Below are 60,948 nucleotides of genomic sequence, written 5' to 3' on the forward strand. Positions count from 1 at the left end.
TCTACCTCTTTCTTCTCCAAAAATTACCTAGAAATTCGTGAATTAAGAAGTGTAACGAGTAATATGAAACAGAGGAATTATATAATATAAAATATATAACTTATTTATGTAATCGATATAATGACCTTAAATTTTCAAATTTAATTATGAGAAAACGTTGTGAATCATTCCATCTATATCGGAAAAAGAATAATATAATAATTGAGTTGAACTGAACTGAATTTGGACTCAAGAAAAAAAATTATTGGACTAAACTAAACTCAAAAATATTCGGATCGAACTTGGACTGTATTTGAATTTGGCAAAATCTTACACCCCCACCTCTCATGATGAGATGCCAAGAGTTTCTCCGAGTGTAAAATGTCAAGTTGCTCATCATCATGTTGGCATCACGAAATTCGTTCAAAACTCTGCATAGGTTATGCTTATGGCAATGTAGAGAGTCAAAAACCAAAAGTTATGCCAATCAAGAAATTTCTGTTAATGTATTGAGTAGATTCTCTCATTAGAATTATTCTATGCACTTAAAATGGGATCCTAGCAGTGAGTTAACAAAAAAGATGAGGCTAGTTATTATCCACCAAACCCCCTCTAAGAAGACTGGAAAGGAAAAAAAATGTTGTATCCACAGGATAAGTTTCCAGCTTCTCCTGTCACTACTATATTTCCTACTAAGAATTTACAAATCAATCTAGCAGACGATCTCCAGTCTCAAAGTTCATCTGCAATTGTAATATATCCCCTTGAGACTGGAGGCTATACTACCTTGACAGGTTTTCCATCTCATTTATAACGCGAGTCACGACATTATGGTCATTTCCCAAAATTTGCATTAGTGAATGTAATTCTTCAGGGGTTGCCTTCTTAAATAGTCCCCTGAGAATAGAGTCTGATCCTCCAACATTTGTGTCTTCCGACTTACTATTAGGGTTTCCTCTCGTTTGAAAGCACTGTGAAATCTGTGCAAGGGGACGAGAGTTCCAATACTCCGCACAAACACGGTTTTTGTCTGACGCTTCAATAACCTGTTCAAACAACGGAACAAAACTACAAGTGAGACACTTGAACATTACCTGTGTCCGACCAGCAAGTAACCCAGTCCCGAGTAAGATATATTTAAAATCCATCATAAGTAGATGAATCAGAAATAAAACACCAGGAATTGTTTTAAAAATATTGCAGCAAATGATCTGTCTTTAAGACTTTACTGGTAGTTGACTCAACAGTCGGCACATCCATGTTCAAGATGACAAAGATAAACCGATTGTTATAGTCGGTCCACCAAGATGCTTGTATGGGTAATTTAAGATTTATATACCTGAACAATAGCTGGAGAGGTGAAACCAAACATTTCATGTCCATCCAAGCTGCCAGGTGGCTGCAGAGGGTTGAGTTTCATTTTTCCTAGTTTGTGCTGCTTAGTGATCTCCTGATTAACTCTTTCACGAACCATTTCCCAGCATCTCGTGGGTGATGTGTGTACAAATACTTCATTCGGGGAGTGCTCTAAGAAAACCTGAAAATATTGAGACAGCAAAAGCGGAGTAAGACACCACACATCTAACGACAAGTCTTATTTTTTGTCCACCAGAAATGAGCCGAAGCCCAAACAGTAATGTAGCTAATAAACACTACTCACTCCTTTAATTGATTTTCGCACTTCCTTAATACGGATGTCCTAATTTGTTTTTCATATTTCTTTTATGGTATTAAAACACCTATTTCATTCCCCAAGATAACATTAGGGAACAAATTTCAAAAGATGTTAATCTCTATCTATCCCTAGGAGAGCAATATGCCCACTATCCATCTTTAGAGATTTCAACTACCACATGCTGCGCGACCGATAATTGAGCCAAACCCTATATAGCAATAAACAGGAAGGGAAGGAGAGATTATATTGAGATGGCAAGACAGGATAATAAAATGAGACAGATTAAACAAAACAATTGTCAAATGCTCTTGTTTGTGACTTTTATTAAATTAACATATAATGCATAAACAGAAGCAAAGCTGATTAGTGACGACAATTTGGAAACTGAAATTGAGCACAAAATTCTTCTTTATCTTACAAGGTAAAAACATCAAAGTACTTCAAAACATGAAGAACATTGTTTGAGAAGTTGAAAAATGCATATTACCATGAAAAGTGGTCCTCTTGGACCTCCATCCAGAATTTCTGAGATATAGTTGCACGTGTTTGTGGGATCTGAGATGTTTATATATCTGACACGGCTTTTAAACCCTATAATAGTAAACATCATAAGTGATGGGTAAAAACGTTTTAGAAGTCAGATGGATGTGAAGACACAAGCAACAAACCTTTTGGAAAGATGGCTCTACTGCTGCTCCACAAATTTCCTGAAATCACAACCCCTAATTCTAGCAGCTCAACGTTACAGGTGATTCTCCGTACAACTTTTGCGATGCGTGGACCTTTCTGCCGAGGATGTTTGTCTACACTACTCTGACTACAAGATGGGCTCCCTGGAAGAGCTCTTGTATCATCAAGGACTCTCTGTACAACACTTTCATCCCTAAATTTAATCCCATATCCCACATTTGGAGCACAAGCTGTGTTTTGAAGAAAGCTATCAGGAGTGGAGGCATCTGGATCCCTTTTCTCAATACTAGAACCTATAGAGCCTTGATGACAGGATAGATTATGTTCATCAGATAGTGCAACTGTTTCACATTTTACATCAGTTTCAATATTTGGGGACGTTGAACAAGACATACAGTCATCTTTATGTCCATCAGAGATCAAGTTTAAATTGGCTTCAGCAGCCAAGGCTGCATTAGCTAGATCACAAAGATTCAACTTATGATCAGAACCTTCTTTCTCAGGAACATTGGGACTGTCCTGACACATTGTTCCTTTTCCAGCATCAGAATGCGGTTCATTTGATTGCTCATCCTCATCATCACTAAGGCATATCAGATCGTCTTGCCCATGTGAAGACTTTATTTGAGGTTCTAGTACAGTGGACCTCTTATTGCTCGAAGTATCTCTTACATTATATGCGGCAGATGATTCCCCTCCATCTTTGCTCATCTGTGGCTTATCATTTTTTCGCTTAATATGGCGGGACAATTTAATCAGCGGGATCTTCGTTGCTTCTAGGGCCAGTACAGCTTCAGGGGACTTCCCCTTTTCTACCGAAGAAACTTTTTCAACACTTGAAGCCAAATAAATAGGGGTTTTTGCAATGACGTCGTTACTTTTTGACTTAAATGCAATATTTTCTCCTGGATGTTCTGAAGATGCACCACCAGCCCCCACAATTTGTCCGTTATCTTTGGATATGCAAGAGCTTAAGGCAAGTCCAAGATCAAGTCTGGCCCATCTGTAAATGGCACTCAATTTGCCTTCCAGAGCATCAACCAAGAGATTTAGTTCTGCAATATCATAGCGAAACAGGAAAAATTTCCCATCCCAACCACAAGAGCATAATTGTTTTGCATGATTCAAACATGCAAACCTATCTGGGGAACAACGACAGCCAGCAGCAGACAGGTGCAGATCAAAAAAACATATACTGCATTCCCTCTCAGTGGCAGCATCAAAACTATTTTCCATCTTCAGTGCCTTTGAGTACTTGCAAAGAAATTCCCTTCTCACACTCTCTGTGTCAACACGTGCCTGCAAAAGGAGTTGGTAAACGGAGTCATTCAAATTTTGTCATTTGGCCAAAACAAGCAGAAATATGTTACAAAATGGAGTTTGACTCCATATTCAATTAACATTTGGCAAATTTATATACATCGTGAACAACAGTTCTACACCACGCTTCTCTTCATCGCATAGCAACAAAGATAAAGTTTGAACCCGAAAGCAGTAGAAAACATTGACCGAATGAAACTGCATCTCCCTACTTCTATCTCATATTATCCCGCACGAATAAATTCACAAATGACTGAGAATTTGCTGCTCAAAGAGGCCTATTCTGACAAAAGAAAACCCCAGCAAAAATTTCAGAAAAGACAAACTATAATTTTTTTTCTTAAAAAAAATCAAGACTCAAAACACTACCATTCAGCAGTCAGCTCGACTATCGAATTAGGTTCATGTAATTAGTTAATCCAGTGTCAACTTTCAGCCCTGGTCCACATTCTATATTTACTGAAATTCACTTAAAAACCAGTCTAAGAAATTTCCATTACCAAATCATAGAGCATCTAACCATATCCAATCCTAACATATCAAAGACTCAATTTGTTATACACTGAGATTGAGCTTCTATACTGCTGTACTTATCTATTCGCCAATTTCTATAATGCATCCATCGTTGCAACACTGCTCATCCTCAAACCTCCTGAATGCTTTTGCAACATTGCAAAGACAAAGGAGTAACCACCATTTCTTGCCACGCACCCACTGCAGGACCCCCCCAATCAAAAGGACACAGCAAGGTGAAAAAGCCGAGGAGCAGGTCATCAATTGTTAGCTGAGAACCTCAGCAGCATCATACAATGTACCCACTCCCCAGCATAGGAGGGAGAAACAGGTAGGGAAGCACATCCAATAATATAGTTAGCAATTGCCACTGTCATGCATAACTTTCAATTCTATGAGGAAGTAATGGATGCATAACATACCCTGAGGGATTTTGCTAAGATACCATCCCTTCCACAGACTTCCTTCCATCTCAGGTTCTCCATGGTATTCTTCCGAAGTAAATTAAGTTCCCAATTAGCTTTTACCGCTTCTCTAGCTGCCCCAAGCAACAATTTATCATGAGAAATAGTTGTTTTTCGCTGCTGCTCACGATAAAGCTCCACAGCATTCTGTCCATGAGGAAGCCAATCAATAGGAGCTACATTCACTGCCTCCGCACAGTTGAAACCACAATTGAATCCAGCATGATATGCCCGAGGAAAAGTCAAGACAAATTCTCCTGGGTTCTGCACACAGCGGTAGACAGGCACCCCTGCGGATTTTAGGATTGATGGAGAAAGTTGGGTAACCTGCATGGAATTTTGAAAACACAAACATGTCAACATAGAAAGCACATAAGGACTATATATACAACTTGGAGTGTGTAAATAAGTAGATGCTATGCAGCCATTAATCCTCTTTATAACAGTAAAAGAGCCAAGTAGCACCTCTATATATGCAGCCATTAATCCTCTTTATAACAGTAAAAGAGCAAAGTAGCACCTCTATATTATACTTTATATAATTTGAATATAGTATGCAATGTCACAGCCTCACCTGTGAATGTTGGGACTCCCCGTGACAATTTTTGTCAGTCATATAGAATAGATTAGGAGAGTCAGAAAAGAAGGTAAATATTAATTATGCGTGAGCATATATAGCTCCATTAATTTTACTGTTTCCCCCAAGAGCATCTAAAATAGACATAATAACTCACCAGCTTATGGAGGAGGTCAGGCTGCTCATCAAACAGATCAGGCAAATGTTTCTTCATTGCTCCTTCCAGCTTAATGGCATCACTTCCAGGGACACCATACCACATTTTTGGAGCACCAAAATGCATGTAATTCAGCGAATACAAATGATGATCTTCAACATGCTGCTTGGACAAAAGGAGAAAACAGAATCAGCTATAAATGTCTCAAAAAGGCTATATATGATAAGTCATGCTGTAAAAAGCTACTCGATCAGGTTCATGTGGAAGATGTACGAGACATGACATACTACCTTAAATTTGCAAGATATATAACACCACCCGTAACTTTTTTTTTTATTTCGCAATCATGGTAAAAACTAGCCTAACTTTCTCCACTCCAAAATAGTATCAAATCACTCTTGCCAATTACACCTCTAGATAACCTTCATAAAAATATAATTTATCCCTCACCCCACCTCAAAAAGAAAAATAAAATAAACTGTTTTCTTCTAATACAAGACATCCATTTTCAACATTGACACAATACCATCCAACTAGAAATTCCTGCACTCCAAAAAAACATATCCATGGATGCTGATATAAACAGAGGCATCATTATGAACTTACCCAGCAAAACGAGGAAAAGCACATTCCCACATACAACCACGGTACTTGAACACCTGATATATCTGCGTTTTCATAGGAAAGAATGGAGCCTGCAAGCCTAGGTAAATTGTTCAAATTCCACCCCGATTTCACATATTCCTCATCAGACGCTGAACAACACTGATCAGAGGATTTAGGGAAGCCACTGCCGAAAACTCCAGTTTCTAGATCAGCACCATAAAGAACCTGCAAATATATTCCAGTAACAAAGTACAGTTAGTGCATGAAAAAGGGCATAAAAAAACCCTCCTCACCAATCTTTCATTTTTGGTGGGGAGATAGGGAGTAGGGGTTAATATCAAAAGTGAGCTCAAAATATCATCTCACCTCAATTTCTTCAGTAGGCTTCTCAACAACTCGCCAGTATTCACCCTCTATCTTATCAACTGATGGTTCGCAAATATCAGTATATTTGCCCATTTCAGTACCTGAATCTGTACAATTGTCACTCCTAAAATACTGGAGTTTAAAAGCATCGGCATATCTCTGAAATTCTTCTAAAGTGAATTCAGGACCAGGTTCAAAACCAAATCCAGCTTCCCCTTGATCCATGGTCTTCCCAGTCCCACATTCTACACCCATTCTTGAGCATCTTCTCCTTTTCTTCCTGGCATGATTATGGACCTTTGACTGTTTTCTCGAGACATCACGATTCTGCAGTTTATCAACTCTCTGTACACGGGTCACAACTTTGGCCTTTTCCCATATATCCTTCTTTTTTAAAGGGCAAGGAGGTTTCCACGTAGAAGGAGGAATAATACGGCAAATTCCATATGCTTCAGCTTTTGGGCGTATCTTCTCTATATACCTTATTGTATCTCTAAATTCCTGCACATCATAGCATCAAACGTTAAAGCTAGTAGATAAGGTCCAAGAAAATATGAAAGTAAAGGACATAGAGATGAGATAAATATTTCGCAATGAAGACACCTCTTCACTTGGATAGAATACGGGTACCGCCTCTAGGTCAGCCCTACAAGCAGCTTCAGGACGCCAATTTGCAATAACCTGTAACAGAAATGTAATTTAATTAATCTTTCGTAGAAGTTTAAAAGACTTAAGAACTTGACACATTTAAACCAACAAAATACAGCAGCCAATTGAACCTATCTTTCTGCAACTTTATGGTTTTTTTACTGCTGAGAAAAAAAGTAGAATACCTCTCGATTTCTCTCATAATAACCAAACTATACACTTACTAAAATTAGCATCTGCGCAGAGATGCAATGATGAAGACAAAAGCTTAAACAGACCTAGCCAAAACCAACCTTTTGGCAATTTTGACACTCACTGCAGCCACGGATGACCCCTTTTGGAAGGCCAGGCGTTGTCGGGAAGTTCTACACAGAGAAGTGAGCAGCAAATCAGAAAAGCAAAACCACGGTGATGGTAAGAAATCACATATCCACAAACATTACATACAGAAAGCAGGGAATGTCACCTGATCAAGCTGCTCACAATCAGATTCTTCATCAGAACATTGATTGTAACGGCCATAATTGATAGATGGTTTACGCCTCAACGACCTGGAAATCTTTCCCCCACCACCAAGCCCAGCCTCAGATTTTACAGGACTAGGTTCTTGACGAGAAAGATTTGAAGAAACTGAGCAGCAGGGTTCACTGTCAGCATTTTCCACCTTCTTCAATTTGAAAGACGAGAAAGACTCAAAACCAGGTGGAACTGCTAGAAAATCAAGATCCTCTTCTTTCACACAAGCTCTAAGAAACTCTGTCCCCATAACTAGCTGCAGAAATTAATCACAGAAAAATGATTCGAATCACTAAGCATTCCCCTGAAACATCATATAACAACAATGAATAGAAAACCACATATAATTTGCAGAAAAAATCAAACGGCTTGTCAAAGTCCAATAGCAAACCCTAAAAATAAGGGGAAATAAAGTACAGGTATCTGGACCAAAGAGAGGTAAGGAAAAAACAAGAACAGCAAGGTTGTCAAAGCAAAGATTACATCAAATGTCAGAATCTCTAAAATCAATGGCAGAAGAGTCGGAAATTTGTTCTACGTACACAAATCATTCTTCCACGAAGATAAATATAGCCAAAAACACATCTTCAATTCCCTAATACAAGGTCAAACACGAGAATATCGTGATACTCGAGGTTTCTGCAGATTGACATATAAGACTAACATGTGGCTCCAGTAAGACCTAACACTCCCAGATATGAGATATCGTAAAAGTTCCAACATATAGATCTTCTGACATAACGGTAAAAAAGATAAAAGCTGAGTAACCCAAAGCCTATCACTTAGTAAGGCATCAGGCACCAGCAAAAATGATTCTTCAGACTGAATCTGCAGAAATCAGTAACAGAAAGCATACATCGAAATCTGTTCACCTACTGATTCTGATCACTCGATATAAAACCGATCTTCGGAACCCTAACGGACTCGACGTGTCACAAATCATTGCTGATAAATTAAAGTTGATCATCTATTTGGTTTGTAGCAGCAAATTTTTTTATGCAGAGTACACAAAATACAGATTATCAAACAACAAGATCCTTCTTAATTTACTAAATCTGGAATACCAGATCAGAAATCATATTTAATATATACCATATTCTGATATCTGAATACACCCAAAAATCTGTATCAATAAAAGATCATACATTCCAACACTGCATGTATTAACATAAATTATGATTCTAAACACCTTTTAAACAAAATTATTCATATGACCCATGACTGCATGTATTCACAGAACAAGGGCAAATTTATATCAGATTAATTAATGGACTTACAATAATCTTGATCTAACTATCTGAATCTCAGGTTTGACCAAGCCAAGCTGAAACACTGCATTGACCACAACCCAGATTTTGACAGATCCAAACAAAATTTGATGTACCCAGAATCAAAAACTTCAGTCCCAGTAAATCCCTTAAAATTTAAAATAATAAAAAAAACTAATAAAATTTATCAGGAAAAAACACACGAAACTGTCAGATCTAACCCTAACCCAAAACAGTAGAGTATCTACCCAGAAAACTCAGCAAATCCTTATCAGAAAAAATAACCCTTTAAATTGCAAAAGCTTTAAACAAGGAAAAATAAAAAGAATATGGATCAAATTTGGGATGATTTTTTTTTGAAAAAGGTAAAAAAAATAAAACAGGAGAGAGAAAATCACAGTTCAGACACGGTTAGGATAAGGGCAATTCTGGAATTAAAATATTATTGGGTTCTATGATGTGGCTTTGTATGTGTTCAAGAATTAGGCAAAAAATCTTTCTTTTAGAAAATATAAATGTTAGTGTTACAAACCCTAGAAAACCCAAAAATAATTTGCCACCCACTTTCTTCAAAGTCTGGTCAAAAATAAAAAAAGAGAAATAAATTCTGTGTGCAGTACTTTTGAGTTTTGATTAGAAGAACACGGAACTTGTTTGGCTAATTTATCTCCTCAGAAAGCAACAAAATCAAAGTGGGTTTAGGATTTTTAATTTGATTAGAATTAGTATTTTAATTTATCTTATAAGGGTAAAAATAAAAATAGATTGACAATTTTTACAAACCCTAAATTAAATTGGTCCGAGGGAAAGAATTTTGGGGCAGTCAAAAAGTATATAAATGTAACACAAGCATATATAGTATTTTATTTCTTAATTCTAATCTGATTTGGTTATGGCCTTTTGGGGGAAAAAGAAAATAAATAAAAGTATTTTATTTCTAGATGTTTGTTAAGAAAATGTTTTATTTTAAAAGAAAGTGATAATCTCGAGAGAAATTAGATGTGTGAGAGAGGAGGTTTTTAGAGAAGAGGGGTGGGGGAGAGAGAGAGAGAAAGAGAGGTGTGAAGCTGTGGACTTGGATGGTTTTTTTCCAATTATGCGTACTCCACGTGAAAGGAGTTAAACAAGCAACTAGTGCAAATTACTAAAACGCCCCAGCAGAAAAATTTTTGGTTTTTTTTTTTAAAAAAAAGGGGGTTCGAAAAAAACTCGAAGTTTGAATTTATATTACTTATTAGAAATTTTGACTAGTCTTTTTTTAATTTGAGTGTTTGTCTGTGAGAGGATTGAAATAGTTGAATGCATCTAAGCAACTCTTTTTGGAAAAATTTAGAGGATCGGTTTTTTGATTTTAGGGAATCAGTTTTTTGATTTTAGAGGTTAAGGTAATGAGTGGACTAAATTACATTTATGTCCTAAAGTTCTTGAAAAGTGCATTTGTGAACAATAAAATTATGATAATAGATTAAGCATGTGTCCTTATTGCTCAATTTACACAATTGGCAATCAGCTATCAGTTATTTTCCCAAAACTCTTATACAAACTTTTAATACTATCAGTTAGTCAAACCAGCTAATACAATCAACTAACAATCATATATCAGCTAATAAAATCAGCTATCAACTATTCGCTAATTGTTAAATAAGGCATATATATTGTACAAGCTATCAATAAACTGCAACTTACATGGAATGAGCTTGAATATAGTATTGACTACATCTTGGGATGTGTATTATCGAATATCGAAAGCGATCATATCCAAAAATTTGATTTAACAAAAGAGTATTCCATATCCGATCCAAAAAATTAGAATACTCGATTTTTCGGATCGAATCTAATATCTTATCCGAATATCCGCCGGATTGTTCAACTTTTAGTTTTCTTTTTGTGAAATTCCAATTAAAGTTGTAAGAAGTGTACCAAAGGAACTTTGTTTGCAAGAAGTGTACCAAGAGCCACCCAGGATTCACTTGTCACGGTGAAAGAATCAAATGTTTTGGGTGTGGAGAAGTAGGCCATAAATCGTTCAATTGTCCCAAGAAGCAAGCTCAAAATGGACCGAATGCAAACAATGGTAACAATGGCAACAATGGAGGTGGAAACATAATTCAAAACTTCAATAACAACCGTCCCAGTGGAGGAAATGCTGCACAGAATGGAAACTAGAACAACCGCTCTTTTGGGAGGAAATGGAAACTTTGGAAAGAATGGCAATGGAGGCTACACCAATGGAAGAATCAACGTCATGAGTCAAATTAAAGCTGACACCGATGCTAACGTTGTGACTGGTACTTTTCTCGTGAACTCAAATCCTACTTATGTAATCTTTGATTCAGGAGCGTCTCATTTTTTTTATTTCTAGCACTTTTGTTAATAAGTATCCCCTCGAGTCTACCCAGTCTTGTCGAGCCAATATAGCCATGCCCACAGGTGAAACTGTTTCTTGTAAATCTCTTTTCCAAAGTATCCCTGTGTCATAGCTGGTACAAAATTATCGGCCGATCTTATCCTTTTTGACCTAAAAGACTTTGACGTTATTTTTGGAATGGATTGGTTAGCTAAGTATAAGGCCAAAATCAAGTGTCATAACCAAAAAATATCTCTCAGGGAACCAAAGGGAAATAGGATATCTTATAAAGGAATAATCTTCCAACCTAACGTCAAAATAATCTCTGCCCTAAACCTTCAAACCTATCTTAGAAAAGGCTACCCAGTCTACCTATGCCAAGTAAGGGACGTAAGCATGGAAAGTGAGGAGTTGACTCAAATTCCGGTAGTAAAGGAATTTCCGGATGTATTTCCAGAAGAGTTACGTGGAATGCCACCAATCAGAGAAATGAACTTCAAGATCGACTTAACCTGGGGAACAGGACCTATCTCTAAGGCTCGGTATCGAATGGCACCTGCAGAAATATAAGAATTGAAGGTGCAGTTGGAGGAATTATTGGAAAAAGGGTACATTCGACCTAGTGTTTCGCCTTGGGGAGTCCCAGTATTGTTTGTCCAGAAGAAAGAAGGATCTTTGAGATTGTGCATCGATTATAGGGAGTTGAAGAATGCCACGGTAAAGAATAAGTGAAATGTGTGCCCAATATAGTTGTTAGACTTTTTAGGGATATTTTGAGTAAGATCCATTATTTTAGGAAGTTAGTTTAAGTTTGTTAGGAAAAGATTTTAAAAGATTTTCTGATTTTAAATTACTGATTTTCAAATCTTATCTTTTTAAAATATATATTTTATCTTTTAATTTTATTTAAAAGATTTAGTTTTCGAAAATTTATATTTCCGGTTTTTAAATGTTTCGGATTTTTAAATATAAAAACTTTTTCCGGTTTTATAAAAGATTTTGAAAAAGATATTTTTCCTAAAAACTAGCTAAAGATTTTATTTATTTATTTCCTAAAACTAGATTCACGCCTAAAGTTTACTGCTACAGTTTTATGTAGTTAGTGGATTTAGTGGCTTAAGTTAATTATCCTCCAAGTATTTAATTAAATTAAATAAGTTTAATTATTCTCCAATTTTGCAAAACCACGTAATGTTGTTACTGCTTCTATGAAGTGAAGTAGTGGATTAGTGGATGCTTACATGACATGGAATAATTAATTTATTTTAATTAATTAATTAAATCAGGGAACATGTGATAATGGTCTAATTAGTGGAAACATGTCTTGTCTTAATTGTCTATAAATAGGCGCCTAATTCATTTGAGAAAATTGTGTCTGACTTAGTTAATTTGTCTTAAGTTATCTAAAGTGTCAGTGCCTTTTCCTTAAGAGAATTCATACTTACATTAATCGAGTTTTATTACTCTTCCATTTTTTAAAAGTGTATTTTTGAGAAAAAGGGTTTGAGTGAACTCTTGTAAGTGTGAGAAAGCTTTGAGTGAAGCAAAAGAGAAAGAGAAAGGAACTTCGAGTGAAGTTTGAGAGAAAACGTCAGTTGTTGGGAACTGTCGTTGGGAACTTGAGTTGAGTGACTTAAGTTGAGAATCGAGAGAAAAGTAATAGGTTGTAATCAGAGTTGTTTTGGCCTATTATAGTGGAAAGTTGTTTAAAATCCCTTGTGGTCGAGGTTGTTTCTTCCTACTAGGCCTAGGAAGTTTTTCCTCGTAAAATCTCTCGTGTTCCCATTGTTTGTTCCCAAGTTTACTTTTAATTCCGCAAAAAGTATAGCTTATTCTCTCACTATAATTCACCCCCCTCTTATAGTGCTCATATTATACAACAATTGGTATCAGAGCGGGAACTCTAATATTCAGGAAACCCTGTTGAGTTCAAGATCTTGAAAAATATGAATACTAGAGAGAAACTGGAAGAAGGGTACTCTACGCAGAGGCCACCAATGTTCAATGGTAAGTTTTACACTTACTGGAAGAACAGAATGGAGATCTTTATCAAAGCCGACAATTACCAGGTATGGAGAGTCATAGAGGTAGGTGATTTTGAAGTCACTACCACTAATGACAAGAATGAGGTAATTCCTAAATCTATATCTGATTTTGATAAAGCTGATTTCGAAAAGATGGAAATTAATGCTCTTGCTATAAAATTGCTTCATTGTGGTCTTGGGCCTCATGAACACAATCGTGTCATGGGATGTAAAACCGCAAAACAAATTTGGGATCTTCTTGAAGTCACTCATGAAGGTACGAGTGAAGTTAAGAGATCAAAAATAGATCTTTTGATGAACCAATATGAACTTTTTCAAATGAAATCAAAAGAGTCTATCCAAGACATGTTTACACGCTTTACTAATATAATTAATGAGCTAACATCTCTTGGTAAAGTGATTACATCTGAGGAACAGGTACGAAAGGTCCTAAGGAGCCTTCCTAGGGATCGTTGGATGGCTAAGGTAACTGCCTTACAGGAAACTAAGGACTTTACTAAGTTCAATTTGGAACAACTTGCTGGTTCCCTCATGACTCATGAGTTGCAATTGGACAATGAGAATGGAGACATGTCCAAGCAAAATCGATTGCCTTAAAAGCTGATGAAAGTGAAGGCTCAGAAACGATGAAGAAGAATCGCTCTCATGGTCCGAAAATTCAAAAGAATGTTTAGGAACATGAAGAAGGAGATTACAAAGGTAAGAATAAGAAATATTCTAACAAACTTGTTTGTCATAAGTGTGGCAGTTCTGAGCACTTCATCAAGGATTGTCCCCAATGGGAACAAGAAAAAGGCAAAGGAAGGGAACAAAGCAGAGATAGGAACAAGAATACAAAAACTCCTATACTCGATCTGACATGAAGAAAGCTATGGTTGCTGCATGGGGAGACTCTGACTCGAGAAGAAGATGATCCTCAACCAAATGAGGAGACTGCAAACTTCTGTCTTATGGCTCTTGACAATTCCGAATCTGATGAAGAGATTGAATCTCTTGAGGCAAGTCTAGACACCATCAAAACTCGTCTTAATTCTTTAAGTAAAGAAAAATTATTTGAGTTTATTGTTGACGCTGTAAATGATTGCAAAGATGAAACCATTAAACTAAAACAATGTCAACATGCTTTAAGTTAGCAAAGGAACATACCTCTTGGCTTAAAAGTGTTCGATTGATATTGAGAAAAGATTTTTCGAATTGTTTGACAAAAATCTTAAATTAAAAGAGGATTTCGAAAATCTTAAAAATGAGAACTACTTGTTAAGTCTTGAGTTATCACAACTAAAAGAGTTTGTTCCTGAAGTAAGTTCATTTGACATTAAGTCAGTTCCCTTGCAAAGTTTCAAATCTGAAATAAACGAATTGAAAAATCATGTTTCATTTTTGGAAATTGAAAATAAGGAACTTGTAGGGGAACTGCACCAAATGAGAAATGAAAAGAAAATGCTACCTATTCCAAACTGGATTAAGAACCCTCAAACAAAACGAACTGAAGGTCTTGGTTTTAATCACAAAAAGAAATTTGAAAAACCTAAAAAGAGAGTTGATTTACCAAGTGATAAAGTTTGTATGTTTTGTGGGAACACTGGTCATTTTAGGAACTCTTGTCCTAAAAGACTTGGTCGCATCAATGAGAACTTGGAAACAAGTAAAGTAATTTGGAAAAAGAAATCTATTGTTCCTGAAGGAAAGGAACCCAAGAAAGATTGGGTTCCTAACTCTAACAATTAGTTTTCTTGCAGGTTGGAGTGAGGGGGAACAACACATGGTACCTAGACAGTGGTTGTTCTAAGCATATGACTGGAGATAAATCAAGATTTCTCTCACTCTCAGCCTAAATGGTGGAAGTGTGACTTTTGGTGACAACAAGAAAGGTAACATAGTTGCCATGGGCAAAGTTGGTAAGTCATCGTCACATTCCATAAAAATGTGTTTCTAGTTGATGGATTAAAGCATAACTTGTTAAGTATTTCCCAATTTTGTGATGAAGTTTAATAGTGAAAAATGTTTGATTGTCAACAATAGCACAAAGGATATCATTTTGGAAGGAACAAGGAAAGGGAACACATATGTTGTGGATCTCAACCTTGTTCCCAAAAACAAATTCACATGCCTTAGTGTTATTGATGATGATTCATTCTTATGGCACAAGCGTCTAGGTCATGCTAGCTTTTCCTTGCTTGACAAACTGCGTTCTAAAGAACTAGTTTTAGGTTTACCCTCTACTAAGTTTCATTTAGATCATGTTGTGATGCATGCGCAAAAGGAAGCATGTTAGGTCCTCTTTCAAGTCCAAGAATGTGGTAGTACCACAAGACCTTTAGAGTTAATACATATGGATTTATGTGGACCTATGAGGATACAAAGTAGGAGTGGAAAGAAATATGTTTGTATTGTAGATGACTTCTCTAGATTTACTTGGGTTATTTTTCTTTCTAGCAAGGACGAGACTTATGATGAGTTCCTTGTCTTTGCAAAGAAAGTAAAAATTTGAGTGGTCATAAGTTACTTCACCTTAGATCCGACCATGGTAAAGAGTTTGAAAATTTAAGTTCGATGACTTTAGCAGAGACAATGGATTAGATCACAATTTCTCAGCCCCTAGAACACCTCAACAAAATGGTGTTGTTGAAAGGAAGAATAGAACACTAGAAGAGATGGCTAGGACTATGTTGATAGCTAGTGGACTTCCTAAAAACTTTTGGGCAGAAGCTGTGAATACTGCTTGTCAATTATAAATCGAGCCATGGTAAGACCTTTATTAAATAAAACCCTATGAGCTGTATTTTGGTAAAAAGCCCAATATTACATATTTCAGAACATTTGGATGTAAATGTTTTGTTCATAATAATGGGAAAAAAATATTGGAAAATTTGATGCTAGAAGTGAAGAAGTGTATTCTTAGGATATTCTTCTAGTAGCAAGGCTTATAGAGTGTATAATAAAAGGTCTATGTGTGTAGAAGAAAGTGTGCATGTTATTTTTGATGAAACAGATAAATTTGATGCAAGCACACAGGTTGAAGATGACTTCGAAATAGGATTGCAAAAGACTAAGTCTTATTGATGAGACTTTGGAAGACGAAGTCATGGGAACAAAGCCAAGGGAACAACATCCTGTTCCTGTTCCCAATGAGGAAGAAGAGAACTAAGTGATGATGCACTAGTGAATGAATCCACTATTGTTGAACCTGGTTCCCAAGTACAGGAAATGAAGATGATCAAGGAAACCAAGTTTCCATCCAGGATTTCCAACCAAAGCCTTGGAAAACTCATCGTTCCCATCCTGTGGAACTAATAATCAGTGACATAAATAAGGGAACTCAAACGAGATCTCAATTGAAAAACTTTTGTGCTTTTCATGCTTTTCTTTCTATGTTGGAACCTAGGAATCATGAAGAAGCTCTCACTGATGCTGATTGGATCGTAGCAATGCAGGATGAACTTCATCAATTTGAAAGAAACAAAGTTTGGCACCTTGAACCTAAGCCTAAACATAACAAGGTTATTGGTTTAAAGTGGGTGTTTCGAAACAAATTAGATGAGTTCGGAACTATCATAAGAAACAAGGCCAGGTTAGTTGTGAAAGGATACAATCAACAGGAAGGCATTGATTATGAAGAAACTTTTGCTCCAGTTGCAAGATTGGAAGCAATTAGAATCTTCATAGCTTTTGCTGCCTTCATGGGTTTAAATTGTATCAAATGGATGTAAAATGTGCTTTTCTAAATGGTTATCTTAATGAGGAGGTATTTGTAGAACAACCTCCAGGTTTTGAAAATAAAGAATTTCCTAATCATGTCTTTAAGCTTGACAAAGCTCTTTATGGGTTAAAGCAAGCTCCAAGAGCATGGTATGAAAGACTTTCTAAGTTCCTTCTTGAAAATGAGTTTAAAAGAGGAAAATTGGATCGAACCTTGTTTTTAAAATCAAAAGGAAAACATTTATTAGTTGTTCAAATATATGTTGATGATATTATATTTGGTGCCACTAATGAATCTTTGTGCAAGGACTTTGCTAATCTCATGAGTAAAGAATTTGAAATGAGTATGATGGGTGAGCTCAACTTCTTCTTGGGGTTGCAAATCAAGCAAACAGAAGAAGGAATCTACATCCATCAACAAAAGTACATAAAGGAACTATTGAAAAAGTATGGTTTGGAAGCATCCAAAGTAATCATACACCTATGGGAATTCAACCAGATTGGATGAAGATTCTATAGGAAAAGTGTGGATCAAACCAATATCGAGGTATGATTGGCTCATTACTATATCTAACTGCAAGTCGTCCTGATATTGCTTTCAGTGTAGGATTATGTGCAAGGTTTCAAGCCAATCCAAAGGAATCTCATCTCACAGCTGTGAAGAGAATCCTAAGATACCTCAAGGGAACAGATGATTTAAGCCTATTCTATTCGAGAGTGATACCTTTGAATTGAAAGGATTTGCGGATGCTGACTATGCAGGAGATCTGGTCAATAGAAAGAGTACATCAGGTATGGTTCAGTTCCTTAGTCATAGTTTAGTTTCTTGGAGCACCAAGAAGCAAAACACAGTTGCTTTATCTACAGCGAGGCTGAATATGTTGCGGGAGCAGCATGTTGTTCCCAAATGCTATGGATAAAACAACAACTACGTGACTATGGAATCTACTTTGAATATGTTCCCATCTATTGTGATAATACTAGTGCTATTAGTATTTCTAAAGATCTCGTCATCATTCAAGAGTCAAACACATCCATATTAGGCATCACTTTCTGAAAGATAATGTTGAAAAGGGTCTTATTAAAATGGAATTCTGTGAGACTGAACGTCAAATTGCAGACATTTTGACAAACCCTTAAATAGAGATAGGTTTGAGAAATTGAGACTTGAACTTGGCTTAATCAATTGAAATGATTGCTACATATTCCCCTTTGTGTTAATTCTTTGGCATTATGTCTGGATGTGCATTTTGATGTTTTATTTGCTTAAATACATCACAATTCTTATATGATTATTTCATATGTATAAGTAAAAATGTCTGAAAACTGCTCACCAATGTCCAATAATATTCCCCTTATTGTTCATAGGACAATTCTATGCCTTAAGTGATGACAAAGGATTAAAAGAATTAATGGAGTTCCAAAGTAGCAAAATTTTATTTTCCATTCATTGTTCCCAAACGCTGTTCCCAGCGTATTAATAATTTTTTTTCTTTTCAAAATTCGAAAAACCAAAAAATTTCTGTTCAGATTTTATTTCCTAAAAATCTGATTTTTCCTTATATCTCTCAAGTTAGTTGAAGATATTTTTTTAGTAGAAGATTTTTTTTCTATAAAACGTGTAATACACGGTTTTTATTTATTTATTCTTCCTTAAACAAAACAAAATTTTTTTCCTTCCTTCTCATAAAACCGAAAATACTCCCAAAATATGATACCAAAAACACTTCTCACTCTCTCTCCTCCCACAAAGCCGAAAAACCCTCTCCTTCTCCCTAAAATTGAATCACCAACACCCATGGATATTTCTCCAATTCTTCATCAAGAATTCTAAGGAAAAGGAAGAAAAGAAGAATCGGTTGAAATGGAGGTTGAAGAAGCTCATGCAACAAGTGAGGGGGAATCGATGTTCCCGAGAGAGGAACAACTCGGTTGTCGAAAAAATTCCACAACATCAGGTATGTGCATGGACTTTTTATTGATGTTTCTTGGTGCAAAAGAGTAAATTTCGTCAATTGCTAATATGATTAAGTTTCAAGGTTGGGAAATCTTTTTGTGAAATGTTATGGAAATAGTTTGATTCCTAAATTATGGATGAATTTTGTGAAAACTTTTCCATGGATGAAGAGGAAATTGTTCCACTTGGTAAAGGAACTCAAATTGATTTTAATGCTAAAATTTGGGTAAATGCTTGGTGTTCCCGTGAGAGGAACGATGTTTATTTCAAGAAACAACGTGGTCCTATCCATTTTCGGATATTCTCTTTGATCAATTGATTGTTAAGTATGGTGGTCAAAAGGGAAAAACATTTCTTGATCATAATCTTCTTTCCCTTATACAAAATTTTTTTCACATCCTAAGAAAGCTTTATTGCCTCGTCTTCCAAACGTGCTCAAGTTAGCATGTTGGATTTAATTTACATTCATTGTTTAGCTCTCTAAACACATAAACTTTCCCTCTTTAATGATTCAAACATTGAGTCATTGCATTGAAAATGGATTTGTTGTTGGTATGGAGCTTAGTAACCGAAATTCTACTTAAGTTTAAAGTGAAAATTTCGGGAACTCAGTCCATGGTGTTCCACGGGAAATATGTTGAATGTGCGTGCCTTGAATAACTTAATGTTTGTGTTGTGAATGGAGAAGTTATTAAGGGAGCGTGCTAACTTGATGATGATGAGGATGATGATGTGGATGATGAAGTGGAAGAAGAAGAAGAAGAAAAAGAAGTTGAAGAGAAGAAAAATGAAAAGGCCGAAAACGAAAAAGAAAAAGAAAAGAAAAATCAAAAAGAAAAGAAAATTGAAAAAGAAAAAGAAGAAGCTAAGAAGAAAGGGAAGAAGGTGGTTGATGAGGTGGTGAAACCGGGTGTTAAAAGCACTAGAGCTAGTCAAAGGGTTCAAAATTGAAAGTGCTTAATTTTCCTTTCTTGATGCCGAGAAAGTTTGAGGAAGATGAAGTAGTGAAAGTGATTGATAGGGAAGATTATGAATCTAACCTACCTCCTTCTAGGGAACCGACTCCTGTTCCCATGGAAACCAATCCTCCTTTTCCTCCATCTCCACAAAAATCTGCCTCACCCTCTACCCTAGCACCACAAAATGATCCTATCCCTCCCTCTACCTCAAAACCCTCCTGTTCTGTTCCTAAAGCTAAGGAAACAGTGTGTTCCCATTCAGAGGAACAACCTGCTGTTCCCAAACCTAAGGAACAAACAGCACCCCAATCCTTCTCAAGCTCCCTCGTCTTCTCAAAATCCTACCATTGGTTCTACATATACTCTAGCTCATGCTAGAAGGTTGGATTCTTTGTTTTCCTTGGTTATGGGTCATTCGGAAGCAATGATGGAGTTTGCTACGGAAGCTAAGGATTTAAATGGGTTGGTAAAAGGGGTTATGAGCAAAGTTGACAAAGCCTTGGAGGACAACAAGAAATTATGGCTCGGCTTGGTGAACTTTCTTCCTCCATTCAAGCATGAACTCTAGTTGTTGAAGTTGGAAGACATTGTGCTCAAGGGAAATGATACATTGGCCGAAAATCATCAAGAAGTGATGGCAAAGCTTCATGATGTGGTGGAAGAAGTAGAACAACCTCCCTCTCCTAAATCATAAACTTTTCTATTTAGTTTGTTTTATTTTGTGTGGGAACATGAACTTTGTTTAATATTTGTCTTTTCTATCCTTCTCCTTTAATCATGCTACAATGGAACTTTTGTTTGCTTAATTCTAAGTTTGATCTTTTTGCATGTGTGCGTCTAAATGAATGGCTAATATTCTTGGATTGCGGTTTTTGAGAGTTGAATGCTTTATTTGCTTATACTAACCAACTTATTTCTTACAAGTTTGGTTGTGTGATGTGTTTAGTGAATAATATTCATCTTTTTGAAATCGTGGACTATGTTTTTGAAGATGCCAAAGGGGGAAAGATAAGGACAAAATCAGAGTAAATTTTTTTTGTCATGAATTATGTTCTCATATTTCGACTTTACAAAATAAAATAACGAGTCTATAATACTTAATTTAACTTGGTTACATACTTTGTTAAAATTATTTTTATATGACTTATGTGTATTATTTTTAGTATATGCCTTTTGTTGCCATCTTCAAAAAGGGGGAAATTGTTGACCCTTGAGTTTTGAAGATGACCTAACCACAAAAGACATAGTATATTTTATTTATGTTTTTGCAAGGTAATTCATGCTCGAGCTAAGAGAATACTTGATTGAAGATTAAAGCGGAGAATTAATCAAGATCGAAGTAAAGATGTTCGAGAATGAAGAATCAAGCATGGAATGAAGATTAGAATACATTAGGGTATTTATTAATCTTCTTGTTAAGGTTGAGTAAAAGCTTTATTAAGTTCGTGGTGAATTCTCAAAGGAACTTGGTTCTGTTCCCATGAAAGGAACAGACCTGGCACTATAGGAACAAGGCTTAGGAACAAGACTTAATAATTAGGGAACAAGACTTAAAACTAATTTAGGAACTTCTAAGTGACTAATATTGTGCGCCTAAGTGAAATTGTGTGCCCAATATAGTTGTTAGAGTTTTTAGGGATATTTGACTAAGATCCATATTTTAGGAAGTTAGTTTAAGTTTGTTAGGAAAAGATTTTAAAAGATTTTCTGATTTTAAAATTACTGATTTTCAAATCTTATCTTTTTAAAATATATATTTATCTTTTATATTTTATTTAAAAGATTTAGTTTTCGAAAAATTAATATTTCCGGTTTTTAAATGTTTCGGATTTTTAATAATAAAAACTGTTTTCCGGTTTTTATAAAAGATTTTGAAAAAATATTTTTCCTAAAAACTAGCTAAAGATTTTATTTATTTATTTCCTAAAATTCTAGATTACACGCCTAAAGTTTACTGCTACAGTTTTAGTAGTTAGTGGATTTAGTGGCTTAAGTTAATTATCCTCCAAGTATTTAATTAAATTAAATAAGTTAATTATTCTCCAAGTTTGCAAAAACCACGTAATGTGTTACTGCTTCTATGAAGTGAAGTAGTGGATGCTTTACATGACATGGAATAATTAATTTATTTTAATTAATTAATTAAACATCATGGGGAACATGTGTTAATGGTCTAAATTAGTGGAGAACATGTCTTGTCTTAATTGTCTATAAATATGCGCCTAATTCATTTGAGCAAAATTGTGTCTGACTTAGTTAATTTGTCTTAAGTTATCTAAAGTGTCAGTGCCTTTTCCTTAAGAGAATTCATACTTAATTAATCGAGTTTATTACTCTTCCATTATTTTATAAAGTGTATTTTTGAGAAAAAGGGTTTGAGTGAACTCTTGTAAGTGTGAGAAAGCTTTGAGTGAAGCAAGAGAAAGAGAAAGGAACTTCGAGTGAAGTTTGAGAGAAAACATCAGTTGTTGGGAACTGTCGTTGGGAACTTGAGTTGAGTGACTTAAGTTGAGAATCGAGAGAAAAGTAATAGGTTGTAATCAGAGTTGTTTTGGCCTATTATAGTGGAAAGTTGTTTAAAATCCCTTGTGGTCGAGGTTGTTTCTTCCTACTAGGCCTAAGAAGTTTTTCCTCGTAAAATCTCTCTTGTTCCCATTGTTTGTTCCCAAGTTTACTTTTAATTCCGCAAAAAGTATAGCTTATTCTCTCACTATAATTCACCCCCCCTCTTATAGTGCTCATATTATACAACAAGTTTCAAATAGTTTGATTCTTGTAATTGGCCAATATCAAGAGTTAATTAATTTACTAATAGGAATTAGAACTAAAAGATCATCTTCTTAGAGGCTTCATTACAATTGGCAGTTCTGAATATGTTAGCGATCGTATTGCATAGGTTGAATTGAAAGTGTTAATGCCCGACCGAAGGATTAACCATTTCCTTAATTACTCACCCTCTAGTTTATTTATTATTGAATTGATTTGTATTCTTTGAATGTATGAGCATGGTGGACCAAACGTATGCCCTAGACTTTTAATTCGTTGATTAAATCAACATTGTGATATTACTTACTTCTAGTTTAGTTATTATTCAAATCAAACGCTACATTCGTTTTTCTGAGATAGTTTATTAAAATTAAGCGAAAATCGATAGAAATCCTCTTCCTGTGGGATTGACCCGTATTTGCTAAGTATCTGCTAACAACGGACATCGTGCACTTGTGGTATTACTTTTTAAAATCATCAGGGTTTCGTGGTGCAAGGTCAAGAAGATAAAGTGTGTAAGTTGAGGAAGTCCATTGTATGAAAAATTTGACAGCACTATTGTGTCAAATGGTATGAAAAATTTGACAGTACTATTGTGTCAAATGGCTTCATTGTCAACAACTCTGACTCCTATGTATATTCCAAATTGATAGGATCAGATTGTGTTATTATATGTCTTTATGTGGATGACATGTTGATTTTAGTAGCAACTTAAAGGTGGTTAATAATACTAAATTTTTCTTGTCATCAAAGTTTGAGATGAAGGATTTGGGAGAAGCTGATGTGATTTTAGGAGTAAGAGTTAAGAAAATCTCCGGTCATATTTCCCTTAGTCAGTCTCATTATGTGCAAAAGGTGCTTAAAAAGTTTAATTCTTTTGATGTTGTTCCAGTGAGTTGTCCCTATGATTTTAGTATTCATTTGACCAAGGACTTAGGTGAAAGTATCTCTCAAAGTGAATATGCGAAAGTCATAGGTAGTTTGATGTACCTCATGAACTGTACCCGACCTGACATAGCTTATGCAATGAGTAGACTGAGTCGATATACTCATAACCCTAGTAATGAACATTAGAATGCTCTTCATCGTCTTCTCAGATACCTAAAAGGAATTGTTGATTTTTGTCTGCATTACTCTAAATTTTCTGCTATTCTTGAAGGATTTTATGATGCAAATTGGGTATTTGGTAATGATGAGATCAGTTCAACTAGTGGCTATGTGTTTACCCTTGGTGGTGGTGCTACATCGTGGAAGTCTTCAAAGCAGACTTGTATAGCACGTTCCACCATGGAATCTGAGTTTATTGCCCTCGAGTTGGCAGGCCAAGAAGTTGAATGGTTGAGAAATCTGCTGTCTGATGTTTCCTTATGGGAAGGACAGGGTGCACCTGTCTCTCTTCATCGTGATTTTCAAGCAGCCATTGGTGTTGCTAAGAACAGTGTCTATAATGGTAAGAAGAGACGCATACAGATCAGACATGGAGTCGTCAAACAACTCCTACAAAATGGGGTGATTTCTTTGGACTATGTGAGGTCCGAAAGAAATCTTGCAGACCCCTTTACTAAGGGGTTATCTAGGAGAGTTGTCCTAGAGTCGTCGAGGGGGATGGGGCTAAAGCCCATTAGTTGATATTTTAAGATAGATACCCGTTTGAGGTGAAACGAAGCCATAAAATCTTAACTTGCACTACATTTCTCATCCATATGACACATGGTAGTGTTTTTTTTTAATCCATAGCCTATTGATGGTGCTATTGAGACGCACTTGATGGATTTATATTGCGAGGTTGAGCTTTTGCTCTTAATGGTTTCCCTTCGGGGTGGTGTTATTGAGAAACACTTGATGGACTACCTACGTAAGTGTGGAGGTTAAGCCGCCTTCTATGAAAGACTGGACTATCTTTCTAGAGCACTTATCAAACCCATGGAATGCGCATGGCTATAAAGCGCTTGTGAAGTATCGCAGAGACTGCACAATCTTAAGGTACGTATGTGTTGTGGGGGTCTCAACGGAACTCTAGTGAGTTCAAGAGAAATTCACTCACTAGAAAGTAAGTTGTTGCCTCATTTCAATATGCATTAATTCAAATCTCAAATCAAAAGATATTGATGCTTAAGTACTTTCCTTTCCTTACCCAGGAATTTCTTTTTCTTTTCAGAGCCTTTGTGGAGGATTGTTGGAATCAAGGCTTGAAGAGTCTTGCCTTACTTTCAATAAAGTCCCACATTGCTTAAGGGAGGGAATACTCCCTTGCTCTATATATTCCCTTTTTCCTTATTCTTATTGAGTTGGTACTTGAGATGATTTTGTGGTCGGATGTCATGCTTGGGTTTGGGCTTGCTATCACACACGCGTGCACGCTGTCCAGATCGATTACCACCGTTGTCGGGCCGTAATTGCTTTCAAGTCAGTGGTCTCCTACCACGGCACAACCTTGAAATCAATGTTTTTTTTGCCATTGCGATTGTCAGTTTCTAACTATAATAAGTGTAAAATATTCTTCTAAGTCTTGCAAAGGAAAAAATATCGGTTTTTTCACCAAGTACACCCGGGTTTTTGAAAAATTCATGAGGTACCCCCAACTTTTCAAAATACACGGGGTACCCCTCAGTTTCATGTAGATACACTCATATGCCCTTAATGACTAACGGTGTTAACCGCCGTTAGTCATTAACCCTAATTTTTCATTTTAAATCCTAATTAACCCCTAAGCCTAGCTCTAATCTTTACCCTAAACTTAACCATAATCCTAAAACTAACCCTAACCATCCACCATCCCCTCCCCCACCCTCCCACCACCCCTACAACTTCACCACCCCTCCCACGCCTCCTCTCACCACCCACCACCCCTACAGATCCACCCTCTCGCCAGCCCCTTCCCACATCCCACCCTCGCAACCTCGCTAGGCCTCCTCCACCCACGCATTTCATCAATTTTGCACCCCTCCCCCACCCCCGCGTTGGGAAGGGGGTCTATTATGTCGAGTTGCGCTGATGTGGCGAAGAAGGGGGCCGCGCTGCTGTGGCAGGGAGGGGGGTCGCGCTGCTATGGTGGGGGAGTGGGTTCGGGCTGCTGCGGGCCGGGGGTGGGGAAGGAGGGGCTGTTGGGGTGGTCGGGGGGGGGGGGACTAGGTGGTGGTTGGGATTAGGGTTAGGGTTAGGATTAGTGTTAGTTAGGAATTAGGTTTTAGGGTTTATTTAGGTTATATAGGGTTTATTTATGTTAATTAAGGTTTAATTAGGGGAAATTAAGGGTTAATTAGGGATAATACGAACGGCGGTTTACGCCGTTAGACATTAAGGGTATTTGAAGGTATTAACATAAAACTGAGGGGTACCTCGTGCATTTTGAAAAATTGGGGGTACCTCGTGAATTTTTTGAAAACTCGAGGGTACTTGGTGAAAAAATCAAAAAAATATCTATAACTACAACATAAGAGCATGCCAACTCATAGTAGAATTGGCCATAAGATTGGTTCATCAATCAAGCTCAAAAAAAACTTTGGATTGCATCCATGGTTATTTTTATTTTTTAAGTTGGGTCATAGAATGACTCAATCCATATTTGGGCTACCTAAGATCCAAAACATGGATGAAGTCATGTAAAAGAAAATGGGGGAGGGCCCACAAAAATGTTGCTGAAATTTGGCTGGGAAAACTCAAAATGTTGCGTTTTGATATGCAAAAAATGTAAGAATCAATCATCTTATGCCACGTGTGCATCTGTTGAACATCGCCAATAATGACAAATATGGGCACGTGGATGTTTAATTGCGGTGGTTATTTTTTTTATCTAGATTTTGTATTCTGAATAACTTTACAAATACAAATAAAAAAAAAAATCATCAATGCTCATATTTTTTTGAGATCTTTAAATAGACATCCAGATTGTTATAATATGACACATTTCTAAAATTAATTATTTTCTCTCTACATATATTTATCTTTGGAAGCTTTTATTCTAGAAGAAATTATTATTGAAGACAATTGAGGTGAGTCAAGAATTGTATTTATCCATTTTCGTATTTTATATAGTAGAATTATCTTTAATTGTTAAACTGCTTACAGTAATTATTATTTAGTACCGAATTTTTAACATAAATTTTTATCAATTGTTGAATTTTATATGTTAAGCATTGTGATAAATTAATCATTCAATTTTAGTTATATATAAAAATCAAATGCTATTATATAGAATACTAATTGTGTTTCATATGTAAATTTCTTATGCACTTGTTGAATTTTGTAAAGAAATTATTATTTAATACTCAAAATCTATTAAGCATTTTGATAAATTAATAATTCGATTTTAATTAGGTATGTGTCATAATGTAATGCTATTATGTAAAATACTAATCATGTTTAACACGTAAATTTGTTAGCACTTGATGATAAATTAAATTTATTAGAAACATTATTTTATAATAATAATAAGTTAACCTTTGTCCAATCCGTTAAAAATAAGTCATCTTTTGATTATTTTCTGAATAAGTATACTTTTTATATTTATCAATTTTAAACAAGTTAAATTACAGATAATATGACTTATTTCTTTCTTTTTTCTAATTTTTAGTTTCTTTTGGTTTTCTCTCTCATCCTTCTGAGAGTAGCACATATCATATTTAAGCGGTAAAATTAGTTAACAACAGGCAAGGGCTTGCTAAAAATATAATGGTGTTAAAGGTTGGCTTATTCAATGATAATCAAAAGATTGACTTGTTTTAGTGAATGGCTTATAGATTGACTTATTCTTGACTATTTTTCTTTATAATAATTATTGCTAATCAATAGTATTACTTTTGAACTTGTTGAAATATAAATTATAATATATATATATATATACATGTGTGTGTGTGTGTGTGTGTGTGTGTGTGTGTGTGGGGGGGGGGGGGGGAGGTGCGCATTTTTTCAAAACTTATAAGTGATTATATTATTGGTGTTCACATGTGTGATTTCAATTTGTTATGTTAGTTTGTTCTTTTACTTATCATAATATATGTTTATATTTAGGAAAAATTACAATGCACCCTAACGCTTTCGAATGTTTTAATTTGGCTTCACTTTCAACTCGTTCTTTGCCTCTCATCCAAACTTCCAAGTGCGCAACATGCAAATGATGAGAGAAAATCTAAACATTGGGCTAAGCTCAGGAGACAAAAACAATGTTGTTAAACTAATCATCTCCCTGCCTCAACTGAGCCGATCCTTTCACCTACGGTGCGAGTTAATCCATCAAGAACAAAAACAATAGAAGTTGGTGGATCAACCCCTAAGACGCAATGGTCAAAGAGAGAGGATGAAGCTCTTATTCTTTACTTCTTCGAGCATTCTACTGATGAGGTTGTGTCAACCAATGTGATTGGTGCTAAATTATGGAGAAACATACACCAGTCATACGAAGCGACTCGGGCTTCAATGCCTCATGAGTTTCCCTTTCGAAGTTTGGACATGATGAAGAGTCATTGGAAAATTATTTGATTCATAGAGAAAGCGGATGATTAGAAGCATGTATCTCATCATGAAATAGCCGCATTCATCTCCTCCCATTTGTTGAGCACACTACACGAAATTTAATACATATATTAGAATCGGAAAAAAAAAATACTAAATAGAATTGTAAAATGTGTATCAAACACAAACCATTAGAGCTTTACCTGCATAGTTATCCAAGACAATTTTGTTCCTTTTTTGGATCCTTCAAGGCGCGTGAATTTTGTATATGCACTAAGTACAAAAAATTTATAACAATAAAAGAATTACTACAAACATTTATAAATTATTTAAAATATCATAAAATACATGTAAACTTACTAACATGTATATATAACAATTATTAACTTACGCATGTAGTAGTATCTTGATAGCTAAGGATCTATCTCTCCGAAGTGAATCAAATATATATACCGTTTTTTTTTTTGATAGAGAAAGAACGAGAAGAATCTAGTGTTCCCTAAAGCATGCAACAAAATGTGATGTTCATATATATAACTACAAGTTCATATCTAAAGATAAAACAAAGTAAAGACTAGTTTAACTAACATACTTTTCAATGTACGGACATATGATGTAACGCATTGGTTGATTCGCTTTCATTGAATTTGCCATGTAGTTGATCACGACATATGGTTCATTGAATATCATGGTCTCTAAAATCAAACTAGGGCACATGAAACCAATATTTGCATCTACATTCTCCTCAATCTCATCTGCCAAGTACCTACACTCCAAATACTTATAGTTAGATGAACAATAATAATAATGATTATCAATTTTAATTAGTTTAGAGTTTGAGGAATCTCACATCATAAATACTTGCAAAACAGATACATTAAGTCATTCTCCCGTCAGAAATTGAAAAACATCTTGTCGAGAGATAATGATCATATGATCACTAACATAGTCGAAGAAGGTACCCTGACTAACTTCCATGGTAAAAGGCTCATCTGCGGGTTCTTTTGCAAAATATTCGATGCAGATCCTTGACAATATCAGGCATATCCTCTAGTGACAAGTCAATGAATGGATCTACGTGTCTATGTGTAGACTCATCGGTGCAAGGATCATTATCAACTTTTTTTTTCTTCTTCTTCATCGCACCTTCTTTAGGTATATGTTCCTAATTTAATTCGACTTCTTTTTAATTTATAGTAGGGTTTTTTTGTCAGAAAGGACCTAATAAAATACAAGTTTTGTGGGGAAGGACCTAATAAAAAAAGTTTGTCAAAAAGGACCTAATAAAATACTTCCGATTGTGAACAGGAACCACTTTATGAATTTCCGGCCAAATTTACCATTTATCGGTGTTGACCTTTTTTTTTTTTTACCCTTATGACTCTTTAATGTTCTGTTCCTATTTTAAATCCAATGGGATGCAAATTCTTTAGATGGGTGGATGATGAGATGACAGAATGGCAATGAAAGAAGTTTTTGTTGAATGAGTTGAAGGTGGTAAAGCAAGAAATGGCTTTGATGAAAGTTGAAGCATAATTTGAGAAGTTGAAGTTGAAATTAAAGATGAAGAAGGAGAAGGTTAAGCCAACGGGAACATTAAGTTTGGGGATTCAATAGGGATTTGTGTGCTGTAAAATAGAAACAGAATATTAAAGAGTCAGCTAGGGGTAAAAAAAAGGGTCAACGCTGGTAAATGGTAAATTTGGCCGAAAATTCATAAAGTGGTTCCTGTTCACAATCGGAAGTATTTTATTAGGTCCTTTTTGACAAAAAATTTTTTATTAGGTCCTTCCCCACAAAACTTGTATTTTATTAGGTCCTTTTTGACAAAAAACCCTTCATATTATATATAAAATAAAGATTACTTGGTATATATAAATCAAGATTTCTAAGTATATATACATTTAGATTTCTTATTATATAAATCAAAATACTAAACATAAGTTACCTGATTATCAGAGGCTAAAAATACCAACTCTTTCGGGCATTGTATGAATGAACCTTCAATTTGACTGAGTTTCATGATGAATGGATTAGGTACTGGAACTGGAGCATCTGCGTAATCCGCAAAAAAAATCATCAACACTCACTTTCACGGTGCTCGTAGGATGTGACGATGACTCCTTTCGTGGATGAACGATATCCTCAGCTACAATAATCGGTCCCGAGACATAGCTATTGCCAAAAGACATGGAACTTGACTCTTAACATCCAATGAGAGCACAATGTCATTAATTAAGTGTTTTAGAAGCATAATATCATAATCTTAGAACATATATAAAATTAATACATACCTGCAACTTCACAAATGGATTATATGTGTGTGGGGGGGGGGTGCGCATTTCTTCAAAACTTATAAGTGATTATATTATTGGTGTTCACATGTGTGATTTCAATGTGTTATGTTAGTTTGTTCTTTTACTTATCATAATATATGTTTATATTTAGGAAACATTACAATGGACCCTATCGTTTTCGAATGTTTTGGCTTCACTTTCGACTCGTTCTTTGCCTCTCATCCAAACTTCCAAGTGCGCAACATGCAAATGATGAGAGAAAATCCAAACATTGGGATAAGCTCAGGAGACAAAAACAATGTTGTTGAACTAATCATCTCCCTGTCGCAACTAAGCCGATCCTTTCACCTACGGTGCCTGTTAATCCATCAAGAATAAAAACAATAGAAGTTAGTGGATCAACCCCTATGACGCAATGGTCAAAGAGAGAGGATGAAGCTCTTACACCAGACATACGAAGCGACTCGGGCTTCAATGCCTCATGAGTTTCCCTTTCGAAGTTTGGACATGATGAAGAGTCATTGGAAAATAATGTGTCCAAATGTGATGAGGTGGGTTGGATGCATGAACAAGCACTTCAATTAAAGAGGAGTGGGGTAAATGATGTAGATGTTATTCGCAAAGCTCACATAACTTACCGGCAAGCCACTAACAAAAACTTCTAAGTTGAGCATGCTTGGGAAAATTTTAAATTATATCTGAAATGACAACCAAGAGTCCAACGATTCTTACCTAAGAAAGGAAAGGCTATAGCAGAACTAACTCCCTCTGATCCGGATAGCGATAGTAGTGGTACAAGAGTCCGACTAGTTGAAGATTATGACAATGATGAAGCAGAAGACGATGTTACGTCCAGTGTGTTTGTATCCGATGGAAATAAGCGTCCATATGGTGTAAAGAAGGACAAAGAAAAAAAGAAGAGTTAAAGGAGGTTTGTCTGAGAATCACATACTTTGGGTGAAATAATTACACTACATACTTAAATAAGAGCAGAAGACATTAATTTGAGCAAAGAAATGTTGAAATTTGAAAGGTACAAAGAGAGGAGGAAGGCATGGATGATTGAGTTAGAAGAAAATAATCATAGGTTAATGTAGTTAAAGATCAACACTAATCTCTTAAATACTCTACTAGTGAAGCCTTCATTGAATCCATGAGAGAAGTTGAAGGACAAATTATTCCCTAAAATCTATGGTGCGGAAGATTAATTTTTTTTTCTTCTTAAGATTACTAGTTCATCATGTTTGTTGTCGCTACTATTTCCTTACTTTATTTATAATAATTAATTTAATAGGTTCTTGTTATCACTTTATTTGATGTTTAGTAGTTAATTCTTTAAGTATTGTTTATGTGGCTATTTTTGCAATGGATGTTCACTTAATCTGTTATAAGTTGTTGTCTTACAAGATTTAGTATTATTTTCTTTACTTATCATAATTGTGTAGTCATTTCACCTCAAACATAGCATTATGTTGTCAACTCAAAATTTATCTACTATACTTTGCATTGTGTTGTCACCTCACCAATAATATACTACATTTTGCATTGAATGGTCACTTCGTCTTTAATCCACTACACATTGCATTGTATGATCACCTCACCTTTAACCTATTATACTCATCATTGTGTGGTCACTTCACAATTAATTCAATGGACTCACCCTTTTGTGGTGACTACACAACCATATACTTCTATAAATACTTATATTTATTGTTTGTATACTATACTCACCATTATGCAGTGACTACTAAACCCTAAACACTTAAAAAAGTGTTGTCTCAAATAGCTAGCACTAGTTCTGCTTCATATATGAAGCCATTGATGAAGCGATTAATGATTACTTCATTTATCATAATACAACACTGGAGCAAACTCCACGTCAACGACGACGTCAACCACCACAAGATCTGCGAGATGAACATCCTGAAGCTCCCCTCGCACTACCAATCATGGATAGAGATCGAGAACAAGCTAACATTCAACTATATAATGATTACTTAGCTATTAATGCTATCTATGGTGATAACATCTTCCAAAGGAGATTTTGCATGCGAAAACATGTGTTTCTACGTATCATGGAGGTCGTTACAACCAACCATCTTTCTTTACACAGAGAGTTGATGCGATAGGAAGAATGGGCTTATCTCCATTGCAAAAATGCACAACAACCATATGAATGTTAGCGTATGGCATGTCAGCTGATATAGTTGACAAGTACTTGCGTTTAGGTCGCATCAGTGCTAGGACATCCCTTTTAAAATTCGCTAAAGGGGTGATTGCTTTCTTTGGGGAGCAATATTTGAGGAGACCGACAAATACATATTTAGAGAGGCTTATTGGTCAAGGAGAGCGACATGAAGCGTTGATTAAATGTATTGGGAGTGGAATAATTGCCCTTCTACGTGGAAATCTCAATATCAAGGATGTTGCGGAAAAGCAAAACTCATTCTCAAAGCCGTGGCATCGTAAGATCTTTGAATTTGACATTCCTGTTTCGAGATTCCAGGTTTGTGTAATGATTTCAATGTCCTTTATCATTCTCCTGTTTTTGATGATGTCCTCCACGGGAGTTCCCCTGGCGTTAATTTTACGGTAAATGGACAACATTACAACATGGGGTATTACCTAACTGATGGTATTTATCCTCAATGGACTGCTTTTATCTATGGGTTTTCTTCCACAAACTGATAAACAAAGAGTATCTGTTGATCATCAAGCAGTCGTGCGCAAGGATGTTGAACGTGCATTTGAAGTTTTACAAGCGAGATTTGCTATTATACGTAAAACCATCACTTGCTTAGGATGAAGACAAATCGAGCAATATCATGGTTGCTTGTCATCATGCATAACATGAATGTTGAGGATGAGCGAGAATCATATATTCAATGTGCTGACACCACAAAATTCATTGAAGACCAACCACGAAATAGGGGTAATGCAAGTGCGGCAACTAGTATCTAGGCCCCATTTTGATATGCCAACGAATGCCTTTTTAACATGGCTATAAGGGTTGCAAGATGCGAGAAGTCAACCTATATTTCTCTTAAATCATATTTAATTGAGCATATTTGGCTTCGATATGATCGTAATAATGAACAATAGTCTTAATATCTGGATTATTTATGGTAAGTAGTTTGTAGTAGTAGTTATTGTGTCTTTCGTTTTATTGAATAAATTTAAGTAGTTTGTAGTAGCAATTATTTGTGATTTTATGTCGATGTCTTGTTTCATTATTATGTTGTTAAATACGTAAAATTAAATGATGATTGCGCTAGTCAATAATCCCAACTAAAACTTAATTTTTTTAATCCAAATTAATTACTACTAAATCACAAATATGTTGGGGTACTACTACTAAATGAATTTAATAGGATCATAAATATCCAAAATAAAAGGATAGGAGTTAGCTCAAGTGGGTAGAGCACTCCCCCTTGGCTAAGGGTTCCCTTGGGCTAACTTAATTTCCTAATAAAAAAAATCCAAAATAATTTTATCATAATCTTGTATAATAGTAGTATTATAAATATCAAAAGGTACAAATTAAATAATGTTTTGATGTAGGAAAGAGAAAGTAGGTGGGATATAGTAAAAAGCAGGAGAGAGAAAATAGGTGGGGTATAGTAAAAAGTATGAGAAAGGAAGATGATATTCTTTTTTTTTTTATTGAGTCATGAATGGGGTACATTTGTCAAAATGAGACATAAAGACATGAAGTATTACAAAATTTGATAAAATGAGAAAGTTGATGAGAGAGATTGATGACATGTTTTTATTTTTTGGGCATCAGTGGCGATGCTCTAACAATTAACTGAAAAAAGAAATAGAACATAACTAGTTGTCGCCTCGGGCGAACGTCGGGTCATTGCGTATAATTCGTTTATTATTTATTAATGAAATTAATTAATTACAAGCCCCCATATCAGCGTATACATCTATATTACACATTACGACCGCCAATACTTCATAACTTTCAAGTAGTATTGAATATCGGGCTCCTATAATTTTAATTGTTATATCATTCACTTTTCGCAAAATGAGTCACTCTTTTAAGTCAAAATGATTCAATTTTAAACAAAGAATAGTTGTTTACCTTAAATGAGTCACTTGTATATAAGTAAAAGTGACATATTTAGGACAAAAGGTTACTCAGGTCTATAGGGTAACTTTTTGTATTAAATAAATCACTCTTGTATAAGTTTATAAGTGTCTATATATTTAAAACAAATAGTTATCCGATGCATAAACTCGTATCATACAATGGATGGTCCTTCAAATAGTTGATTTGACACGACAAAGTTTGTAATATCATTTTTCAAGTTATAAAGACATGTTCCATTTCCATTTCTACCTATAATTTATTGAAATTAACTACTACCTCCGTTTCATATTATTTGTAATGATCATACTTTATGTCAAATCGTCATAAATAATATCAAACAGAGGTAGTACAATATATTTTTCTCAAATTTCTCATTCACATCGGTAATACTGTATTTTTTATTTTGTAAAAGGCTAAGCATAAATTAAGGTTTAGTGGGCCCATTAGAAATTTTTTATAGCAAAAATGGAAACTAATAATCCAACCTTTGCTACTTTTGCTGAAAACAATCCCACCTCTTCGAAATCTGAAAACGATCCCACCTTTGACCCCCATCTTCTCAAAACAAGCCTTTTTCATTTAGTATTCGGAAAAAACAAGTTAACTTCCCTTTTAATAGGTAATCCTCCCCCACCCACACCATCTACCTCCCAACCTCCATACATAGGAGCACCCACTCCTCCCTACACCTCCCGCAGGCCCCTGCACCCCTCTTCCCTCCATCCCTCAGTCCTCTCATCTCCTCTCCTATCCTCTCCTATCTTCTCCACCGTGGAGGTGGCACCACCAACCACAAGCAACAACAGCAGCAAAGCAAGAAGATGCTCCAACAACAATTGCTGATTAATGACAAGGCAACACAACAACAAGGCAACACGACACCAACAACAACATCAGCATCGAGAGAGGAGAAAGGAGAAACAATCCCACCTTCCCTTAATTATTCTCTCTTTTCTTCCATTCTCCCCTTCAATTTTTTATCCCTTGATTCATAATTCTAAACCCAAAAATTAAATTAAAAATAATTTCTTTGAGTTTAATCTTCCCATCTCACCTACCTCCAAAAATTTGCCGTTAAATTATCAAATTGGAGGAGCAAATTGGGGAAATTGGTGAGATTTTGAGGTGGATTTTTTGTTTTATGAAGTGGGTAATAATTATAAATATAAATGAGATCTCCGATGTGGGTGGATGATGCAAGTGCTCCACCAACTTCAAACCCATTTGTAATATCCCGAAATTCTTAAAAACCCCTAAATAATTATTTTCTCCAAACTACAAAATTCATGATTTTATTATTATTTCAAAAATACATTTATCACCTAATATACTTGAATTATTTTATTTGGAAATCTGAATTTCGAAAATAATAATAATATAAAAAAAAAATTATGTTTTGAAGCAAATATCTCACGCAGATTCCAGAATTTCGTCAGTTTATCAAGCAATCTGTCAAATTGATTTCCCAATCAATTATCACCCAAAATTTCCTCTCAATCAATTCTAACCTTCCTCCTTTGTTTCAATCAAATCTTTCCTTCCTTCTTCAATTATTCCTCTCTCCCTCTTCTAAGACTATAAATACCGGACTTCTACACCTCGTTCAAACACAATTTTCGCTTCAAAAATTCAGTAGGTGAGAACCCTTTTTTTTTTTAACACCATGTTCTGTTAAGCAAAATCAGAGAAGAAGAAGAAGAAAAAAAAAAGGGAGGGGTCGTGTACCGCCGCGGGATGGTCGGCCGACCACTTCCTGCCTTCTCTCTTTCTTCATCTTTACCTTCTTCTTCTTTCTTCTTTCTCTCTCCTTTGGTCTTTGTTTTGGTTCTTCATTTTATTTTTCCTTCGTACGAACTGAACTGGAGTCCCAAGGGACCTTCTTTTCTAACACAACTTTGTGTCACTTTACAGTTTTTTTTCTCTTTTTGTTTCTTTTCCTTTTATTTTCTTTAATTTTACTTTTTGTCTTTTTCTTCATTCTCTAATTTTTGAACAAAGATTTTTTCTACTTTTGACAATTAAATCTTGTGAAAACTTTATTATTTCATCCACCTTCAATTCATAAACTTAATAAATTTGAATATTACATAGGTGACTAATTTAGTTTATTCACTTACTATTGTATCCGCTAAAAGGCTGATGCAAAACCCCTGGTCGCTAATTGTCCAATTAGCGTCCGCTTAGCGGACGCTAAAAATTTAGCGTCCGAACTTTCCGAGTTAGCATCCGCCTTGAAGGTTGGACGCTAATTAGCGTCCGTTCCTAATGATTAGCATCCGCCTTTAAGCGGACGCTAATTAGCGTCCGAATGCAGTCAGACGCTAATTATCGTCCGCTTATAGGCGGATGCTAATCATTAGGATCGGACGCTAATTAGCATCCAACCGTCTAGGCGGATGCTAATGATTAGAATCGGACGCTAAACGTTGAAACCAAATACTCAAACAGACCCATCATTATCAACTTTCATTTTACTTTATTATTTTTATTTAATTCATTTTATTAACTTTCAATTATTATTTAAAAATGAACAATGTCAGAATAAAAAAAATTGAGAATTAAACAAATGAGAATTTTGTTTAAATTAAATATATAATTACAGTCTAATACCAAAATTTAGTATTATAATAGTATAATTACATTGTAACTAAAATCTAATACAACTTCAATCTAATACTAGTCTGAGCCACTGCTAATGCCGAGGTACTGCACCACCGGGCCAGCCACCGCACCACCAGAAACCTCACCAGTGCATCAGCCACATCTCCGCCGCATCAGCCACCCCTCCACCGCGCCAGCCACCTATTCTCATCTTTGTCTTGGCTGACATTTTCAGCTGTGGTACATCAATCTGATTCCTGCAGCATTCTTTGCTACAACCTACATATATGCAAACCTACCCTTCATTTGAGTCATGCCGAGAGCGTCCAGATGGTCCCGTCAAGAACCGGGAACCACGTTTATGAGCATCATTTTAAAGCCCGAGCCTTTCGAAGCCAGAATAGATGCAGAAGTTATACATGCAGATAACAATGAGATCAAATCTTATTGAATCAGGAATTTATCTCAGCTATTATGAATGCATAATGATAAGAGAAGCAAAGTGTCCTGTGTCCTGCATCAACTTGGTATCATAGCAAATTGCTTCTGTACCTGGATAAGTTTTTCAAGTATAAAGCTTTAAGACACCCACAATTTTCCTTTTGATCTGAACTGGAAGCTGAAATCTGATTCTCAGACAGAAGTCTATTTGCAGCTGTACGCATTGTGTTGAAACGCATTGAAAACAACCTTTTGCTAAAAATATTTTGTTGACAATGGGGGGGGGGGGTGAATTCCTAAGGGAATTTCTACTTGCCTAGGGGACCCTAAGTGAGTAACTTCCATCATTTTCATGAGAAGTAGAAATTCCTAAAAAGTTCCACTTCCCCCATTTTCCCCTTCTTTTTGTTAAGCAAACAACTAACCCATTTTCCAATTCTTGGGGAATTCTACTTCCTATGTTTTCTCATGCCAACCACACAATCACAAAATCTGTGTTCAAGATCAGAACTCACTGGCTACATTTAAATATCTGTGGACTTTACTATTCTGATCTGGAAGAAAAGAGGGGGAGTGTCTAATTGCACATACCAGCGTGAGCGATTGCTAGACATCACTGTTGTTCGGGGCATTATTAGGAAGAAAATCAAAGTGTTCCAAGTCCTTTGTCTCTTATGATGTTACACTCTCATGTCCATTCTCTCTATAGTTGTTTGTGATGAACTGAAACTCATATGCACCATTTTCCCCCAAATGAGCAGGGACAATACTCGATATACCTCGGGAACAATGTAACTTTATACCTAAATTTTCTAATCTCATAGCCTCATAATCGAATTAAGTCACTCAAAACATTTTTTGCTTAGTTGTGAAACATTTTACTGCATATGACATCTAATACTTTGTGACTCTGCCAAATGCAAGCATGAAACACATCTTCCTTCAGCAAAACTTTCAGCAATATCAAACCTATGATTTGTTATTATTAAACCAAGAACATACAGTAATTGAATCGTCGAATCACATAAAAATTAAAGGTATATGAGTTATTTTGCATCCGAGTTTCTTATAATTCATAGCAAAACAGAGAAGTGTCAGCAACCATAAATATTTGAAAACTTCATAAATAAGAAAAGCAAAGACATCTCACATTTTCTACCTAGCAACAAGAAAATAACTCCCACACATCCCACAAGGTCCTTTAAGATACATTGAACAAGACTGTTCAACTGGGTATGTGTATGGAACCAACCTGTACTACAATCAACTAACAAAAGACACCCTTTTGGCATCTTATGTTTAGATATGCTTAGACACCCTTACTAACTGTTCCTTTAATAGCAGAAGAGCAGAGTACCATCATTTCTATAAGCATAATCAAACAATATGAGACTTCAAAGAGAGATAACATAGCAATTATTCTAAAGATCTCCTTACTCGAGGATAAATCTGAACTCATAAAAGATTTTGAAAGTTTCCTAGATCAATGTAACTCCTGGATCATCATGCCACTGTATAGAGCCGGGATGGTTTCTATGCTGCTTTGCCACCTTAACCGAAAATGATATTCATGTAGTTATGGAAAGAATTCAGAGGGTCATGGAAACATGTAAATCTCGTAGTTGAATTACTATTATTGATTTGTTGTATTTAAAGTGTATAGTCTAGTTCAAAGGAAATTATTTTTGTAGGATAAGCTCCTAAAGTGAGGAGGAAATTGAAGTTAGTGATTTTTGTGTTCTTTTATCTCCTCTTAGTCTCTTCCTGGTGTCTGGATTTCGGATTCGGAGATGAAAGACAAGAAATAATATAAAATTTTCTATATGAAGATGAAAGACGGCAAAAAAAAACACTGGAAGATTGCAGTTATGAAAAATATATTTATATGCAGTACAAAAGAAACACAGAAGTTTGCTATGAGAATAATATCTGAGATGGTGCTGCTCTGAGTCTCTGACATTATGGTGCACTGCCAGCTGAGTTAGGAGTAAAATACTGCAGCACATTCTCAAATTCAAGAAATTCTAAACACAGGTCATTTTTTGCATTTTCACAATTAAAATAGTTAGGATATACCAAAAAAATGAATGGAATTTATTACAGTATCTGGCGTTACCGAAAAGTAACAACTACAATTGACATTGGTGAGAAATTCCTAATACATACTACTAATAGCCGCTTCCTTGTTCATAACATTTCCTGGTTGCAATTGAACATCATCTATTAGCTATTTATAGTGGTGAAATATTGATTTCATTATCCAACATTTATGATCTAATACAGAACATTCAGAATTAGATATCCAATTTGTTATGAACTAGCATCACTGGATATTCGACATTGAACTCCAATCCTAAACACACACTTCTCAAGGAGAAGCAACGCTCTATCACTTAATTGTCCAATTTTACCAAAATACAATTTAACAATTCAACTATAACAATTGTCACTACAACCATGCTTAATCATTGTCACTACAACCATGCTTAATCATCAAGTAATCAACTATAACAATTCAAAACACCTTAATTCATTGAAAATTCGATTAATTTCATCAGTAATCGCAAAAACCCTAACATTCACAACAAAAAATCCAATAAAAACTCAGAAACAAAATAACTCAATCCGCCGCAACACACAAATACGAAATTAAATCAAAATTCAACAAAAATGAAAGAAATACAGAATTGAACGAATAAAGTGTTAAAGGACCTTGTTTCGAATAATCGAATTGAAGTAGATTGAGAAGAGAGAGCAGCGATAGCGCAAGGAAGAAGCTTGGCGAGTAAGATAGCGCGAGGAAAAAGTTAAGTTGGTAAGCATTCTTTCCAGTATATCTTCTTTATCTTTATCGGATGTTGCCGCCATAGCCGACAACAAGGTTGAAGAAGATGAATTCGCCATTGATTTTCACTTGAGCTGTTCATTTCTCCGTTGTATAGAGAGGTTAGGGTTTGGTCGAGGGTGAGAGAGAAGAGCGAGAAAGAATAGAGAATAGAGAGGTTAGGGTTTGGTTTGGAGAGAATATATGTCGTCGAAATGTGGGTGGAAGGGTCGATTTTGATTTTGTTATAGCCGCTTTATTAGCGTCCGCCTAAAGCAAGTAGCGTCGACCTTCCGGACGCTAACTTACCGTCCGTCGATAATCAGACGCTGAATCCCAAAGACAGACGGTAATTGACGTCTGTTTAAATTGCGGACGCTGAATGATGAAAAGCGGACGCTATTGAGCGTCTGATTAATAAACGGACGGTATTTTAACATTTACCGTCTGATTTGTATGACGGACGCTAAGCTCAGACGCTAGAAAGGCGGATTCTTGTTGTGGTAGACGGAGATTTTGTAGAAGGAGCTTTCTAGGGGTGACTTTATTATTCGTATCTGCGTTACTCGAGGTAATTTCGATGTTCATCGTACCCTAGTTCCTGTTGCAAAATGGCTATCTGTGTGATTATATGATTATGTGGTTATGTACGTAACAAATATTTTATAGACTAACATTATGAATTTCTGAGTTAGTAATCACTATTATAAAAGTAGGATTCTCATAATACTATGAATTGGAGTATGTTATTATAACTTGGTAAGAGTATAAATATGTTATAATCATGTGATTCTTTTGAAACTAAAGTATTAGTATGTGAATATTCTTGTGGCAAACCTTTATGACTACAGTATGTTTTATGTTAACAAAACATGTGGAATTGTATGGTTATCAACTTGAGAACTTATTATTGTGACCTTTTAGTAAAATTTAAGGAGGGTAATGAAGCCTGAAAGGGTGTTGAACAAGTTGCCCTATACGATGGTATAACTATCTATAGGCTGATTATTAAATACGATACGAACTGTTGTCTTCCTTCTATTTGTTGTGATCCAAGTAGAAGGGGTGTGCACACTAGGGACTCTATGATTTTGGCCATGGTTATATTGGGGTGACGACCTCTTGTTGAAGTAGGCGGTCAATAGGGATTAGTCCCGGCCTACTGGCGTTCACATTTCCCTCTCTTAATTTAAAATTATTGTTTTAGTTGTGTGAATAAATGTTATGATATGTGACTTGTATTTGGAGTTAGTAATACAAACGTTTGAAAATCCAAACATTAATGTTGAATTTGTTGGAGCACTTTATTCTATTTCTAAAATCAAGATTTATTTTTAAAATTATTATTTTTACGGGATGGAGTCGAATTACTCAGTTTTTTCTGATTTTTGGGAGTTGTCTCTCTTGTTGTCTTCTTTCTATTACTTTGCAGGTTGGACTTGGTGATGGGATCTCGTGTGAGGAGGCTTAGATAATTCACCTAGACGACCTCATTTAGTTTTCTATCTTGGAGTTACTATTTAAGATTTTATTTAACTTTGGTTGTAATGATATTTCTATTTTAAGACAAATGGGTTAACTTATCTTTTGTTTGCCTTTCGTTTACTCTTAGAGAGTAAATGGGCGGTAATATCCTCCAAGTTTGAATAAAGGATTTTCTTTAAAATATACTTATTTGATTTTACACTTATATAAATTTGGAGGGTGTTACAAAGTGGTATCAAGAGCTTAGGTTTAAGATTAACTAGGGATAATTGGGCTAAATGAACTAAATAGGTTAAGTAAATTAAATAATTAAAATTAGGACTAAATTAATTAAGTTATGAGAGTGGGTTCGAAAAGGGATTATTTTATTTTATTAATGTTTTGAAGTACTACTTTTAAGTACTTAATATATGCTTCTTTATGTTTTAGATGGCAAGACTTCACCAAACCGCAAGAAAAAGGACAGCTAGGAAACTCACTGGCCCTCTCTCTGATTCACCTTACTTGATTCGCATGAGATACGGGGAGGATGTTTGATTATGTCCATCGTTTGAACTTGGCTATTGAAAGCTACCATTTTAATGATTTATATGGAGATTCAGACTTTTGCACTCCTGAAAAGAAAGCTTATGTTTTATTGACAACCCTACCCGAGCGAGGACCATTAGGAGCAATCAAAAGAAAATACAATGATGTTTATGTTAATGATACACCTAATGTTGAGAGGTACACGCATAAAGGATCATGATTTCTGACTATTGAGTATCTACGAAGGGTCATGATTGATGCTATGGAAGAATACTATTACAATCTCAATGTAAATGGCTCTAGTTCTGATGAAGGAGAAGCTAATACAAGCCCTATCCCTACCCACCCTCAGTCCGAGATGGAAGATGAAGAGCCTATGGAGGATGATGACCTTTAAGTTGTTCTTTCTTTTATTTTATTACGTGCAATAAGATTTCTTTTTTTAGAACCAATAGATGTTATGTTGACCAAAGCTATTATGATGTTATGTTGATTGAATGATTGAATAAAGATGTTTATTTTTTCTAAAGCTGTGTTCCTAGCTCAAACTAAATACTTATGTCTCATTATTATACTTTACATCAATAATAAATGGTGGTCACTTTTTCTCTTTTCTAGGTAGCTTATGCCATTTAACGTCTATACTCGTTCACGTTCACGCTCAAACAAAAATATGTCTGAGACTCCCGAACAAATTGCTGCTCGTTTGCGAACTCTCGAGCAATTATCCCAAAGTTTCGAACTTGTTCTTCAAAACCAACTCAACAACCACGTCGGTGAGGAATCCCAAGCAACCATGGCCAAGAAAATTGCCAATTTGAAACCACCAACCTTCATTGGTCGAGAAGATCCTCTTGTGTTAGAAAACTGGTTGCGCGATATAGAGAAGATATTCACCTCTAATGGAACCCCTGACAACCAAAAGGTTGACCATGCTACCTTTTACCTTGAGAGGATGCTGATCTTTGGTGGGAAACCCAAGGACCAACCATTCGTATGCAACCTAATTTTGATTGGTCTACTTTTAAGACTGCTATGAGGGCCCGATTCTTTCCCGAGCACATTAGGAGACAAAAATGTAGTGAGTTCACTAGATTCAATCAAGGATCTACTATGAGTGTAGAAGAGTATGCTCAGAAATTTCATGAATATGCTAGGTTTTGCCCAATATGGTTCCTGATGAAGCCTCAAAAGCCCAGAAATTTGAGGATGGACTTAGTTTTAGAATATCAAAGAGACTAGGCGGTAGTACCTCCCCACTTTTATGGAGGCTTATGGTAAAGCTTGCAACATGGAGAGAATTTTGAAACGAGAAGAGGAAGTGTTGGGACGAATCAAGAGGAAGGACCAAAGTGGGAACTCTCAAACTCAAGGTTATGAGAAAAAGGCTCGCTATGGAGGAAATAATAGCGGGGGTAACCATCAGGGAGGTCGTTATACCAACAATAACAGTTCTCACAACAGCAATCAAGGTCAAAGGCGACAAGGAGACAATAATAAGAAGGTGTTTGTCTGTAAGAAGTGCAATAAGAGTCACCCAGGTTTCACATGTCAGGGTGAGAGAATTAAGTGTTTCCAGTGCGGCGAACCTGGACACAAGGCCAATCAGTATCCAAATAGGCAAACTAACCAAAATGGGCAAAATAAGGGAAACAACAACAATGGGAATACCAATCGAAACCAATACCAGACCCATAATCGCCTGCCAATCCTCAAGTTCCAAACACCAATGGTAATCAAGCCACTCCAAATGCTACCAAGAGCAACAACCAGATCAATGGAAATGGTGCACGTCCAACTTACGGCAAAATTCACGTCATGAGCAGAACTGAAGCAGACACCAACAGTAACGTCGTGACGGGTACTTTTCTCGTAAACTCTAATCCTGCTTTCCTACGCTTTGACTCTGGAGCGTCTCATTCTTTTATTTCTCAGTCCTTTGTGGAAAATTTTTCTTAGAACCTTCATCGTCGTGTCTAGCCAACATTGTCATGTCCACCGGGACCACAATCCCATGTAATACCCTTTTTCAAGACATTCCTATTACCATAGGCGGAACTGATCTACCTGCTGATCTGATCTTGTTTTCCCTGAAAGACTTTGATGTTATCTTAGGAATGGACTGGTTGAGTAGATATAAGGCCAAGATTGAGTGTCATAAACAAAAAGTGTCTCTTAAAGGACCGCAAGGGAATAGGATATCTTACCAAGGGGTTGTCTTTACACCTGGAATCAAGATTATCTCAGCTTTGAACCTTCAAACTTACCTTAGGAAAGGCTACACAGTGTACCTGTGTCACATGAAAGATATAAGTAAGGAGGATGAGGAGATACCCAACATTCCTGTTGTTTGTGAATTCCCGGATGTATTCCCAGAAGAGATTCCAGGGATGCCACCAGAGAGAAGTTGATTTCAAAATCGACGTAGTTCCTGGAACAGGCCCTATTTCTAAAGCACCATATCGAATGGCCCCAGCAGAAACAAGAGAATTGAAAGTGCAATTAGAAGAACTCTTGGAGAAAGGGTATATAAGACCAAGTGTCTCACCCTGGGGAGCACCAGTGTTGTTCGTTAGGAAGAAGGATGGGTCTCTAAGATTATGCATTGATTATAGGGAGTTGAACAACGTCACTGTCAAGAACAGATACCCACTTCCTAGAATCGAGGATTTATTCGATCAGTTAAAAGGTGCTGCAGTATTCTCAAAAATTGACTTGCGTTCTGGATATCATCAGTTAAGAATCGCGAATGAGGATATACCCAAAACAGCCTTCCGAACAAGGTATGGCCATTATGAGTTCACAGTTATGCCATTTGGACTCACTAATGCGCCTGCTGCATTCATGGACCTTCAAGCAGTACTTAGATAAGTGTGTGGTCATATTCATCGATGACATTCTGGTCTTCTCAAGAGATAAGGAAGAACATGAGGCCCATTTGAGGATAATTTTGGAGATCCTTCGCCAAGAGAAATTGTATGCCAAATTCTCAAAGTGGAATTTTGGTTAGAGAAGGTCGCATTTTTAGGCCATGTGATTTCAAAGGACGGAGTTGCTGTTGACCCCTCAAAGATACAAGCAGTGACCGATTGGGCTAGACCCACAAGTGTTACGGAAATTAGAAGTTTCTTGGGTCTTGCAGGGTACTATAGGAGATTCGTTAGAGATTTCTCTAAGGTTGCTCAACCTCTAACCAACCTGATGAAGAAAACCACTAAATTTCATTGGGACGACCAATGTGAGTCAGCATTCCAAGAATTGAAGAAACGACTTACAACAGCACCAGTGTTGACCTTACCCTGTGGAACAGAAGGCTTCGAGGTGTACAGTGACGCCTCAAAGCATGGGTTAGGGTGTGTGCTAATGCAACATGGAAAAGTTGTAACGTACGCATCCAGGCAACTGAAACCTTATGAATAAAATTACCCTACTCATGATTTAGAGTTAGGAGCATTGTGTTTGCACTCAAAATATGGAGACATTATTTGTATGGAGTCAAGTGCACAATGTACACAACCATAAGAGTTTAAAATATCTCTACACTCAGAAGGAGTTAACATGAGACAAAGGCGTTGGCTTGAACTCATCAATGATTATGATCTCGACATTGTCTACCACGAAGGCAAAGCAAACAAAGTCGCAGATGCTCTAAGCAGGAAGAGTAGTCATACATTGAATGTATTGATCTTAGCCGACGAGTTATGCAAGGACTTCCATAAGTTAAACTTAGAGGTGGTTGAACATGGTTATGTAGAAGCTAGATTAAATGCAGTCATGTCGAGCCTAATCTCTTCGAAGAAATTCAAGCAAAGCAGAGCCAGATGATTGGTTGATTAAGTTGAGGAAGATGAAAGAGGAGGGTCAAGCACCTGAATTTGAGGTAGATGCTAAAGGAATAGCAAAGTACAAGGGAAGATGGTGTGTTCCTAATGATGAAACCCTAAAGGACAAGATCTTGAAAGAGGCTCATAATTCCCATTACTCTATACACCCTGGCGGAGACAAACTTATAAAGACCTCAAACAACACTTTTGGTGGCCCAGAATGAAGCGAGAAGTGGCGGAATTCGTAGCCAAATGCTTAACTTGCCAAAAGGTTAAGATCCAGCACATGAAACCTGGTGGAAAGCTACAGCCTTTATCGGTTCCAGGATGGAAATGGGAATCGATCTCTATGGACTTTGTTATGGGATTGCCAAACACTAAGTCAGGAAAGAATGCCATTTGGGTTATAGTAGATCGTTTGACAAAAACAGCGCGATTTGTGGCAATGAAGGACACATGGTCAATGCAACAACTAGCAGATGCTTATTTCAAGGAGGTAGTAAGATTGCATGGTGTACCCAAGGTATTGTTTCTGATGGGATTCTCGATTCTATCCAAATTCTGGCAGAAGCTTCAAGAAGCTGTGGGAACCATACTCAAGTTTAGTACAGCATTTCATCCAGCTACTGATGGACAAAGGAAAGAACTATTCAGACACTCGAACATGTTACGGGCGTGGTGTGATGGACTTTGGAGGATCATGGGAGAACATTTGATGTATATAGAATTTCATATAATAATAGTTATCACTCAAGTATAAAGATGGCACCTTATGAAGCTTTGTATGGACAAAAATGCCGAAGCCCTATATGCTGGAGTGATGTGACTGAGTCATTGAATTTGGGCCGACATGATTGAAGAGACCACCAAAAAGGTGAAATCATTCAAGAACACATGAAAGCAGCTCAAGATCGCCAAAAATCGTAGTAGATAAAAAAGGCAAGACTTAGAGTTCGAAATTGGAGAAAAAGCCTTACTCAAGGTCTCCCCAACTAAAGGTGTAATGCGATTTGGGAGAAAAGGGAAGCTAAGCCCTCGATATATTGGCCCTTATGAAGTTTTGGAGCGAATCGGAGAGGTGGCCTATAGGTTAGCATTACCTACGGAATTAGCCAATGTCCATAATGTTCTCCATGTGTCTCAACTTCGCAGATATGTTCATGACCCAAACCATATCCTTCAACCAGAAACTGTCGAATTAGATCAAAACCTTACTTTGAAAACCGACCCATTAAATCTTAGATACCAAAACGCGAGATACTCGACGCAAAGTTGTGAGGTTAGTTAAGGTATTATGGTCGAATCAGAAAACCGAGGAAGCCACTTGGGAAGTGAGGATGCCATGAGAAACCGATATCCGGAACTTTTTCCTCAGTATGGTAAGTTTCGAGGACGAAACTTCTTAATGAAGGGAAGAGTGTAATACTAACTTTTCGTTTTCTAGCTTAGAGAGTCTTAGCGATTTAAGTTCGAGGACGAACTTTGCTTTTTAGGAGAGTGAATGTAATATCCCGAAATTCTTAAAACTCCTAAATAATTATTTTCTCCAAACTACAAAATTCATGATTTTTTTATTATTTCAAAAATACATTTATTACCAAATATACTTGAATTATTTTATTTGGAAATCTGAATTTCGAAAATAATAATAATATAAAGAATATATATATGTTTTGAAGCAAATATCTCACGCAGATTCCAGAATTTCGTCAGTTTATCAAGCAATCTGTCAAATTGATTTCCCAATCAATTATCACCCAAAATTTCCTCTCAATCAATTCTAACCTTCCTCTTTGTTTCAATCAAATCTTTCCTTCCTTCTTAATTATTCCTCTCTCCCTCTTCTAAGACTATAAATACCGACTTCTACACCTCATTCAAACACAATTTTCGCTTCAAAAATTAGTAGGTGAGAAACCTTTTTTTTAAACACATGTTCTGTTAAGCAAAATCAGAGAAGAAGAAGAAGAAAAAAAAAACAGGGAGGGGTCGTGTACCGCCGCGGGATGGCCGGCCGACCACTTCCCGCCTTCTCTCTTTCTTCATCTTTACCTTCTTCTTCTTTCTTCTTTCTCTCTCCTCTGGTCTTTGTTTTGGTTCTTCATCTTATTTTTCCTTCGTATGTAACACCCCCACGACTCCTCCTTTTATAAACTAGGAGAAATTGCGGGAGTTGTTATGCCACGCATGATAATACGTAAGGCTAATCAGATAATACAGCGGAAGTCTTTTAAAATAAACTGAAAATACTTTAATACAACGGAAATAAGAAAGTTTGTCAATGAATTACAAACTCCGAGACTATCCCATACTAGTCCCATCTTCAAAAGTCAAACCTTGACCCCATTGGTCAAGTAAAGTCAAATATAAAATTCAAGATAACTTAAATAAGAAAGTACTCGTGTACTAAAACTCCCATCCGGATGCTTATGATTTCCATGCACATCAAGAACTTGTACCTGCAACTTCTTCTCTAAACTCTGCTCACCAAATGGATCATCACAGGGTTGTTGAGGAAAAACAACAACCAAAAGAAACAAAGAAACACATACATCAGCAACGCTGAGTACATAACACAACTAACTAATGCGAATAATAATGCATGCAATCCTCAATCACTTCGGCTTGCTCTTCTTACGACTCTACATGCGACAAGCATATAACTGAACTTACTGAATACTTTCTTTTATTATGAACGGGCACCGTCCTCCTCTTGGAGTCATACGGGCTACTATTTCTTGTGTAAGAGATCCCACACCTCTTACTAAAGTTCCATGAACTTAAAATAACTTGACTCGAGAATTTTAAGCTTGTTAGTAATGAACGAGGGTGAGAGTGAGCCTCTAGACTCAACATCTCAGAGATAAAGAATACGAGTGACGCCTAGTCCACTCACAAATCTTGATAATTGGAATTCCATAAACTTCCTCGATAAAATAAAAGCATTAACATCGTCATGCTAAGCTATATGCAGGAGTATAGTTTCACACTAACTCCCCCCTTATGTTCAATACTCATGGGGATCCATCCCAAGAGTTTTATTGCCAAAGCCCATTATGTGAGACACAATCACAATAATACATCTAGCAAATAAATTAATTTCTTATCTTTCTTTAACAAGTGAATGCAACAAACACCATAATTAACTCAATTCTAAATTCTTTGAGACCTTGCTCATCTTATTACTTTAATGACTCCATGAGTCCTTTTTCTTACTTTCTTAAGGATCCATGATCCAATCAATTGAGTCATTGCTCAATGATTCAACTACTTGTGAGTCCTTGCTCAATAACTTTAACTTGTGAGACCTTGCTCAATAACTTGAAACTTGTGAGACCTTGCTCAACAAAATATAACTTCTCATGAGACCTTGCTCAATAATATATAAAACTTCTAATGAGACCATGCTCAATAAAATATATAACCTCAAATGAGACCATGCTCAATAAAATATTCATAGGCAAGCCATAACTTCAAGAGTAACTTTAATAACTTTAATCATGCTCAAAAGCAATAATCATTAATCACATGCTTTTCAAATATAGGAATAACTCAAAAGTTCCATTCCTAATCTCCTTTCTAAGTTCTCAACATATACTCAAACAATTTCAAGGCATAAGCCTCTCCTTACTCCTCATGCTCAATAAAATATATGTATCCTTTGAAACTACTAAAGTCAAGGTCAAAGTGTATGTACCTTGATTACACAAAAATCAACAGTCAAAGTTTGACTGGCTTTAATTATTCTTGAAACCTACCAACAATAAAGTACTATCAATTAGTACTTTCAACAACAATTCAAAGCTACTATTAAATAAAAATCAGCATTTTAAATATAATAATAAAGCTGATTTTTTTCCTTAAAAAGGCTTTAAAAACTATTTTAAAGTCATAACTTGAAAACCTTTACTAGTAGGCAAAACCCACTACAACTAACACTTAAAACTTTATAAAACTACTATTTTCCTAATAATTTATTGCTGTAAATTAATTAATAATAATAACAGAATTTTTTTTTTTTTTTTACAAGTGGTTCGAAAACCACAAATCTGAAAACACCACAACCACCGGCACCACCACGCACCGCCTGCACCACCACCGACGCGGCAGTGGGCAGGGTGGTGCTTGTCGGCCCAGTCGTTGTCACCACTGTCATCCCGACAGTGGCCCCGTCGGATCTCATCAAAACTCGCCGGCGAACCACCACCGTGGTGGCCGGAAATCGCGAGCAAAGAGGGGCGAGGAGGAGAGAGAAAATAAGGAAGAAAACCCCAAAAATTTCAGAAAAAAGATTACCTCTTTGCTTCCCTTTGATAATTGCAAGATCTTCCTATAAATTTCAAAAACAAAACTAGATTAGAAGTTAGAATTATTGAAGAGGATTACTTGAAAAACTTACTTGAGGAAGAACAAAGGTTAGTTTGAGAGGAAAAAACCCACTTACTCCTTTTTGAGAAATGGTGGCTAGTGAAGAAGATGGAAAATGATGGGAAACTTTAGGTTTTCCCCCTTTTTATAGTGGTAGTCATTTTGTGTAAGATACTAAAATACCCTTACTCATCAAATTGCCAAAATAAATTTGATGATCAATTTCCAAAATAATCTTCCTACTAATATTAATAAATACTTTCTTGAAAATACTAAAATACTTCTTTGTGGAAATACTCAAATACTCTTTTGGTAAAATGACCAAAATACCCTTCTGCTCTTAAATACTGAAATTAAATAGCTTTAATAATTAAAAATGATTAAAACTATTTAATTTAATATCTTAAAAATATGGGGATTACAGTCTACCCCCCTTAAAAGAAGTTTCGTCCCGAAACTTAAACAAAACCTCCTCTCTTATTAAACTTTCAACTTTGAACTTTTATTAGCATTACGCCATAATATAATTCTTTCTTAAGAAGTAGCCAAATAATACGCTACTAAGTAAAACAAGTAGCCAAATAATACGCTACTTAATAAAACAAGTAGCCAAATAATACGCTACTGAGTAAAATAAGTAGCCAAATAATACGCTACTTAATAAAACTTTTGCCTTGAATGTTCAGACTATGAAATGCTTACTTTGTTTGAAAAGTTTTCCTTGAAAACTCTAAAAATAGTGCACAAATCCAACAAATTCTTACTAATTTCTAGCAAAATGCGCGCACGCACTCTCCCCCCTTAAAGGAGTTACGTCCCGGAACTCAACTCACCTAGTCGAAGAGCTCAGGATATCTCTTTCTCATCTCGTCTTCAGCCTCCCAGGTAGCCTCTTCGGTACGCTGGTTAGACCACAAAACCTTGAGTATCTTTATATCTTTATTCTTGTACTCCTCACCTTAGAGTCCAAGATCTTTACTGGTCTCTCTTCAAAAGAAAGCGTCTCATCCACTTCTATAATCTCGGGATCTAATACGTGAGACTTATCGGGCACATATCTCTTTAGTTGGGATACATGGAACACATTATGCACCTTTCCCAAGTTATTTGGCAAATCTAAACGATAAGTCAATCTTCCAATTCTTTCAATGATGTCATACGGACCTATAAACTTCGGGCTAAGCTTTCCTTTTTGCCCAAAACGCATCACCCCTTTCATAGGTGACACCTTCAGTAAGACTTTCTCGCCTACTTGATATTCGCTATCTCTTCTATTCTGATCTGCATAGGCCTTTTGACGATCCTGGGCCGCCCTCATCTTCTCACGAATATATCTCACTTGATTTACGGTATCTTCAATCATTTGCGGTCCCAAAGTAACCGTCTCGCTAATATCGTTCCAGCACAATGGACTGCGACATTTCCGGCCGTATAGAGCTTCAAAAGGAGCCATCTTAATGCTAGAATGGTAGCTATTATTGTATGAGAATTCTATTAAAGCCAACATCTCATCCCAAGTCTTAGGGTAATCTAAGGCACACGCCCTCAACATATCCTCGAGAGTCTGAATGGTTCTTTCCGATTGACCATCAGTTGCTGGATGAAAAGCTGTACTCTTAAGCACATCGGTCCCAAAAGCTTTTGTAATGCCTCCCAAAAATGAGATAAGAATCTTGAATCTCTATCAGACACAATAGTGGAAGGAACTCCATGATGCCTCACCACTTGGTCTACATATACTTTACCACACTGTTCCATCGACCAATTGTCCTTCATCGGAACAAATTTTGCTACCTTAGTTAGCCTATCTACTATCACCCACACTTTGGTGAATCCTTTCGCTGTCTTAGGAAGACCTACAACGAAATCCATCGCTATGTCATCCCATTTCCACTCAGGCACTGATAACGGTTGTCGTTCCTTGAGGTCTCTTGTGTTCGCTCTTCACCTTCTGACAAGTCAAACACCTAGCAACAAATTCAGCCACTTCTCTCTTCATATTGTTCCACCAGAACATTAGCTTCAAGTCCTTATATAATTTATCCCCTCCAGGGTGGATAGAATAAGTTGTGTTATGCCCTTCTTTCATCACTTTTTCTTTCAACTCGGTGCAACTTGACGGTATGCACCATCTTCCATTGAATCGGACACTTCCATCATCATGGATACTAAACTCCTTTGTCTTTTTCTCCTCGATCAGCTTCTTTATCTTCTCCATTTCCTCATTCCCTTCTTGAGCCTTTAAAATTTCTTCATTCAATTCTGACTGGATTGAAATGGCATTTAAGCATGCTTCCACTCCACTACTCCCAACAACTTCAATGTTGAGCTTCCTAAACTCGTCACACAACTTCTCTGGAAGTACCAAAGTACTTAAACTATGGCTAGACTTACGACTTAACGCGTCGGCAACGACGTTTGCCTTTCCTTCATGGTATAAGATCTCAATGTCATAGTCATTCACCAACTCTAACCATCTTCTCTGTCTCATATTCAAATCCTTTTGAGTATACAAATACTTCAGACTCTTGTGATCTGTATACAATTCACCTTCACTCCATATAAGTAGTGTCGCCAAATCTTCAAAGCAAACACTATTGCGGCTAATTCTAGATCATGGGTTGGGTAATTCACTTCGTACGGTTTCAATTGCCTAGAAGCGTAGGCTATAACCTTTCGATTTTGCATCAACACACACCCTAAACCATTTTTCGAAGCGTCACTATATACCTCCAACTCAGCATTCTCCTCGGTAACGTCAAATTGGAGCCGTAGTTAACAACTCCTTAAGCTTCTTAAAGGCTTTCTCACACTCCTCGGTCCATATGAACTTCGTATCCTTCTTCATGAGACTAGTCATTGGTTTAGCTACCCTCGAAAAATCCTTCACAAAACGTCTATAGTAGCCAGCTAGACCCAAGAAACTCCTTATATCAGTAACATTCCTAGGTTTAGGCCATTCGCTCACTGCGGTTATCTTCGACGGATCTACGGAAATTCCCTTCTTTGACACAATGTGGCCAAGAAATGCCACTTCTTCCATCCAAAATTCACATTTTGAGAACTTTGCGTAAAGCTGATTCTCCCTAAGTGTAGACAATACTGACCTCAAGTGCTCTTCATGCTCCTCCTTGTTCTTGAGTAGATAAGGATATCATCGATGAATACGACTACAAATTTGTCCAAATACTCTCGAAAAACTCTATTCATAAGGTCCATAAACATCGCTGGTGCATTGGTTAAACCAAATGGCATCACGGTGAACTCATAGTGACCATACCTCGTCCTAAAGGCAGTCTTTGGTATGTCCTTCTCCCCAATCTGCAATTGGTGATACCCTGACCTCAAGTCTATCTTTGAAAATATTCCAGCTCCTCTTAATTGATCGAATAGGTCGTCAATCCTCGGTAACGGATACTTATTCTTAATAGTCACCTTGTTAAGATCTCTATAATCAATACATAGCCTCAAGCTTCCATCCTTTTTCTTCACGAACAAAAAGGCCTCCCCATGGGGAATAACTAGGTCTAATGTACCCTTTCTCGAGTAATTCCTCTAGTTGCTTGTTGACTCCTTCATCTCTGCTGGAGCCATTCTATAGGGTGCTTTTGATATAGGGGCAGTTCCAGGAACTAAGTCTATGGTGAATTCTAACTCCCTTTGAGGTGGCATTCCCGGTATATCTTCCGGAAATACGTCTGGAAACTCATTCACCACTTTCACATGCTCTATCTTAAGCTTCTCTTCTTCCAACCTCTGCACATTACACAAGAATAACGGAGCTCCCTTCTGCACTTGCTTACCAAACTTAGGCTGAAATGATCTTAATTCTACCTTCTTGTGGTTTAGTCTTGAAAGTCACCTTTTTCCCATTCTTATTCCTCAATCTCACTTTTTGTTCTCCACAAAAATCTCGGCTTTATACTCCTTAAGCCAATCCATTCCTAAAATGATCTCCAAGTCTTCCAATGGAAATTCTATGAGGTTGGTTTCAAAGTCTACATCCCCAATTCTCACAAGGACGTTCTCATATACTCTTGAGCAAGTTACTACTTCCCCAGATGGTAACATAATAGGAATCTCAACATCCTTAGGGTTTTCTAAGCCATATTTTAAAACAACTAACTTTGAAACAAACGAACGTTCGGCTCCTGAATCAAATAAAGCTTTAACAAAAGTGGAATTAATAGAAACATTACCCGTAACTACGTCCTTAGACGTCTCAGCTTCTCTAGCACTTATGACATTCAACCTTGCCACTGCAGGCACACTAGGACCAGCTCCACTCGAAACGATCTTGTTGTTCCCATTTTGCTTGTTCCCACCTTGATAGTTGTTGCCTCCTGACTGGTTTCGATTACCCTGACCAAACTGGTTTCCGCTCTTGCCCTTGTCGGTCTTCAACTCAGGGTTCTTGGAGAAGCACTCATACTCTCGGTGACCCAATTTGTGACAATAGTTACACTCCACCAGCTTTCCTTCACAATCCTTTCCAGGATGATTGTATGGGCACCTCTTATAGAAATACACTCGTTCGTCTCCTTTCTTTCCCTTATTAGAACCATTTCCACCTTTTTGTGGTTGAAACTGGCCTCCATTCCTTTGGCCATTAGATTGTCCTCCTTGGTGAAAGTTATTTTGAGGCTTGAACTTCTTGTCGTTCCTCTGGAAATTCTGACTAGGATTTTCCTTCCTCTTGTTGTTTGAGCTCTCAACTCCAGCTTGTTTCAAATAGGAACCTAAATGAGCAGCTCTATCATACACTTCCTCTAAGGTCCTGAAAGTTGAACCTCCAGCCCAAGCTTCACCTCAAGACTAAGTCCAGTCTCGAACCTAATTGCCTTTCTTTCCTCAGTAGGTACTAACTCTGGAGCAAACTTCATCAATCCTACAAACTTCTCATAGTACTGCTCCACAGTCATGTCACCTTGCTTCAACTCATCAAACTCAGTGGCCTTTTGCCTCCTCAAGAAATTGGGATAAAATTTCTCCTTCATAGCTACTCCAAAAGCCTTCCAATCAAAGTCAGGCCTCGCCATTAACGTCTCCTTATGCTGCGACCACCAAAAGTCAGCTTCCTCCTTGAGGTAATATGCAGCTATAGCTACTTTCCTATTATCTGGACATTGGATAGCATCGAATAGCTTCTCGAAATCCCTAACCCAGTTCTCAAGCTTAACAGGATCACCCTTCCCATCATAAGAAGGCGGTTTACTATCACTAACCCTCTTAAACCAATCAACAGACTTCTTCTTCGAAGGACCTCTTCTAGCTAAATTCGTAGTCACTCGGACTAAATTCCTCAACTGAGCATCAATTCTAGCGTTTCTATCGGCCATTGATCTGCCAAAGAAAAAAAATTGAATCAAAAATCGCTTATTGACCCTCAATATAGGTCAAAATACTAAGCAAATGCCACGCTGACATTTAATTGCAATCTCCTTCTAAGGAATTTTATACTAACTCTCTTACTAGAGTAGTAGATTAGAAGCAAAACTAGCACTACTTTGTAGTCATACTACACCTTTCAGTCCAAACTGGACTCCATGCAAGTAGAAAATGTCAATCAAGTTGCAATCAAGCACTTAGTCACATAAAACACATCAAAAGTGCTACTAGAACTTAGAGCACTTACTAATCTAAGACACATAAAGACTTAGTGGCTAATGCGACGCAATGTACATATGCATATGCAATTCCCTTCCCTTTTTGCAATTCGACTTTGAAATACTTTTAAGTTCGAAAACTTTTGTAAAATAAGGTAATATAAACCTTGGAGCTCTGGTAACCACTTTGTAACACCCCCACGACTCCTCCTTTTATAAACTAGGAGAAATTGCGGGAGTTGTTATGCCACGCATGATAATACGTAAGGCTAATCAGATAATACAGCGGAAGTCTTTTAAAATAAACTGAAAATACTTTAATACAACGAAATAAGAAAGTATGTAAATGAATTACAAACTCCGAGACTATCCCATACTAGTCCCATCTTCAAAAGTCAAACCTTGACCCCATTGGTCAAGTAAAGTCAAATATAAAATTCAAGATAACTTAAATAAGAAAGTACTCGTGTACTAAAACTCCCATCCGGATGCTTATGATTTCCATGCACATCAAGAACTTGTACCTGCAACTTCTTCTCTAAACTCTGCTCACCAAATGGATCATCACAGGGTTGTTGAGGAAAAACAACAACCAAAAGAAACAAAGAAACACATACATCAGCAACGCTGAGTACATAACACAACTAACTAATGCGAATAATAATGCATGCAATCCTCAATCACTTCGGCTTGCTCTTCTTACGACTCTACATGCGACAAGCATATAACTGAACTTACTAAATACTTTCTTTTATTATTATTTGGCAATGAACGGGCACCGTCCTCCTCTTGGAGTCATACGGGCTACTATTCTTGTGTAAGAGATCCCACACCTCTTACTAAAGTTCCATGAACTTTAAATAACTTGACTCGAGAATTTTAAGCTTGTTAGTAATGAACGAGGGTGAGAGTGAGCCTCTAGACTCAACATCTCAGAGATAAAGAATACGAGTGACCCTAGTCCACTCAAGATCTTGATAATTGGAATTCCATAAACTTGCTTGATAAAATAAAAGCATTAGCATCGTCATGCTAAGCTATATGCAGGAGTATAGTTTCACACTAACTCCCCCTTATGTTCAATACTCATGGGGGATCCATCCCAAGAGTTTTATTGCCAAAGCCCATTATGTGAGACACAATCACAATAATACATCTAGCAAATAAATTAATTTCTTATCTTTCTTTAACAAGTGAATGCAACAAACACCATAATTAACTCAATTCTAAATTCTTTGAGACCTTGCTCATCTTATTACTTTAATGACTCCATGAGTCCTTTTTCTTACTTTCTTAAGGATCCATGATCCAATCAATTGAGTCTTGCTCAATGATTCAACTACTTGTGAGTCCTTGCTCAATAACTTTAACTTGTGAGACCTTGCTCAATAACTTGAAACTTGTGAGACCTTGCTCAACAAAATATAACTTCTCATGAGACCTTGCTCAATAATATATAAACTTCTAATGAGACCATGCTCAATAAAATATATAACCTCAAATGAGACCATGCTCAATAAAATATTCATAGGCAAGCCATAACTTCAAGAGTAACTTTAATAACTTTAATCATGCTCAAAAGCAATAATCATAATCACATGCTTTTCAAATATAGGAATAACTCAAAAGTTCCATTCCTAATCTCCTTTCTAAGTTCTCAACATATACTCAAACAATTTCAAGGCATAAGCCTCTCCTTACTCCTCATGCTCAATAAAATATATTATCCTTTGAAACTACTAAAGTCAAGGTCAAAGTGTATGTACCTTGATTACACAAAAATCAACAGTCAAAGTTTGACTGGCTTTAATTATTCTTGAAACCTACCAACAATAAAGTACTATCAATTAGTACTTTCAACAACAATTCAAAGCTACTATAAATAAAAATCAGCATTTTAAATATAATAATAAAGCTGATTTTTTTCTTAAAAAGGCTTTAAAAACTATTTTAAAGTCATAACTTGAAAACCTTTACTAGTAGGCAAAACCCACTACAACTAACACTTAAAACTTTATAAAAACTACTATTTTTCTTAATAATTTATTGCTGCAATTTAATTAATAATAATGACAGAAATTTTTTTTTTTTTTACAAGTGGTTCGAAAACCACAAATCTGAAAAACACCACAACCACCGGCACCACCACGCACCGCTGCACCACCACCGACGCGGCAGTGGGCAGGGTGGTGCTGTCGCCCAGTCGTTGTCACCACTGTCATCCGACAGTGGCCCCGTCGGATCTCATCAATCGCCGGCGAACCACCACCGTGGTGGCCGGAAATCGCGAGCAAAGAGGGGCGAGGAGGAGAAGAAAATAAGGAAGAAAACCCCAAAAATTTCAGAAAAAAATTACCTCTTTGCTTCCCTTTGATAATTGCAAGATCTTCCTATAAATTTCAAAAACAAAACTAGATTATAAGCTAGAATTATTGAAGAGGATTACTTGAAAAACTTACTTGAGGAAGAACAAAGGTTTGAGAGGAAAAAACCCACTTACTCCTTTTTGAGAAATGGTGGCTAGTGAAAATGATGGAGAAAGATGGAAAACTTAGGGTTTCCCCCTTTTATAGTGGTAGTCATTTGTGTAAAATACAAAATACCCTTACTCATCAAATTGCCAAAATAAATTTGATGATCAATTTCCAAAATAATCTTCCTACTAATATTAATAAAATACTTTCTTGAAAATACTAAAATACTTCTTTGTGGAAATACTCAAATACTCTTTTGGTAAAATGACCAAAATACCCTTCTGCTCTTAAATACTGAAATTAAATAGCTTTAATAATTAAAAATGATTAAAACTATTTAATTTAATATCTTAAAAATATGGGGGATTACATCGTACGAACTGAACTGGAGTCCCAAGGGACCTTCTTTTCTAACACAGCTTTGTGTCACTTTACTGTTTTTTTTCTCTTTTTGTTTCTTTTCCTTTTATTTTCTTTAATTTTACTTTTTGTCTTTTTCTTACTAACTGATTCCTTGAATCAGTAAAGTTGTTTAATACAACTTCTTACTTTCTCTCATTATTTATTTTATCTTTTCTTTCTCTTCATTCTCTAATTTTTGAACAAAGATTTTTTCTACTTTTGACAATTATATCTTGTGAAAACTTTATTATTTCATCCACCTTCAATTCATAAACTTAATAAATTTGAATATTACATAGGTGACTAATTTAGTTTATTCACTTACTATTGTAGACGGAGATTTTGTAGAAGGAGCTTTCTAGGGGTGACTTTATTATTCGTATCTGCGCTACTCGAGGTAATTTCGATGTTCATCGTACCCTAGTTCCTGTTGCAAAACGGCTATCTGTGTGATTATATGATTATGTGGTTATGTACGTAACAAATATTTTATAGACTAACATTATGAATTTCTGAGTCAGTAATCACTATTATAAAAGTAGGATTCTCATAATACTATGAATTGGAGTATGTTATTATAACTTGGTAAGAGTATAAATATGTTATAATCATGTGATTCTTTTGAAACTAAGTATTAGTATGTGAATATTCTTGTGGCAACCTTATGACTACAGTATGTTTTATGTTAACAAAACATATGGAATTGTATGGTTATCAACTTGAGAACTTATGTTTATTATGACCTTTTAATAAAAACTGAGGGTAATGAAGCCCGAAAGGGTGTTGAACAGTTGCCCTATACGATGGTATAACTATCTATAGGTTGATTATATAAATACGATACGAACTGTTGTCTTCCTTCTATTTGTTGTGATCCAAGTAGAAGGGGTGTGACACATAGGGACTCTATGATTTTGGCCATGGTGATAATGGGGTGACGACCTCTTGTGGAATTAGGCGGTTAATAGGGATTAGTCCCGGCCTATTGGCGTTCACATTTCCCTCTCTTAATTTAAAATTATTGTTTTAGTTGTGTGAATAAATGTTATGATATGTGACTTGTATTTGGAGTTAGTAATACAAACGTTTGAAAATCCAAACATTAATGTTGAATTTGTTGGAGCACTTTATTCTATTTCTAAAATTAAGATTTATTTTTAAAATTATTATTTTGACGAGATGGAGTTGAATTACTCAGTTTTTTTCTAATTTTTGGGAGTTGTCTCTCTTGTTGTCTTCTTTCTATTACTTTGCAGGTTGGACTTGGTGATGGGATCTCGTGTGAGGAGGCTTAGATAATTCACCTAGACGACCTCATTTAGTTTTTCTATCTTGGAGTTACTATTTAAGATTTTATTTAACTTTGGTTGTAATGATATTTGTATTTTAAGACAAATGGGTTAACTTATCTTTTGTTTGCCTTTCATTTACTCTTAGAGAGTAAATGGGCGGTAATATCCTCCAAGTTTGAATAAAGAATTTTCTTTAAACTATACTTATTTGATTTTACACTTATATAAATTTGGAGGGTGTTATACCTTTAACATAGGTTGGTTCTGCTCCAAAATGAAGGTGGGTTTAGTGCAGATTTCAATGTTTTTTGTTGAATTTGTTTGGATTTTATTGTTGATCATGTAGTTGAATTATTTGTTTTTTTTGGAGAGGAATTTGTTATGAGCTGAAGATATGGGAGATTTAGATGATGGATTGTTTGAATTTCGGTGAATTTGATTTGGGTTTGGATTATTTGGACTTAATTTTAATATTTGGATGCATTCATAAGAAATTGAAGTTGCATGTTATATGATGTTGGATTTCATCTAATTTTGGTTATGTTGATATTCTGTGACTTTTGTGTTGTATTGTTGCGAAGTTTATGATGATTTGAGGTAGCTTGAGGTACTTGCATCGAATTGTTTTCAAGGTTTTATTTCAAGTTAGCTCAGAGATCATGTTCATTTGTTATGTTCTGGAACTGTCTTTCTATTTGTATATA

At 36.1% G+C, this 60,948-nt stretch overlaps 3 protein-coding genes and 3 long non-coding RNA genes across 7 annotated transcripts; 1 reads left to right on the forward strand and 5 right to left on the reverse strand.

Moving 5' to 3' along the window:
• Window positions 1-457: 457 nt before the first annotated feature.
• LOC104907754 (lysine-specific demethylase JMJ18) lies at window positions 458-9,865 on the reverse strand. 2 transcript variants are annotated; one of them, XM_010696738.4, is made up of 12 exons: window positions 8,789-9,865; window positions 7,462-7,767; window positions 7,289-7,360; window positions 6,951-7,028; window positions 6,348-6,848; window positions 5,982-6,206; window positions 5,376-5,537; window positions 4,600-4,968; window positions 2,323-3,643; window positions 2,142-2,245; window positions 1,319-1,516; window positions 458-1,025 (listed from the first exon to the last, which is right to left on the reverse strand). In XM_010696738.4, exons 2-12 carry the CDS (start codon window positions 7,759-7,761, stop codon window positions 762-764), a joined length of 3,594 nt encoding a protein of 1,197 aa, XP_010695040.2. In that variant the 5' UTR covers window positions 7,762-7,767; window positions 8,789-9,865; the 3' UTR covers window positions 458-761. The 2 variants fall into 2 exon arrangements, with proteins under 2 accessions (XP_010695040.2, XP_048499100.1); XM_048643143.2 differs by having other exon boundaries at window positions 7,462-7,815.
• A 22,611-nt stretch (window positions 9,866-32,476) lies between these two features.
• LOC130591148 (uncharacterized) lies at window positions 32,477-32,988 on the forward strand. The gene is made up of 2 exons (XM_057394078.1): window positions 32,477-32,765; window positions 32,807-32,988. Exons 1-2 carry the CDS (start codon window positions 32,477-32,479, stop codon window positions 32,986-32,988), a joined length of 471 nt encoding a protein of 156 aa, XP_057250061.1.
• A 3,962-nt stretch (window positions 32,989-36,950) lies between these two features.
• LOC130591268 (uncharacterized) lies at window positions 36,951-38,668 on the reverse strand. The gene is made up of 2 exons (XR_008969067.1): window positions 37,553-38,668; window positions 36,951-37,386 (listed from the first exon to the last, which is right to left on the reverse strand). It is a non-coding gene; the product is annotated as an uncharacterized LOC130591268 (long non-coding RNA).
• Window positions 38,669-48,317: 9,649 nt separating this feature from the next.
• Window positions 48,318-50,585, reverse strand: LOC130591270 (uncharacterized). Its single transcript, XR_008969069.1, has 4 exons — window positions 50,547-50,585; window positions 50,399-50,432; window positions 49,800-49,856; window positions 48,318-48,582 (listed from the first exon to the last, which is right to left on the reverse strand). It is a non-coding gene; the product is annotated as an uncharacterized LOC130591270 (long non-coding RNA).
• A 3,440-nt stretch (window positions 50,586-54,025) lies between these two features.
• LOC130591149 (uncharacterized) lies at window positions 54,026-55,809 on the reverse strand. The gene is made up of 3 exons (XM_057394079.1): window positions 55,337-55,809; window positions 54,377-55,247; window positions 54,026-54,226 (listed from the first exon to the last, which is right to left on the reverse strand). The coding sequence occupies exons 1-3, from the start codon at window positions 55,807-55,809 to the stop codon at window positions 54,026-54,028; spliced, it is 1,545 nt and encodes a 514-aa protein (XP_057250062.1).
• A 315-nt stretch (window positions 55,810-56,124) lies between these two features.
• Window positions 56,125-58,605, reverse strand: LOC130591269 (uncharacterized). Its single transcript, XR_008969068.1, has 4 exons — window positions 58,577-58,605; window positions 58,433-58,466; window positions 57,843-57,899; window positions 56,125-56,621 (listed from the first exon to the last, which is right to left on the reverse strand). It is a non-coding gene; the product is annotated as an uncharacterized LOC130591269 (long non-coding RNA).
• Between the last annotated feature and the right edge of the window lie 2,343 nt (window positions 58,606-60,948).

This window comes from Beta vulgaris, chromosome 4, assembly GCF_026745355.1.
Source record: "Beta vulgaris subsp. vulgaris cultivar EL10 chromosome 4, EL10.2, whole genome shotgun sequence".
NCBI lineage: Eukaryota > Viridiplantae > Streptophyta > Magnoliopsida > Caryophyllales > Amaranthaceae > Beta > Beta vulgaris.

Bases quoted from the DNA above. Each gene is read 5' to 3' on its own strand.
- LOC104907754 (XM_010696738.4), bottom strand. From the start codon at position 7,761: ATGGGGACAGAGTTTCTTAGAGCTTGTGTGAAAGAAGAGGATCTTGAT. The intron at 5,538-5,981 runs GTAAGTTCATAA...TTGTCCAAGCAG, and splicing joins GCTTTTCCTCGTTTTGCTGG to CATGTTGAAGATCATCATTT. The intron at 1,026-1,318 runs GTATATAAATCT...TTGTTTGAACAG, and splicing joins CCTCTCCAGCTATTGTTCAG to GTTATTGAAGCGTCAGACAA.
- LOC130591148 (XM_057394078.1), top strand. From the start codon at position 32,477: ATGTTAGCGTATGGCATGTCAGCTGATATAGTTGACAAGTACTTGCGT. The intron at 32,766-32,806 runs GTAAGATCTTTG...TCGAGATTCCAG, and splicing joins ATTCTCAAAGCCGTGGCATC to GTTTGTGTAATGATTTCAAT.
- LOC130591149 (XM_057394079.1), bottom strand. From the start codon at position 55,809: ATGGCCGATAGAAACGCTAGAATTGATGCTCAGTTGAGGAATTTAGTC. The intron at 55,248-55,336 runs GTTAGTACCTAC...TTCAACTTTCAG, and splicing joins TTGATGAAGTTTGCTCCAGA to GACCTTAGAGGAAGTGTATG. The intron at 54,227-54,376 runs GTGGAGAACAAA...TGTAATGTGCAG, and splicing joins AGTATAAAGCCGAGATTTTT to AGGTTGGAAGAAGAGAAGCT.